General features: G+C 42.5%; 2 protein-coding genes and 2 long non-coding RNA genes across 6 annotated transcripts in view; all 4 read left to right on the top strand.

Annotated features, from left to right (window-relative positions):
- LOC122176571 overlaps window positions 1-3,973 on the top strand; it is an 11,547-nt gene extending 7,574 nt beyond the window's left edge. The window contains exon 2 of the long non-coding RNA XR_006177773.1: window positions 974-3,973. This is a non-coding gene — a long non-coding RNA (uncharacterized LOC122176571). The remainder of the gene's footprint in view (window positions 1-973) is intronic.
- Window positions 3,974-21,122: 17,149 nt separating this feature from the next.
- Window positions 21,123-40,559, top strand: KCNJ16 (potassium inwardly rectifying channel subfamily J member 16). The gene is made up of 2 exons (XM_042865172.1): window positions 21,123-21,250; window positions 37,520-40,559. The coding sequence occupies exon 2, from the start codon at window positions 37,596-37,598 to the stop codon at window positions 38,883-38,885; it is 1,290 nt and encodes a 429-aa protein (XP_042721106.1). The 5' UTR covers window positions 21,123-21,250; window positions 37,520-37,595; the 3' UTR covers window positions 38,886-40,559.
- A 3,863-nt stretch (window positions 40,560-44,422) lies between these two features.
- Window positions 44,423-51,184, top strand: LOC122176599. Of its 3 annotated transcripts, none has more exons than XR_006177779.1 (3): window positions 44,423-44,672; window positions 44,777-44,948; window positions 51,020-51,184. It is a non-coding gene; the product is annotated as an uncharacterized LOC122176599 (long non-coding RNA). The 3 variants fall into 3 exon arrangements; XR_006177777.1 differs by lacking the exon at window positions 51,020-51,184 and adding an exon at window positions 45,171-45,821; XR_006177778.1 differs by lacking the exon at window positions 51,020-51,184 and adding an exon at window positions 45,034-45,821.
- A 2,568-nt stretch (window positions 51,185-53,752) lies between these two features.
- KCNJ2 (potassium inwardly rectifying channel subfamily J member 2) lies at window positions 53,753-61,000 on the top strand. Its single transcript, XM_042865254.1, has 2 exons — window positions 53,753-53,884; window positions 58,579-61,000. The coding sequence occupies exon 2, from the start codon at window positions 58,795-58,797 to the stop codon at window positions 60,076-60,078; it is 1,284 nt and encodes a 427-aa protein (XP_042721188.1). The 5' UTR covers window positions 53,753-53,884; window positions 58,579-58,794; the 3' UTR covers window positions 60,079-61,000.
- Window positions 61,001-71,779: the final 10,779 nt, after the last annotated feature.

Genomic DNA, 71,779 nt, shown 5'->3' with positions numbered 1-71,779 from the left:
AAACTGCTTCCAGAGTGCTTGGATCATCCCTGTGTTTGAGTGAAATGTGCTAGCTGACATTTAGGTCCAGGAAAGCCCTGAGAAAGCAGATAATCAGCTATCCAGTAGTGGTTTTCACAGAATGATATTAAAGTGCTTGAGTTACAAGACTAATTTGCTTCTGTATATGTTCTTTTTTTATTATTATTTTATTAGAATCAGCTCAGGAGTTTGCATGATTCCAATGATGTTGAATGGGGATTAGTTTGAAGTGAAAATGTGTTTTCCATTTGTCTGAGAAAGACACAACAGGGAGCAGAGCCCAGGAGATTACTGAAAGCTCTGGGTGATTCTGAGAGGCCAAAGGCCGAGTGACTTCAGATTTCAGTGGAGTGCAATAACCCCTTAGAAATGCACAGCCTGGTGTGTCTGATTGTGCAATTATGGTATGGAAACTGTGGTGCATTTCTGAGCTGTGGATTACTCATGGTATATCATTAGCACAGGTATGATACCAGCGCTGGGCACTCAGCAGTACCAGCTGCATCTGGAGTTACCTGCAGAAAAAACTTCCACTTCCCTTTTCCCTGCTTCACTGGGATGCAGTGTCTCTTCTTAAGTTTGACAGCAATTCAACTACAGAGTAGCAAACGGTGTAGCTGATTAGCTGATTATGTAGCTGATTAGCTGATTACCTGATCTGTGGATGACGAGTTAGCCATTTTACCCACCTTAGGATATTTATGCAGTTATTAGTGGGAATTAAGAATTGTTATTTCAGGGATCAAAGAGGCTGCACTGTGCACTGTTTTCCTATTCTGTGCTATCTGTGACATATGGTAGACTTAAATCTTTGTACTTATCACATGCCTTGCCAACGCAGGAACATATTGGCTTGTTTCATAATGTGTCTTTTATTTATTCACTTCAATTTGGTTGCTAAAACAAACATTTTCCTTGTCTGCATAGCAGTGTTTTCTGTGTGTTTCTACAGGTGCACTTAGCAGCCCCATGATTCTCCCTGCATCCATCCTGAATGCCAGCTCCAGATGTGGGTGCCCTAAGAGACATCTCAAACATCTCTGATGCCAGATGTGACAGACCTGAATCTGGGGAGCCTTCTCACCATGACTGCTCAACATCTCATATCAAGAGAAAAATGTTGTGTCTACAGGGGCAGCAGCACCCATACAATCCTTAATTATACTTAAATTTTTGCTTTCAGAGAGCCAAAATACTTTATCCACGATGGGAGTAATACAATAATGTTGTCCCTACTGATTTTTCCTTTATTCCAACTATTTGCTAGCTGCCTTTCTCTGGATAGATTTGAATGCTGTTAGTGACCTTGTGAAAACACTGTTGTCATTACTAGAACCAGGTCATAAATACCCCTGGGCACAATGAAATGTCTCACCTGCAATTCTTCAAATAGTTTCCACTGCTGTTAATACTTTGAGGTGTATGAGGTCTCGCACACGTCTATCCACTAAATAGCTATCACCTGCACACAATATTTTGGCATCAAATATCTTCTACATAGAATTCATAGAAGTCTTACTTGAGGATTTATCAATGCACCAAATTCCTGATTTCCTGGAATAGTTCATCTAGAGGGAGAAAAATCAGCTTCAAATGGGAAACGGAACCTTTCCAAAGTTCATTGGTGTTGGAGGTCAAGTTTTAGTTCAGCTCATTACAGACACAGATGTTAAATTCAGATTAGGAGTTACATTTTGGAAAAGTTTAAGATGTTTTGGGATCTGTGGTTTTGGCCTAACCCTCTCTTTAATCAAAAATGACATCCCTGGGCAAGAGAGTCTTCAGCTTTTTCGTACCTCTCAGAAACGTGCATTCAGACATACAGAAGCTATTTCAGTCTTGATGAGGTAACTCAGGTCATGTTTATTACCACAGCACAGTTGAAAAATCTCCTCCTGTTCAGACAAAAACCCTCTTCCACACCCACATTTCATTTTTTGCCTACAACTTTTACAACTTTTTGGGGAGTGTTTTGTTTTAATGAAAAAAAAACCAACCCAACACTGTTTCATTATGATTGTCAAATCAAATACATCACATTCAAAGAAAAAATTTAAGTGAAGACTTTCTGTTGTTTGTCAGCTGTGGCCTCTGTGAAAATAGTGGTTACTACAAGTGAGATGCTTTTGGATGTGAATATTTTCCTTTGAGATCTTTTTAATTACTTCTATGAGAAGCACAATGACTGAAGTCATGTTAAATTTAGAAAACAGCTTCTTCAAGTCTCCGCAAGAAATGCTTGCACACTCATTCCTCAATGCAGGTTTGTATTTTGTTTATCCCACTTAAAGGGCTGAAGAGTCCTAACGTACACCTTACGTGAAACACTAAGACACCAATATGGACCTGTGGAAATACTTTCATGTGGTATCCCTGAAAGATCTGACTCTGTGTGCTTTCACCTTCTGAAACTTTCTGATCTGAAAGTGGTGCCTGGTCTCTTTGCACAGAGTTCAGAATGCACTACAGAGAAGGGCACCAAAAGAGGGACTGCAGCAGAAAGCCAGCTTGTGCAGGTCAGGCCTCACTGCCTCACTGCTGTGCTGTTCTTCAGCCACCTGCCTTCAGAGCAAAGGCTGGGTTGTATCCTTGTTTAAACAGAAAAAAAAACAGCAACAAAACATCTTATATAGCAGTCAATTTACAGGATTGTATTATAATCACAGCTAAAAATCTGATAATCGTGATGTACGATGTAAACAGCATTTATGAGTACTTATAAAAGTGAATGTAGCTACTCAATGTTATTTCTTCCTAGCAGGTAAATAAAACTTTCATTTTATATGTGGGTGAACAAAAGACTTAGCCACAGCCATGTGAAACCTGGAACTGACCCCAGACATTCTCTGTCTAGCATTACACAAGGTAGAAAAGGAATTTACTAAATATAGTATTTTCTGCCCAATATATGTGCCAAACAACTGGAAAAAGAAGTTAAAAGGATACACATGAAAGCAAAAGAGTACCTCAACTACTTTATGTAAAGAGATGAGAGAATTTAGTTTGAGTAATTTCAGAACAAAATGATATCAACAGATTGGACAACATTCAGAAGTGACCAACAATGATTCTGAGCTGGGGAGACTGATTCATAAAAGTAAAATAATACTGCTCATTTGTACATCTTGTTTTACCAAACATAACATCAGTGTTGGAAAGGGATGGTTTAGTGGGGTATATGAAACAGCTATAATTAAAGGGATGAGGTCAAGGAAACAAACGCCCCAGATAGCAGGGAAAACTTTCTGACAGTGCTATCTCTTAAGCTGCAACACTCTGCAAGGAGAAGTGATTGAGGCCACATCTCCTAGAATGGTTGAAATTAGATTAGCCAAAGCACCAGAAAATGCAGCACAAAAAGCAATCCTGGCTTGGCAGGGGAGAGGACAGGATTAGCAGAGGTCTTTCCTACGGTTACAGAGGAGCTGTTGTAGGGGTTCAGAGTTATTTTTGCCTTTTACAACAACTGTTTGATGAACGACTCCATTATTTCCCAGCTGTCAATGAATAAGAAGAAAGTGTTTCCCGTGGAGTAAAATCTTTCCTGTAAGGTAAAGAATCAACTGGAGAAAAATGCCAATGTCACATTCCAGTGCTTCACTCCTTATTGTGCTTGGCATGTTGCTTCCTCTGTCCTACACAGCAATTGGTCCATACCAGGACAGAACCAGCCTGTTCTGTCTAATAAAATTTTATTGCATTGCTTTTCAAAATAATTTCTATACTAGCACTCTGAAAGCCAGGAAGGCACACAGGCAAGAAAAAACATGCTTACAACTCATTATGAGAATAGTTGCACAAAAGAATTTGACAATGCAGCACAGTTTGTCACATCAGTCTCGTTCCACTAATTGTTCCTTTTTTTTATTTAATGAAGAACCATCACCCTAAAATAGACTGTTTCCATAAGAATGCACAGAAATGAAATTGAAAATAAAATCATTAAGTCTTATTATCTGCACAGCCACGCCAAATTCATTTTTTCTTTTTTTTTTTCCAATGACCTTCTCAAATTCCTTTCTCTGTGTCAATTGTGCTCTCTTAAATATTGCGGGTAAGGAGGCAAAAGGGGTGAAAGGAAGTGGTCAAACCACCATGTTCTCTGGTGTTGCAATAATGGGAAGCTGACCATTTTCAGCATTGTCAGTAATTACAACGTGGGTTCAGCCCCTGGAAATACTCTCTCATCAGCAGCGTGCTGTTTGTAGTAAGCCCCCCTCAGTCCTTGACTTTAAAGAAAATCTATCAGAATCTGGGCTGGAATTTGCTTTGCCTCAGATGCCACAGTTCCCCATTTCGGGTTATGGAAGCAAAGCAGCTTCTGAGGTGACTCAGTAGACTAACAGTGCCCCATGCCTTGCTACAGACTTCTGGCTCTTGCTCAGCCACCTGACAACACAAACCTGTCATCATCCCTCATTTTTATGTTTTTCCTAAAAGTAGGCCCTGTCACAGGAAAGCTGAACACTGTTTAACTCAGTCTCTCGCTTTCGGTCCCCACCTGAACTCTACAGAACCCTGCACTTGGGCTGGAGGCAACCACGCAGCCTTGTCGTTAGAGATGGCTCCCAACTGCTCCTCAGGCCTCGTCTGAAGCCCTGTCAAGCTGCTAAGGGCTGCTTCACCTCCCTCACACACACTTTGCCTTCGTCGTTTCTGTGGGCTGTTCCCCTCCCTCTTCCTCCTGTTCTCCCTCAGAGCTTCCATAAGCGCAAAGCTTGCAGCTGTCCTCAAGGCGCCATGCTGGGCAGGAGGGTGGGCCAAGGGACTGCATGAAGACCCAAGGGGTGCAGAGGAGACCTTAGGGACATGTGTAGGCCGTGTGCTGTCATACCACTGTGTATGAAGCACTAAATATCCCTCCTATGACCTGGTTTGAGGAATTCCTGAAGGTATCCTGGGTGGAAAAGGATCCCATTATATAGCCTGTGCCCTCAGGCAATCTGTTCCAGAGCCCATTGAGCCTTTATGGACTGGTGTTTAATTTATTAATTTTACTATTTTTGTAATTTTCCCATCACAGCAGATTACAATGCTGTCTCTTCCAGGTCACCCTAATTTCCTTTTCAGTTCCAGTTCAGGTATCTCCTTGTTAAGGACAGAGGAACACTGGTTCCGAAACAAAGACAGATTTATGCAAGGCCCCATGAAATCCTGGGATCTGCAGAACAATGGTGTACACCAAAGGGCTCCTCCACTTCATCCTGGACATGTTGGAAAGTAGAGGAACTGATTCTATTTTCCAGGTTCCAAATTCACTTAAACATATAAAGAAACTTTCTTTCTCTCACAGCATGGAAAACACAAGGAGAAGTCTATGTTTCACAATGGGGAAAAATGGTTTTTAGATGGCTGCGAATGAACTGTTTAATATGAAGAGAGACAATCTCCATTTAATTTCCTCTGTCTCCAGCAAGATAAGTCCATCCTCTTCTTACATCAATGGAAGTTGTGGTCCGTAATTTCTCCTTCCACCCTTCTAGATGAACCTAATGTCCTTCACTCTTGCACAGGTTGATGACGTAGAGTCACCCTCACAAAGTCAAGTGCAGTTCCTACCTGTTCAAGTTCCATTAGCAAACACCACCCCAGAAGGGCCTGAGAAAAAGGTGGGTCACAGCCAGTCACAGCCCATTACATGCACTTAAAGGCTGGTGCATAGTCAGTGCACATTGATCCTTCAGGCACAAGTTCCTTTTTAGGCCATGCATCTCCACAGCATCTGCACTTGCAAGCAGTGACAAACAAACACCATCAGGCTGGTGGGATCGACTGCTTTTGTACTGTCTCATTCTGTGCACCTTCTGTTTGCCTGTTCTATTCTGATAGTGCTGAAAAGATTCCAATTTTTAATGGGGAAAAAAATGGAAAAGAAAAGCATAGTGCCATTGAGTCCTAAGAGTGCCATTGAATCCCTAACTCATTCCCCAGCTGTTTGCTCTTAGGCACTGGGGAGTTGTAAATAGCTGGAAGCAAGACTGCAGAACAGTGGTATATACATTTTGTAAATGGAGCTCTGAGTAATGTCCTGGTTTCAGGACCAGTGAAGTCAATAATGGCCTAGAATATACCACCATGTGCAGATTATTATAAAATGGAATAATAATAAAAGGGGTTCTGGATTTTCACAAGTTCAAGTCATAAAGAGGAGGGAAATTATATATTTACTCTGCCTTCCAGTCATTTTTTGTAGCTATATTGATACTTTTCTCAGAGAAGAGAAGGAAGAAGCAATGCTGTCATCTCTGGAGGAAGAAAAAGGAGAGGAAAAAAAAAAAAAGAAAAGACTTGAGTCTAACTTCAGTTCTGTAGGCATCTTTCAAGTTTAACAGTACTGCAGTCAATGGCAATAATCATTTAAGCAAGTCAGTATCTTCCAGTGGCTTCCAATTATAGACAGCTTTGCAAATAAAGGAATCAGTGGCAAAACCACTGTTGATTATCATGCGTTATTTGCCAGAACAAGTCATATTTCTTCATTACTACTAAGCAGAATTACAGTGAGTCATTCTATCAGAAAATCTGAACCATGCGCAATATTTAGGAGTAACTGTTCTATATAATATGGCCTAGGGGGGAAAAAAAAAAAAAACAAAACAAAAAGCATCAACAAGGAAAGACATAATGGAGCCATATTTGTTATAGAACTGAGTACAAAGAATTGTGAATACACTGAGGACTATAAAAATAGCAGTGTCCTGAAACCACATATTTGCGTCTGTGTGTATTAAAAAAAATCAGTTAATTGAACTTTCCCCGTTGGATTGTGCTTTGCTTTTTTTTTTTTGAGTCAAGTGGAATTATATTAATGGAAGTCATCTGTCAGCTTTGCAACCCAGTTTGCTCAGCACAAAATGGGTCCAACTGTTCTTACTGCAAGGTAGAATACATGGAATTGTGGAATTTCAAGATACTTTGTTAGTCAAGAGCTGAATTTCTCCTCTGGCATAGGTGTTTTTTGAACCTACCTTGAAGTAGATTACAGATGACATCTTCATTCTGGTGGATGGATGACAGATGATCTCTTATTGCTGTGGCTTACCCCAACACTGCCACTTTGACCATGAGAAGCTCTAAGATTGTCATGGCACTGTTTGAACAGTCAGAATAATGTCTACAGTGGGCTGTGGCCTTCACTCCTGCTGACTTGTGAGAGACTTCTGACTGGTAACCTGCAAAGCACATCTGAGGCTTTGCAGAGTAAAGAAGATAGTGAGTAAAAAAAGGACTGTCTGAATAAATTGAGGCTAAAAAGAAATACAGCACTGTACAAACACCAGGCCAGGCAAACAGTGATTGATTCAATGCAAGAAGAGACAAAATGGAAAGACTACATATGCAGCTGCCACAGTTGGAAGTGGTGTGCTTTGCACATGCTATGAAGCTCCAGCTTGTGTGACAGAAACAGTCATTTGCAGGAAAAGGGTATGTCATATTATCTACTCCAAGATGATCTTGTTTTCATTTTTATCTCGCGTGTGTTGTCATCTCCTGCTTTGTAGTGCTACAGACTGTATTTGCTACAAGCATGAGGCTACACTCAGCAGTGTGTGGTAATTAAGCCCTTTGAGGGTCATGCATATTTTAATTATTATTTCATTGTCGAAAGCTTTCCCACATGAGATGCAGTTTTGTATCTCATGTGGGACTGAAATAGGGGTCCTTCCTTCAGAACACCAAATATTAAGCAAACATTAATTTATTTTGAGCTATGCACATTTTAGATGAGTGTAAATCAATATGTATAGTTGGAAAAAAAATTTCCTCTATGTATTGGAAAGTTGAACTGAGACATCAGAGCTAAGTGACAAGAAGTGGTGGCTACAACAGAAAATGATTAAATGATTTGTTTAGCGTTTATGTACTGTATGAGTGCACCTTGTCTGTGTTAAAGTAAAGTAATCATAGGTTTTCCACCAGCAAGGGCTGTGAATTTTAGCTGTATTCCCTTCTGGGATTCTGAAGTTCTCAGGTTCCGGCTTACACAACAGCAGAGTCTAAATACAGACCAGTTTTTCATCCATGAAATGGAAGTTAAATAACACTTGACTGAAGTAGACAAAACAAGAAGATACGTAGACTAACTGGAAACATCAAGATTTGAAAATTACCTGATAGGAAAAGGGAGGGAAGGGGGATCAAAGACGTCCCAGGGAATGAAAAATTCCTTCACAGCACTTCCTGTTCTCTCTGTTATGCTAACCAAGGTAGGATTAGGTTTCAGCTGCCAAAAGAAATAACACTTGTAGATTTTTTTTGGTCTAGGGAAGTGGGATAGAAAGATTTAAGACAGCTTTTTCCGAACTATTTGCTTTTTGTCAAGCAGTCAAGTCTAGTTATTGTTATTAATTTGTATTACAGAACTACCAAGCTGAGACTGGATTTCCATTGTATTAGGTGCTGCACAAATATCCAGTCAAAGGCTGGTTTTACCTCAAAGAGCCCATAGTCTAAATAGAGCAGACAGACAAAGGGCACTTTGCCCTGAGTTGTATAGCTGCTTAGCAGTTGAGCTAGGAATTATCTCTCCTGAGTCATAGCTTATACCTCAGCTACTGAAGAACTATTCCGGAGAACAGAACTATCATTAAAAGAAATGAGCTTGCCTTCTTGTAAGCAAACATGAGATTGTATGAGAGTGACCTCATGAAGTTCATTGTCACCATGCAAGCAGATGTTTATGTGTCTACTTTAGTTCCTTGTGTCATGTCTCTGAGATTTCAGGGGAAAATGTTAGGCATAAAAAAGTAATACATGGTTGTTGTTTTTTTTCAGTGTTCGTGGAGCTCTCCAAAATCTGTTAAGGAACTTCAAGCTGGCCTCAGCCTTTGATAAACTATTGTCTGAGTCAGCTCCTCTAAAATTACAAGGAGTACTTAAAGGACTTTGAGAGCCTGGACTGCATCTGTGCTTCTGTAGATCCTCAGGGCTCCAGATATGAAGCCTAGAAGGTAGGGAGAGATACCTGAAACTATGCTGAGTCTTTTGAAGCTCCTGTTACTTACTATGTCACCTTGGCACATGACAATGTAACTTGGCTACAAAAAGTTGCCATCCCTTCTTTAATATATACTGGAGGAGGGACAAAGGCAGCAGACCAACACATCTGTTCCCAGGTATCTTCTTAGCAAGACCTGAGGTTGAATGCTGCATGTTGTGTGACTCGAACAGAAAAGGAAATTGCAGTTTCATGTTAATATAGAAACAAAAGAATTTTCTTTATTTCTGTAGAAATAAATTGTCAGCACAACAGAATGTATTGACTTGAGCCCGTTTATTCCTAAGAGGTATTTCAGTGGATAATTCCAAATCGAATCCTGTGTGTAAATATTTGAAGTACCATTTGAATGGTGAAGGGCTTTTCTTACATGGCAGAATTTCCTGCCTGTCGTTTTTGAAATCCTAACCTAGATGTGCACAGGTGACTGTAGCTGTCTGCTGTGCAGGTCTGAACTGCAGACAGAGAAGTAGTGGGGCAAGCAGCAGATTGGCTGTCACCCATTTCTCAAGATGCCAGCCGTTATCAAAGCAGACCCTCTGAGTTTGCTCATAGGAACAAGCTGAGGTAAATGTTTAACTTGAGTCCTTAGAATCTATGGCTTGCACCTTTCGTTATTATTAACCCAACCCCTGTTTTTCTTTACAGTTGCACAGCTGCTGGCACACAAGAAACAAAGGACCCTTGACATAGCTTCCTCATGGTGGCATGAGTAAAGGTAAAGTACCTTTTATATTGCTTCCATACCTATGCATAGGAGAGAATGATTGCATATTTCTGCTTGCCTTTTCTTTTAGGGCAAAACAGCCTGCCAATAACAAGCGCTGCTTTCTTGTGCCTATTTTAAAAGTAAATAACTGAGTAGATCCAGATGACTTCACCCTATTTTGACGTAAAGTGAAAAAATATATTTATACATTCTAAGAGTAATAACAGCAAATTCATTTGGAGATTCACTTTTTCAGATACGTGCACGTATTCCATTGCTCTTCTCTTCAAGCTAGTAGCCTTACCTCCACCACTACTGTTTTCCTCTTGTTTTCTGTATTGCTGAAGTCTGAAAAGATCTGCCTCTTCTCCTAATGCTGCACTACTGAGATCTGAATTTCCGTGACTCCTTTCACTAAGCTCACAAAAACCAGATGCACCATTTGTTCAGTTTGCATTCTGCATCTTCCTTGATTTTTTTTTTCTCTTCTCTTGAGTAATCTGTGAACTGTATAATAAAGTGTCTTGGTGAAGCAGGCACCCAGCAACACTGCACAGAAATAACTGGGACACTTGTCTCACAGTTGTTCTGTTTATTATGTCAGTAGTGTGAATACTTGCTTTAAAATAATGTTAAATACATGTGTATGCTATGTGGAGGCTCAAAATTGGTTTGGAGAGAGAATGTTTAACTTGCTCAACTCATTTTTATTTGCTGTGACATAAACTTACATGGAAGATGGTATAACTGAGCTTTAGCTGAAGTAATGCTTCAGTGGAAACTAGAGTGAAGATCAGAAGAATGACAATTTAAACAAAAAGCTAAGGCATCCAGAAAATACTGTTGCTTGTGTTGTGTTAGATACATGTGTGCATGTATACTTAGATAAATATAACATATTTTTAGCAAAAGTAGTTTAATACAAGTATATTTAACAAATTTAATCAAAAGAACCAATTTTTTCTTGTCTCCAACTGCCTGGAATATCATTTAAGTCCATGAATGTATCTGGCAGGTCAGGTCTGAGCTCCATCTGAGCAGACAATCTCTCAGCCCCAGTACATTCTTTAGGAAGATCCAGGTAGAATCTCCTCTTTGTTCTTATATGTGCATGTGGTGTCTTATGAAGCTGAGCATTTCCCAAATTACTGACTGCCACTGTAAAGGAGATTTCTACAGACACTGCAAATACACTGCTAGCATTTTGCTTTATATCACAGAATCACAGAAACACCAAGGTTGGAAAAGACCTACAAGATCATCCAGTCCAAGCATCCATCTATCACCAATAGTTCTCACTAAGCCATGTCCCTCAACATAACATCCAAAAACTATTAAACTAACAATAAACTATTAAACTATTAAACTAACAATTACAGCGTGGTATGGCAATGAAAGTATTTGGCTTGTAAGTACCTAGGAATGTGTGAGGAAAGGTTTGTGGGCACATTGTGAAATGTGAAAGTGTGTGATCAATAGCAATATGAAAACACACTGCACTTCCTCAAAAGAAAGTATAAATAGCTGTTTGGGAGTAGTTCACACATCTCTGATTCTTGTAAGCCTATTAGATTAGGAATAAGACTCTGTTATTCCCTGTTACAATGAGATCCAGCTGTTTGCATAACCCTAGAGATCATTGGCACTAAACTCAAGGGATATGCAAGGAAGATAATCACAGACAGAATGACAGAATCTAGCTATGATTGATTTACTCCCATCGAAGTATACTGAAATGAATGCTAATGTTGGTGAAATAAATTAGTATTAATTGGAAGGATGTTAGAACACGGGCACAAGTGACTATGAAAATCTGAGTCATAAGATAGAGAAGGTAAATTATTTGCATTCATTTCAAGAGACTGGCATCTTGGTTATAAAATGAGTGGGATGTCAGTTGTGAAGCTCTGAACCTATTTCTACAGTGGCTGAATTCAGATATCACAATTTACTCAAAGATCAAGAGGGAAACAAGCGAAGAAAACACAACAAAACACAAGCCTGTTCTTTAAAAGAATGGCTGAATTGGCAAGTTGATAAAGAACATTGTGTTTGTTCAAAGGTGACCTAGGTCAGCAGAGGACAAAATATGCCTTCTTCTTCATCAGCAGTTGAGTCTTTGTTAAGGGCTCATGGATTTCTCTATTTCCTCAATATATACTTTTTTAAAACCTGGCAATTCTACAAAGCATGTGCTGGACTTTAAACATATTTGCCTAGCTTATTCTGAGTGCTACAAAATGCAAATAAAGACGCTGGCATCAAAAGGGGATGGAGTGCTTTGAAGATGAAGGGCTTGACAGGGAGCCAAGGAGCCAATGGGCCACTAAGAACTGTAATTCCCATAGGTCTGTAAGGACGCTCTGCCTGTTTGGTGAGACTGAATATGCACCAAAAAGGAACTGGGGAAGCTCTTCACTGCTTTTTTCTGATAAACTCCTTAGGCCAACAGAGTTAGTTTAAAATCTTACTTGAAGGCTGTTCAAGAGGAGAAAGTGTGAAATGAGAACTGGCAAAATTCTGTATTGCCTGTATTAAAAGTGGACAAGCTTATTGTGCCTGCTGCTGTGACAGAAGCAGCATCAAGAATCCCAGCCCAACACGGTTTCTCCTGTTGTTACTGCTTTGCTATTTGTTTGTTTTTCTTTTTAGTGTAATGCTGACAGCCAGTTCTAAAAACATTCTGGTGATATTAAAGGATATGATAGGGAACCTTATCTTGTTTCATTTTATGTATCAACAGAAAGCAGAAAAGCACCCTTCTCCAGCACAACTGCCCCATCTAGGCTCAGTAGCATTATTCTGACAATAAATGGATTACAATTTCTTTGGAAAAAAGGCAAAGCCATAACTCACTTTTTTGCTTCATTCCAACCCTTAACATGCTTGTCACCTCTCGTGTAACTCCACAGCAAAAGAATAAATTGGCTAGCAAGGAAGTACAGTATCAAGTGTTAAAATGTAGTGCAATCACAGAAATAATAGTAATGTTATTCCATGATGTGATCAGGGTTCCTTTTTGAGAAACTAATGATGTTAAAATAAATGGAATTACGTTACTTTTCATTTTTTAAGTCAGTAAATTCCAAAAGAGGATTTGCCCCTTTTCTACAATATGCTTAAAGACTTACAGTGCACGATCAAATGCAGATTTATTAGAGGCATGAGGGGTTGGCATACGGCATTCTCTGCTCAAAGCTGCTCAGTGCCTTTTTGTTCTGGTCAATGAGGATTTTTTTCATTTTAATTATTATTTCTAGACCATATGTGGCCTTGCATTTTCCAGAGATTTTTTTATTGCACACAAAAAGCGATTAACACTTTACTACTAGTAGCAAGGTAAACTGATGTTACAGATAAAGAGTATGATAGGATCTAGAAAATGTGAATTAGAGAAATATTACAAAAACAACTCCAGTGCAAGGTTTTCCCTACTTTTTATTGACTCAGTAATTAGAATACTTCCCCTGACTTGAGTGGATGTTGGATCAAATCACAATGTCTCTCTAACTCTCCCCCTCTGCTGGCAATTCAGCTCTTGCTGTGCTGCCAGAGCTGCACAGTATCTTAGAGCTTTTCAGAAAAATCCTTTAAGTCATACAGCAGTACTCCTCATTTGAACCAAAACACGAAATACAGAAGAAAACTGTGGGCCAGTGGGGAGCAGAAAAACTACACGGATGATGGGGAAGGACAAGTAGATTCTGTAGTCTGAATAGTATCTATTCACTTTCACAACCAAGCAGACAGGCTGTGCTTGATAGCACGAGATCAAGAAGACAGTATTTCTGGTTCAGACATAAGGAGAGCTCAGTAAACACAACCTGGAGTTTTACTTCACTTGATAGCCCAAATCAATTTTCACTACTAAACCAGCAAACCACGATGTTGTTCTTAAATTTAAAGCACAAATAATGTACAAAACAGCAAAGTGCAGACTAGATTTTTGTAAGCTTCTCCAATTTACAGAATGCAAAAGGCTGGCTCACTGGATAGTTCAATACAAAATGTTTCACTTGTATGTGTACATGATGTGATTTCACTGGTGATATAAGCTGGCTTCACAATAGGGATCAACATGATGACACTGACAAAATTATTTTCCTGCTTATGCTTCACGGCCTTTCTTGTTGCACATTTTTTATTATTATTAATATTCTGCTCTCCACAGTTCTCTACTTTGTTCAGCACAAAGGCATGGACATTGCCAATTATAAATGACAAACTAATGAAGGAAGAGAAATCCACTTCTTAAAGTAAGTAAACTTTTCCAACAGTATTTAGAAATCACCTCTCTCAATAGAAACAATAATTTCTGTTCAATATTTCTTCTGGTCAGCTATAAATATGTTTAAAATACATAATACAAAAAACTGGGATGCTGTGGAGATCCTGATTTTGATAGGAATGTAAAATTCTCCATCTCTGAAGGAAAATTTCTCACCTGAATATATTTTTGCAGTCATAGGAGGCAATTGATTCCCTGATATCTGATCAGTTTAAAGAAAGCTTTGTTTCCCCCCCTCCAAAACCAACTTTAAGGAATAAATTGAGGATGCAGTAAGTTTATTTTTTTGGTACATAGATTACTTTGCAGTAGCGAAGTCTGCAGCAGAGTTACCCAAAAAGGAAATTATGGATATTCATGAGAAAGTCAGATGTTTGTCATTGATTAATCAAGTTTTAAGTTTCATTAACCCAATTAATTGTTTTATCCAAATTAATAGATCAAGTCCAGAGATTGTATGGCTGCTTAGTTTTCTTTTGGCATAATTCTATACATGGAAATATGTTTTGTTTTTGTTTGTTTGTTTGTTTAGAAGAAAGCATAATGAATACATTAATGAAAATAGTATTCAGATAATTCTTTCAAAAGAAAAAAACCCACAGCTTTTCTCTATATTCTTTTAGTGCTGAAAGGTCTTTGTAAAACTACATTCAGGAAAAGCTTTTGCTAGCCTGGCCTATTTCCAAAATTCAGACACTTTCACCTTGTCTTTTGTTCCTAGCTCAAATTCAGAAAATCCTCTTTGGGATTTGTTTTCCAGCATAAAATCATGCGAAATGTAAAACACCAGAAAGGCATTTTCTTCTCTGCTGTAGAAGAACAAGATAATCCCACTCAGCACGAGTGGGCAATGTAAGGCAGAGCCCAAACTCCGGAAGCCACAGCAGGTCGAAGCTTTGACATAACGGCTAGGGCAGGGTGAGCTTTACCACTGGCAGCTCCCACCGTCCAGGAGCACGGGCAGTTGGCTGGATGTCGGTAGTTTCTCTGTCACCCTTCCCAAGGCTGCGTGCATCCCTGCCTGCCGGGCGTTCGGCGCGTGGTGCTGAACGGATAGCGCCCACCCGGCCGGGACCCTCCTCGTTGTGCGAGTGGACCGAAAAGAGAGGCGGTGACACAGGGCTTCTAGAGGAAAAGTGCTAAAAGCAGAGCTCCTGCCACAAAGTTTGATTTACTATGCTCTGTGGAACTTCTTTTCTCCTACCGAGTAAGAATTACTGACATTTTAAATATTACAGAACTATTTAATGCCCTTAGTAATGGTCTATCGTGCTGCTTTACCAACGGAGAGCGACGAATTGGTCTCCAGCCTGAATTGCCTCCAGCTTAATTAGGTATGACACGTATTACTTCTTGTGCTAAACTGCTGCAGGGGGATGTTGTACATTGTTAAACAGCTGCTGGATTCTGCCTGAGCGGGAAATCTATTTATAGGTTGTATTTTGGGTTGTAAAGTTTGCAACTCTGCTTAGGAAACAGCAGTGCTATAGAACCATGCTGAATTATTAAGACTGTTCAGTCACACAGAACAATAACCATAAAACAAGGGGTCAGACATTGGCTGGCCCTGTGCGTGTGGTGTACAGAAACGGAAAGCATAGGTCATCCGGAGTGCAAGGGCTACTGCCGAGTAGCAATGCCTAAGTGGTCAGAGATCATTAACAATTACCCTCTGGCCTGTGGAACTAGCTGGATCCAGACAGCTCAAAAATAAGCCCCACTGCAGAGACTGTGTTTATGCAATAGGAACCTCTGGGGGAGATCTTATGACTCACTGTGGAATCTGGGATCTGGAAGTGCGTACATTAGTGAGAAAACTATTTTTGCTTCCTAGAGATTTTTGCTTCCTAAGGTACTGTAGATCTTCAGTAACATCTTAAGACCTTAGGTATTAACTATGCAGTTGACAAGAATTAGGATATTTCTATTTATCAGGTATCCCATTCAATTGCCCTTGCCAATAACTGAATATTTGGGATTTCCATGGCAACATATTTCTAGACCCAGATTACAGTCAGACTGATGCATGTCAACTGATACAGAGATGCAGAAGGTAGTGGCTGAATTTATTCAAGCAATCACATTCTCTTTTCTAAGACTAATGCGCATGAATACTGAGTTAAAAAAATGAATTGACAGGGATTCCATCTCAATGAACATGTATAATGCTCCAGCTCAGGAGAGTAGCATTTAATTTACAAGTGTGATTATATTTGCACAGCTATTACAGAAAAGTCGAGGTTGGCTTTATGCAAAAGACCATTTGCTGTAGTATCTTGCTGCTTGGTCATCCAGTAAAGCTGTTCCTTTGTGGTCAGGAAAAAAAAGATCAGACCACATGCACTCAGCTTCTATATATGCTTCTTTTCACATGCTGCAATTGCTCACCTCATGAAACCAGCTCAATAGTCACACTGTTGTTGCCTTAGAGACATACATTAATTTACTCCATTATAACTTAGATGCTGATCTTAACTACACAAGTATTAATAGTTATTCAATGTTATCCTCAAATGGCTGTTCAGTGGCTAATGTAAAATGAATAAGGGTTTACTCTCAATCTCATATAAGTCAATGGATATCCTTCTCCTCATTTCATTCAGAGCTGGAATTAGCTATCCCCATTGCAGTGCCAACAAATATTAATTTTTTGTCCTTACGGCACCTCTGCAAGGTAGGGTAATGCCTCTGACTCCATTTCACATACAAGAAATTGGGGCAGAAAGTTGATCTGTGATTTATCCAGCAAATAAACAGATGTTCTGCCCTCAATCTGGATTTCATTTGGTGGATAGTAAGGCTTCTACAGGTAGTAAGGAGGTTACACATGCTTATCCTTCTCTTGAACTTTGACCCCAGACAGTGTGTTGTAGATCCATTTTTGTTACTTTTGTTATTAAGAGATACAAGTTAACCTTAATTTTGCTTGCATAAGTGCATATTGTGCTTGAGACAGGGAAATAAACTTGTGTCTCTTGAGTCTTTTATAACCAAACGAGTTTTCTTCTCTTAATATAAGCTTTCAGTGCTCTCAGTCTTATTACTGTGGAAATTGTCTCCATAACTGGTATTAGAATTACCTTGTTGATATCATTAGTAAAGCATGTAATTGATAGCTGAACTGTTATGATATTTATCTTTAGGTCAACAGCTATTGAAACTCCAGAGGCAAATTAGAAAAATCATAGACTCTTTATTAGTAGAACTTAATTTAACTGTATTTAAACTCAATTAAGGAGGGGAAAAAAATGACCTTTCTTAATTCTCTCCTTATGAAGTATGAAGTAAGGATATTAGATTAGTTTGATCCTGGTTGTTATTATGTATGCACAATAGATGAGAATGCAAAAATTCTCTCATTCAGTTAGGTACTCTTGAATGTCAAATCAAAGACCAGGTGCTGCACAAGCCCATTTCCTTTCTTCAGTGTTTTATGTTTCCCAGCCCTGTAATTCCTCCCAGGAAACCAGAAGAAGTCTTAATTTCTTATCCCCCTTCCCCCATTAAAGTAACAGCTCTGGTCATTTAAGCAATCAAGCACATGTTCTTTCACTGTCTGCACCTCATGCTATCCATAAATGGTGATGTGGTAAGAAAAACCATGGAGGAAAGGAAAGGAAATGACATTAACCTTTTCCATCTGATAAATAAGGGCTTCATTCAGCTGCAATAATCCACATCCTTCCCCAGAGATGCAGTTAATTTAATACCTAAGGGCTCAGTTCATTTAAAATTATTTCCACACTGGCCAGCTGATTTCTTGGTGAATTATTCAGTCCCCAGACTGAAATATTCTCCCTGTGCAACAGCATGAGAGAGGACTACACCACTTCTCTAGTTCCCAGTAGCCTGAATGTCCTGTCAGAGTAATGCTACAAGTGGCTCTGTGACATCCACAGGGCTTCATCTATGCCCTCTAAGTTGACAGGAACTTTTGGGCTAATTTAGGACCACCAGTCTAAAAGTTTGTTCTATATGCTGTTCTTTTCTGCAGAGAATTTCACACCCTCCCAGCAAACTTTAAGCACCTGCAGTTTACAGGTTATAAAAAGAGAATCTGATCTTTGAGTGAGTGGAAATTTAGAACAACGGAGTTACTCTAAAATAGGCAGCCTGCAGTTTAAGGGAATGGACATGGATTTGTGAGCCCTGCACTGCTTCTTGTGTGATCCCCTCTCCCCAAAGCCAAAAGCAGGGAGCTGGAATGTTTTTTTTCCCTTTTGCTCCTTTACTCCAGTGGTATCTGTTCAGCCATACCTGATGAAGATACCTGCAGAAACAAAGGACTATTTGTATCTGTTGTATTTGTATCAGATGATTTGTGAGCACCACAGAGCAGCAGGGCATATGAAACCAAACTGAAGATCAGCAGGAAACAGTACTCTAACATCAACAGTAATATTATATTAGTTGTATTGATTCATTGTCAGTATAAAGCCATGGAAATCTTGTAATGGGCATCAAGAAATTTTGGATTAGATTCTTACATTATGTGACATGCTCTTTGCTCTATTTTTTTTTTTTTTTCCTATTTAAAGGGAGTGTAACTAATTGAGAATGATGATCCAAAGTTTATGCAATTTTGTAGCCTTTCTGATCCTGTAATAAACTGAGCTCTGAGAGCCCTTTATTAGACTGCCTTGCAACTTGGTAGTTAAACAGGAAAAACGAGAAACCTGACCTCACTTAGTATTTAATTGAAGTGCATTTATTGACTGTTTTTAAACTCTTGTAGCAATATTGTGTGCTAAGAGTGGTGGGCCAGTTCTTGGATTGCATGTACCCTTAGCTCCCTGGATAAACACAGCCTTGTAAAGAAGGGGTAGGGAGACTGTAAAGTGTTCCATACAAAGTGTTTCACCACACTCCCAGCTTGCAGGGACTGGACAGGGACTGAGCAGGAAGCTATAGCTGAAGATTGGCACATTCTCTCCTCTTCCACAGGCTGGCCAGACCATGTGGGATCAACATGCCAGAAGTAAAGCAGGAGTGCTTTAATGGGCATGTTTGAGCTCCTGGCACCAAGCTGTTGGGGCAGTCAAAATAAACTTCTTTGGATCTACGCTGTTTCCTTAAGCATTCTGCAAGTTGCAAAGGATGCAGATCTCTAGCCTCATAATGCTGAGAAGGGAGGACTGAGAAGGCTGTCATGTAGGAGTGCCAAAGCAAGCTACAACTTGATAGCTCTGCTAGTAAATCTACCCTTGATACTATAAAGCTGAGCCTGGTATGCAATTAATGCTGATAACATTCTTATCTCCACCCTATCTATCAGAAATTGAGGCAAAAACATGAAGGTCTTCACAATGCTGTAACCTTAAGAACAGTTTCCCACTTCATAGAGGCACTCAGCAGGCACTGGTGCATTCAGCTATGGTTCACTATTGCTGAACTTTGGGGCTGGCTATGGCCAGTTCTACCTGGATTCAGTTAGCCTGCTCTACTGTCAGGAAACACTTCTTACATTTATGTTATCTCCCTGAAAATCTTAAGTAGGGACCTGAACAAGATTGAGAACAGTTGCCTGATAAAAGATTCAGATCCTGAACAAAAATCCATTCTGTAAGAAACTGAGGAGAGGAACCGAGGAACTGAGAAGATGGTTCTGGAATGATGAGCATAGCACTTCCCTGGCATAGGAAATAGTGAAGAAGTTTAGCTAGTGAGACATGCAACCAGACATTTTTGCATATGATGTCATACTGACTTTGTGTGTGCTCTTTGAATTCACCTATAATCAAGTTCACTGCAATGTTGAATTAAACTGGCTGTTTTTATTTCCCAAAAGTTTTGGAAGCCTTATGGCTTTGTGGAGCTGTTGCTTATCAGCACGCTGAATGCTGTAATGCTCGCCGTAGTGACGCAGGTAAATGAAGTCTAGGAGACTTCATTGTTATAAACCAGCTGCAAATCTGACCCAGAGGAGATACGGATTCTATTCGAGGAGTCTATGATGCAAATTTATGCAGATGACTGTCATTAGTCTACTGTATGTCTGCTTGAAACAGCAGGGTAAGGAAGTGACAGCTACTCTGCAGAGAGCAGGCTGTGGAAATTACAGATTTGTGCCAAAACTGCCACCCTAAGAAAAACATTATAGCACAGAAGAGACTTGCCTCTCAATCCTTTTGATCGATTACAGGAAAGTAGAAATGCAGAGGATGTTTCAACACCAGCCATAAACTTCTTGATTCCTTCTTCTTATCACTTAATAACAAATGTCTCTGCACATGGGTCTCCACATCCACAGCATACAGGCACACAGCAATGGGAGCAGGCTGAGCTTCTTTGATAGTGCCCTAATCTGAAGGCCCTATTAATAGGATCAAGGAAAGAACACTATCTGCATCTTGGGTGTGACACTCTAATTAGCTAACTTTAAAAAAATAATTGATGTTTCCAGGAAAATATAACCTTTAGGTGGGCCAAAACACTGGTAAAGGCCAGTGGAAGCACACAGCTGTGACAGCACTGCCCTGTGCTGTATGTGCCCTCTTTTACATTGTTCTTACTTCCATGGCCAGTGAGGCCTGCGAAAGGACTCTCCCAGATCTCTTTGGGATACCCAGCAGGGATCACTGTTTCAAGAGACAGTGACAAGCCAGCAACCAAGTCAAAGGACAGAGTGAAGCAGGAGTTTAAAATAACCTGTTTTCTGCTGCAAGTGCAGGCAGGTTAGCAGGAGCAGAAGAGTCTGGGAGGAAAAGGAGGATGTCAGATGTCTGCCGGTGGCTTTTATGCAAAGATAAAGTCTGAGGCCCAAAGACATTTGTGCTGTTTGTAAAATCCATTTCCACTTCTACAGAAATTGTTGTCGAGGCTGTCTGAAAGGGGCTGTAATTATCTGTTGGATCAGTTATCAGAGACATGGGAAAGATCTGGGGTCAAATTAGTTCCTGATGCAAATCCTCTGCTTGCTTCATAGTTATTGCAAAGTAGACTTTGAGCCTTTTTGAGGAAAAAAAAAATAATAGGAAAACTGCTGGACTCCCAAACGTAGTATATTTCTCGTCAGATCTAATGTGCTGAAAGGATGGGATTTTCTGTGAACTTTTCCCAAGCTGTCTTGCATTTTTTTTCTCTCTTTGAGAGGGGGAGGAGTTGTGCCTAAAAAAACAAACCCAACCTGTAGTTCTCAGCTCTGCCAACCTGTCAGTCCAGCCATGCAAGAGAGGGAGAGAGAAAAAAGGAGGGAGTGAAGCAGAGATTCTTTCAGATCTCAGCAGATATTAAGGTAAAACCCATTTCTGATTTCCTGAATTATGCTTGTCTGTGTGTGTGTATACATGTAAAGAGAAATTGTTACCTCACAGAGTTTTAAACTTACTAAATGACCTGTATGCGAATAAACAGTTTATCTTGTTCCACGGGAAGTGTGTTTTGCATTGTATCCTGGCAGCTTGTTAGCTGTTGTTTGGAAACATTGTTCTCTACAACACAGAAATTCAGGAGACTTTGTGTTCATTTGAATATTAAATACGGGCAGACCTACAGTGCTTGTACAGAGACATGCTTGGGAAGGATATTAAGCCGTGTAATTTCAGGGCTGAGTCCAGCCTCTAATTACTGAAGAGCAGGATGAGAACTTGTTTGAGGAGGGAAGCTCTTCCAAAGCTGCCTATTGCAGGGCTCTTACACCTTCTCCTGGAGCATTTGGTATTAGCCCGTGGTGGAGACAGGATACAGAACCAGACAGACTGTGGGTCTGATCCACATTGGCAATTCCTACATTCCTCTGTTCCTGGCTGTCCATTTCTGGTGGGTTTTTCCAACTTGTCATTACCGGAGGAGGAACAAAGCAAAGGTGCAGAAGAACCGACCGCGGGAATTTTTCAGTTAGGAGGGCAGACCAGCAGAGGCACTTTCAGCTAATACCAGAGGAAATTGAAGGTTACAGACTATGAGAAATGTTGGCTAAAATGAGTGTGAGTCAGAAGAAATCGTTCTGGTCCAAAGCTTGCCTTATGAGTCTGGTCTGGGCAACCAGTTTTTTAGAGCTATTGTGGGAAGAGGGGCCTAGTATGAAGGCATGAAATACAGGAATGCACACAGTTTTATTAGGGCTGAGTAGCTGTGTGCAAGATCACGTATTAATTTGTGCACAAAACTATATCTGCAATGAGTCTGATGAGAGAAGCTGGTTTGTTATAAGAATCTACAAGCAAAAGTAAGCAAAGAATAATTATTTTATCCCCATGAGATATAACCCTGTTTCTGTATTTCTAAGTCCTGGATAAACATTTCAAACTGTAGTGAAAACTAAAAAAGTTTTTCTGAGTAGGTTGAGGCTCCAGGAAGGTCATGTAGAAGGCAAGCTAGTTGGTAGGGTTTCCTTTCCTTACTATTTTCATTCCCACTCTCATGGAGTGCCTGTGGAAGATAAGCTGTCTAGTAACACTAACCCAGTGGATAGAACATGGTGGAAAGATGATTAAGACAATACAATTGTTATGCTACTCACTGCATGGCTTGCAATGCCAGGGATTTGATTACATTAGCTTCCTCCTGTTGGTAAACTTCCTCTAATACTTGTGCTTGTTGCCATAGGTTAGGAAGGAAACTCTCCTCCTGCAACAAGTAGCCACCATAGTGCTCTGAGCCTGGAAAAAAGATAGAGGTGATCCATCTTAGGGGTGGTCTCAGGGCAGTTTGTCCTCATTGCCATATTGCAAAAATACTTCAAAAGCCCTTAGATTGCATCTCCTTTCCTTTCCTCTGGTTGCCTGAGCTCCTGGGAGCATTCAAACTGGTGTTTCATATTACTTCTGACACACTTGTGGTCATACAGAATGACTGCAAGCTTTTAATTGAGCACAAAACAAATGTTTTACAGATTGTGTTTTCTGTATTTTTATTCTAAGCTTTCCTGCCAGAACCAGAATGCAGAGGTGAATGCTTTTTCAAGTGACTTTAGGAGATGGACAAGAAGTGAGGATGCACATCCCTAACATCTTATTACAGTCACAGAAATTAGTCACTGAAAGAAGGAAAGGGGGAAAATTAATTATTTTTCGTTATCTGCAGAGACTGTACTAATTGGTCTCCCAGCACTTTTGCATCTTCCTCTTGCTTTCTCTTTTGTTTCCTTTTGCTGAGGTGATTTAAAGTAATGCAAAGAAGGCTTGAGGCATTTACATGACACATTCTACAATATTGATGGGCATTTTTGAAATGGGAGCAGGCAAACATCCTGATACACTTGTTTCCCTACTCTTACAAAAGGGTGTGAATAGACTGATACAAGAAGGCTGTTTCCACTAAGTCATGCATGCTCCCTAGAGATATGTACTGCCAAAAGCAAGGATTATAGTACATTTTGTTAAATTGCTTAGCACTGCTTAGCAAATGTCAGTTGATCAGTCAGAGTAAACCAGCAGCGCACTTGCTAAATTCAGGCAATATTCAAGCAATCCATAGGTTAGACATATTTCATCAGTGCAGCTATGATGACTCAGCACCACAAGTGAAGGAAAGAAATATCAGAAATACAAGTTCAATTCTTACCAAGATTTCTATATGTTTTCCTTCTGGAGGAAGAAAGATCCGGAACTGATGTATCAGTCATTTGTTCAGGAAGCTGTTTCTCAGGATGCAACCTTTTGCAAATGAAATGTTACTAGACAAGGGGGCTGAAATCTCTGAGACACCCTTTTGGCACAAGGGATTCTGAATAGTCCTTGGAAAGATCAGTTGGAAACCACTTCACACTGGGAAAGTTTCTGCCTTTCAGCAGGACACTGCTGATTCACTTCATTTTGTATCTTCTGGTAAGAAGATTATTCTCTAGATCGGTTGATGCCTTGTCCTTTTTTGTTTTATTAGTTACCTTTCCTCCCCAGCATTTCTCCTATGAGTATGAAACTGTTCTTGGGAACAGGATATCCATTTCCATAACTTGCTGTGCAATTAAAATGCCAGATGATAAATACAAATAAGTCAAATAAACAGAAAACAACCTCAGATTTCTATTTGCTTCTTAAACTGGGACAGGAACTTAATCCAATTCTTTAACTGCTGGTCCATCCTGTCTAGCAGGAAGGAATGCTGCAACCCAAAAACCGTTGAGCTGCTTTTCATGGGGAACTTGTTCATTTTCTGTAGTTTGCAGTCATGATGGTAACAATGGTTCCTGTTTCTAAAGCAGCTAAAAGTCCTGTTTTCAGAGTGCAGACGGGAGAATATGCTTCAGCTACTCAAATGTGATTTGTGGTGGCATGCTGGATTGGAGAATTGGAACAGCAAAGAGAGTTTCAGTCCTTAATTTCCTGTGGAAGGATTCAGCTGAGGAAGCATTGCATTTTTGGTTTCTCTTTGCTGTCAACATGGTAGAGGATGGCAGGTAAGTGCTAGGCTGAGGAGGTCTAAAAATTGACATTTGATAAAAATCAACAGTCTGGGAAACAAATTGAGCAGAAGTAGTTTCAGTGAATGATTTTTCAGACAGGTTTTCCTGCACTCCAAAGGAAAAGCAAGGCACGGTCTGACCGCAGAATGTGAAATGAAGACTCATTAGGGTAAAAGAGTAAAACTAGCTGGAAATTTTCCATATATAAGAACTAAAGGCATCTCCACTTGTGAGGCAACTTTGAACACAAAGCATCTCCAGTTCATTTTAAAATATTCTCTCTCAAGCTGTTTTCAGAATGGCATCTATGTATGTGTACCTCACGTGTACCTCAGTTTAAGAGCATAGATTTTGTGTTGCAGCTCCAGCATCATCTTGTTTCTCTGCAAGACTGTATCCTGGTTCTGATCAGAACTGATCTAATGTTACAGGTTTGATTTCTGACATGGCCAGATGGTCAGTTTTTTTCTCCAAGAAGCACTGATCCTTAGCAGCTCTGGAAGAGTGTACATGTTTTCAAACTGGCAATTTCCCACTCAAAGATAGCTCAAATGAATTGATATACAAACTTAATATTTCTAAAAGAAGATGCCATAAAACACATTTCTGCTTTCCACCAGAAATCTCAGTGGGAAAATTCAAACATCCCTATTTCCACTCACAAGCATTAACCAGCTGTTTGACTATTAATGAAAATTCTTTTACTTTTCCAAAACTGAGTGAGAACTCTTTCCAGCAGTGGTCTGTGGTGAGATTTCTAGTGCACTCTTGCATTGGATAGGCTAAGAATATTCATCTTTTCATGGCATTTTATCACACAGCTAGCTATTCCCCAAATAAATGAGGCAATTAGTGCTTCCTGGAAAACAAAACAAAACAAGCAAACACACAAAAATCTCCAACAAATATTGCTGAAATAACTCCTCTGAGTTTCTGTTATTCACGTCTCAGAAAGATTGGATTTTGACTTTTTCAATGAGAATGAATACTTAGGTCTTTGTTTTATCTACAAGAGTCTATTCAAATCAAGTTAAATGATTGGTGCAGCAGTTTTGGATTGAGGTGCAGTTGCCCTGGTAACAATCAAGAGTGAAATCAGAACCTTCTGAACAGCCAGTGGAATGTGGTTCTACTTGGATGACAATAGGTCAAAGCATTTTAATGAGTAAAAACGTAATCCAGTACAATAGGATTTATTGCCACTATGTCATCAGATTGACACTATTCCTACAATTTCTTTAGCTTGTGACAGCCTTTAAGTGAAAACTGTTTAGTGGAAAACCTTGTAAAATGCTATTAATCATTTTATTTTCCAAATCAACCAAAGAGTCTGTGTCTCGGGGGCTTATAAAGAATATCTTCCAAGTGAGTGAAATTCAGCCTCTCTGCACAAAGCCTTAATGAATGGCTGTTCTGGACACAATGGTTCTAAGAACTGAAGGCTCATTTCTGCAGGGCGCTGAGTACTCTGGTCCCAGTCTATTGGAGAACTTAAGCACTTCCTCAATTTCTTGCTAACAAAATAGTTTCTAGTGATTTCCAGGATGGTTTTTCATCCTCTTAAACCTGATTTTATTTGCTGACAGACAGGACCTTGCGGGATTAAGTCCTAAACCAACACTAGAAGAAAAGACTCTCTGTTCAGCAAAGCAAGGGCGTGGGACAATATTTCATCCTTTCTACTGACATTTTTCCAACTTCCCCCCAAACAATCTTTTTATTCCGAAAGACTCTGAAGTGCTTTCTAAACTGATAAAATACAGCCACTGCTAGGAGCAACAACGCATAAAACCAGACGAGGAGAATACATTGCTGCAGTTTTAAGGAAATATCAGATCAGGGTTTGAAAGTCTTCCACTCTCCCCTGAAGCCAAAAGCATAAGCAGTTTGTCTTGGCATCCTTGGGGATGTCAGTGTGGGACTCCTGTCACACATAGACATCTAGAGTTATCTGTTTTAATGACAAATGGTAGAAATGGCCCTTAGCATTCATTATAGATGAGTACCTCACTGAACCTTCAACTGACTTCCCTTTCAAATAGATAGATGTCAGTCACATTCATTTTACTTCAATGTGAAAAACAGATTCTTCTCAGTCAAACCTCTGTACCATGCATATCCTTTCATTGTTGATAGGAGGCTTTTACAAAAATAAAACTTAAAGCTAGTAAGTATTGCTCTCTTTGGCATTGTTATGTAGTTACAGAGAACAATTGAGCCAGACAATGACACAACCTGTTTCTTGTCTTCCTCAATGGGAAATGGGCTTTGAGTTTTGTGAGGTTGTTCATAAACAGCCAAGGGTGTGTAAGGAGAAGAATGACCTCAAAGCTGGGTTTTACATAGGAGAACAAAGAGATCTCAAGTCCTGATTTGAAAAACACTCGGAGACCAAATCAATGTCATAATGTCATAATTACCAACACGCGTCATAATGTTGTTGGAACCCACTTGCTGCTTCTGCCTTTAAACACAAGCTCCTCTCCTAATAGCTGTGCAGCTGTCAAGCTTTGTAAATGATGTTTGTGCTGGCAGTTAGCTGGGAGATAACTTCATCTATCTAGCATTCATATGGACTGGAGATTCATTCTTGTTTTTTTCTGCGGGATGTTTTGTGACATTATTGTTTTCAGATTGCTTGGCCTTTGTTACAGTTCTTCTGGCTTCTTTCCAGGACCTTTCAGGTTACTTTTTAGTCTCCTTAATCTGTACTTTCCCTCCTGAGCATAATAAGAATTGCAGTTGCTCCCAGACTTAGACACCCAAGTAGTGTGACTTGCTTTTTCTGTGGGAAACACCACTTCATGTTTTTCACAGACTTAATTCCCTGAAGATCTTTTGAGTATGAAGTGAATACAGCTTAGCACTACACAAAATGTTCCTAAGGAAGAATGCCACCAGTCCAAGTTCACATGATTTGGAGCTTGCCAGGCCTCGGTAGTGCTCTGAGGTTTAGTTAATAACCTACGGATTTGTGGATCTTTTGAGTGACTCTGGCTTTGTGGCAGGAGAAAGTGATGCTCTGTATCAGTGAAAACAGGAGGGGAAAAAAAAAGATGCAGGGAAAATAAAAGCCAAAATATCTGTCATATAGTCAGGGTGTATCACTTCTGAATTTACTTTTGCTGATTAATTACTCTTCTAACTCCCAACTAGTTTGAAGAACAATGTGGGGGTCGCTCAATGAAAATTTCAAATCAAAGAGTGAAATTCTGCTTAGGATGGTTCAACAGCATGCTGACTGCAGCCCTACAAAGTTAATATGTAATACATGAGAGAGATGCTTTTCATAGAGGCATATGAGGCAAAACAGAAAAAGTTGTTTCCCAAAATTATCCTTTGGCAATAAAACAAATTAAATTGCAGTTTAGGCCTCTTTATCTCTCTCTCTCTCTTTTTTTGGTGTTGACATTTGTAATGTAACATTTTTATTTGACGTATTTTTGTTAACATCGTTGTGATAAGATCTGCTCACTTGTTTGCAGTGTTTGCCTTTGAGAAGTAAAACAGGAAAAACACGGCTGACTGAACAGGTTCATTACAAATATCTCGAAATGAAATGAACCTTCCACAAGTAGCTCCTTCAGTCAGTAGTACTGCGGAGTGAAAATGTTCCACATGAAGATCAGGCACAGAGACACAGACTTTGGGCACTGAGGGAGACATAGACAGCCTCTGTGCAAATCACTGAAAGACAAAAATCCAATGAAACAAATCCTAAACTCATATTTATAGTTAAAGGCAAGTTTTATACATAGGTATGTACCATTAAATATGTGATATGGACTGCTATTAAAGAGTAGGCACTGGCAAAAATAAAACACAGCTCTGATTCAAGATGAATGTTCTCATCTTTAAAGGAACAAGTAACTGAGCTAAATGTGTTTTAAAAGATGGGGAGAAGAGACAAGAATTAAACAAAGATTTTGAATTTCTTAAAATACTACTTGCTGTGTTCAGAGCCTTATTCAGGTGGTCAGGAATAAGCTTTGGGATAGCTTAAGGGATCTAAAAGGAAGTTTTGCAAGTCACACACTGAGGTAAAAATCAGGCTCTTGGATGTATGGTCCATACACGCATAGACACACATGATTTTCCACTTCCACATTAATTATTCTTGCACAACTTCAACTGTAATTTGGGCTACTGAAGCCTGGAAGAGAAAAACAGTTGAAAACGAGCAGCCAACACCATGCTGAGTGTAAGTTCTGAAAAAAAAATACAAGCAACTATTGAAATTTGTAGTAACCTGCCTTTCCAGATCACACGCATCCATGCTGAGACCAAGGCTCATGAGGATGCAGACACAAAGGTTCAGCCATCTGCTCTACAAGGGGTTGAAAGTCATCTCTGAAAGAATCTTCCTGTTCCCAAATTTCATGTAGATCTCAGTGGAGTTAAGTAGGAATATGGAAAGTCTATACTCTGCCAAATTATGCGAACCAAAGAAAATGAAGATTAGAGGAAAGCCCTTGTTCCTTAGAAAGTATTGCTCTAATTCCAGCAAACCGAGCCAATTCTGACGGTGGATACTGCCTGTGGTGATACTAAGAAACCCAACAGCTAGCCCTGATCCAAAATGAGACATTGAAGAGAATCACTTTGCTGACTTCCAGACGTCGGATCAGGCCTCTGATCTCTGAAACCATTCAATATATTTCACAAGCTTTTGAAAAGTGGTGACAAATACAGTCTGAAAAATGTGGAAGCATGTCTTGGTTTGGATGAAGTACCTAAATCTTGGGATGCCACGTTGGACTATGGGCTTTGGCTGAGCAGCTCCAATCTTAGTCTAAACTAAGCCACATGATACCCTGTACCAGACTTGAGATAAAACCACATTGAGGCATTTCAGAGGTGGTCTTCTGTTGTTTCTATGTCCACATATGAGTCATACAAAGCTGCTCAGAAAGAACAGTCATTCTTGACCCTAGTGATGATTGATAAACAGATTTCTTGAAGCATAGTTTTTGATTGCCTGGTTTATCTGACCACAGATGTTAATGTCTGTTACAGAATTTTCTGCTGAAAAAAAAGCAAGGTACATTGTTTGACTTGGTCCTTAACTAATACTTACCTTTGATCTGGGGAAAGGCTGGACAGCTGGACTCAACACTTTTGTTTGTTTTTTGTTTGTGACATTTCCTAATTAGTGTGAATGGGATTCATTTATTTACTTGTTCTAATTTTTTTTTTCCTTCTCCTCACCATTTTCTCAGGGCAGTAACATGAAATCATCACTATTTGACCATATTTTAGGTTCAAAATGCTAAAGGCTTTTGTGATTTCATTGGCATTTGAGATATTTTGTTAAGTGCAGTGAGACAGCTTCTGAGAATTAGAAGGGAATTCATGCTGAAGACAGCAGCTCAATGTTGGTTTGAGTAGAAACCTGCAGGTGCTCCCTTTTGCACCTGATAGCCATTACGAGTCAACAACTGGTGTCAAGCTCTCTTCAGGAACTTTTTACCAGGGTTGAACAAACTTTAACAGAAAATCTTTGATCCTCATGCTTCCTACTCAGGTCTTATTCCCCTCTTGAACACAGTTCATGCACCATGTTAACTTGGGATTCTCTTTTATTCTATTCTAATCCATATACAAAATGCAGTAGTAAGGCATCTAATCCAAGCTCAACTGATACCAACACAAGCCTCTGCATTGTCAAAACTGTTGCCTTTTGAATTGGCAGGATTAAAATTTGCACAAGCCATATAAAGAGTCCTCTGATCTTCAAGTAAGCCTTTGGCTAAAGACATATAACCTTTTCTTCTCTCAGTTGTTTTTGACATGTGTACACAGAGCTGGGAACACTGGAATACATGGGATCTAACTGCACCTGGTGTCTACTCTCCTTTCTTATTCTAGAGACATATTTGAATAAAGAGTGCAACAGGAAAGATAGTGACTGTGTTTGTATGTCCCCTTCCCTGGATATTTGATTTACAGCGTACTCCAGAAAATAGAAGAAAAGGATTATGCTTTATGTTTCAAGGAGCAGTAAAGAAAACAGCCCCTGCAAGTAGAAGAACCCCTGTAGAATACTGTCTCTTTCCTGCCCCCATACTCATACCTTATTAATAACCCCCTGTGTTCAGAGAAGAGGTACAGCAACACTGAACTGCAGCAAATAACAGAGCTGAGGGTGTTGGTCATGTTAACCGAAAGTGGCGGGCATGATCTGATCTCATTCTGTCATTGTTCATGCCCTGCCACTTACCTATTGTTGAATACATTATTACATCATGTCTATTAAGAGCTGCAACAAACTGTTCTATTGTTCTCTGCCAGCAAGATACAGTGGAAAAGTTCCTCGAAGATTTTTTTCTGTGCTCGTGTAGGCTGAATAGAACTCACAAAGCTCAATGTGTGGAGAATATTGCCAAGCTATTGAAATTAACTTTCAGTGTGTGCAGATTTTGACATGAGTGTGTCAGGAAGAAGGAAACTGTAATTAGTCCTAATACTTATATTCAATTGCCTCACAGCTAACTTGGATTAAAATTAAAGCCCAGGGGGCTGTGCCTGCTGAAGTTACTGAGAGGTTGGCTGCTGAATTGCACTGGAGGAAAACTGGACATAAAACGAATATTTTCAGTTCCATATCTGCATAGCTGTTACATGCATCAGCTTTACCACTTTCTAGAACCGAGGCTGCAGGAACCCCACCAGAGATAGAAGCTCTGATCCTATCAGCTCAGCCCTGAAATGCACAGGGTTCATACCTCATGGGCTAAGAACCAGAAGGAGGGCTTTTCAGGCAGCAGGAAATGATGATACGATGATTCATGGACTCTGCTGCTCCTCTGCAGGGGGGTGGGCAGCACTGGTCGCACAGCAGGGTCACCTTCAAGGGTTGGCCTCCTGTTTGCTGTGCTCCTTGCTTGGGGATGTAGCATATGAAGGCAGTCCCAGCACTGATGCAGGGAGGTGGCTGCTCCCTGGCTGAACTCTGCCTGTGCACTGCATGTCACATGTGTTTCTACCACCTACAGCTGCACCAGGAGATGCTGGCATGGGTCTGGAGCTGTTAAAAGCATGCTGTGCCCAGCTGTCCTGGTATAGGAGTGTCTGGGAGCTCAGGGCTGAAAAGGGGAAGAGAGTCCTGAGTGTGAGCAGTTTCAGGTTTCACCCCTGCCAAACTGTCTGAGACAAAGAATGGCAGTGAGGCCTGAAATAAAGAGTTTCAAATTGCCAGCACTTTCCATTTCTCTTGGTATTTCAGTGTTTCCACTGCTTGCTCTTGGCTACGACCAAGCAGTGCATATGGTGTGAATAGATTAAAATAGACATTTTCAGCTTTCTACAGATTCTGGGAGTCTCTCTGAGTTGTAATTAGGGGCCTTGCTCATTATAAACCTGTCCCAAGGCTCTGGTATCCACTCCTCATCAAGAAGTAACCATCAGAGCCTGTCATCTCAAACTAAAGGGGCAAATTTCTTTCTTTCTTTTTTTCTTTAGTTTTAAGGAGATCTGGTTTCACTTAGATGAATTAAATGCCAATATATCTCCTACTGGGAATTGTTTCAGTGTCGATTGCAGCACAGTTGCATTACTTTAAAATGCGTGCAAATGTCTGCTGCTTTGTGTTATTTGTATCTATCTTAGAAAATGTTTAATAAATACTTATATACTGATATTCCAGGTCTTCTTCCTGCACTGAGGTTTTGAATTAGAAGTCCAAGAATTATCCTTTTCTCCGAGCTTAGCACATTTAAAGTGTGCTTTTATTTCTGTATTTGGAATCTTTGCAGTTGAAAGACCTATATTCACAAAATGATGGAGAGGAATGGTGCTCCTTGTAAGACAACGCTCTCACAACTGTGTATTTCAGTCACACTGCTGGTTGAACTGCAGCCCGGCCAACCTCTGCTGCATTCAGTCATCTAATCTGAAGTGATTAGTACAAGGAAACTTTAATTTTAGGGAAATTTGAGCTGTTTTAAAGCTTTGCTCCAATGGCTGCATATAAATCATTGTGAATTTAAGAGTTTTGCAATCAAAGCTCATGGTTTGGGTGTGCTCCTCTCATTGAAGTCAACACAAGAGCATGAATGATCTGACAGCGCTCTGGTTTGTATTCAGGGATGGAGACTCCTCTCCTTCAGCTCTGATCCCCAGAGCTCTGGCTCTGGGAATATGTCAGGTTCAGTTTAGGGGAGTTTGCTTTTTCCCTCCCCTTGCAGAGATACCCTTCAGTAATCTGTGGGAAACTAAGATGAGATGGAGATAATTAAATATGAAAGAATATAAATATTCTTACTCTCCATGTTACAGAACAAGAATATGACTTTTCTGATGCAAGTATTAGGGATAGTTGGTTCCCCTTCTAAAAATGAAGGGAGGGAGGCAGGGAAGGAGGAAGGAAGAAGGCAGGAGGGAAGGCAGGAAGGCAGGAAGGCAGGAAGGCAGGAAGGCAGGAAGGAAGGAAGGAAGGAAGGAAGGAAGGAAGGAAGGAAGAGTCTCGACTGTTCTACAATAGATTTATTTAGTTTCTGTGATGGCTTTTTGTTGTTGTTGGTTGGATTTTTTTTTTAGGGAACAAGTATTTGAGTCAGTTCCAAGGCAGCTCAAAAGGCTTCTACTTGTCACATTTCTGGTCTATGAGCTCAAAGACTTCCAGGGTTACACAACAATGACTAAAACTGAAAACCTTTCAGACCTTTTCCAAAATGAAGTGGGAAACTGAGGTGATTGCTAAGCCAATGCCAGAGAGGGATCCACTTCCACGTGTGTGGAATTGAGCAGAGAGGACCCAGCTTCATTTGGAAGCTTCGAATTGTCTTCTTTTTGATTTAATCTCATATTCAGAACATAATTATTCTGGAACCAAGATCTTCACATTGTTTTGCTTAATGCTTTACAAACAGACTGTTGACTGAAGTTGTCACTGAACAAAAATTTGCTTCTACATGTTTACATAATGGGAAAACACAGTCATAAAATGGGTGTAACAACAACTCGTTAGGTATTAGGTTAAGGTGCAGTACAGGAATTATCCCCATAAAACGCTAAACCCTAAACTCAAAATATCACAACGAAGTTTCAGGTTACACTTACTGAAAGCCTTTAAAAGTCTCTAAGCCTTAACATGATGCTTAAAGCTTCTGAGAGAGCTGATGACAATCAAGAGTTCTTCTTGTACAACTGCTCTGTTCAAGAGGAACCAGATTAAGATGATAAATATAATACAAAGGCTTGATTCTACTATTGTTTGCTTTGTTGTAACTCTTAAATGGATGTAATTGGGTGCTGAGTTTGTTCCTAGTTCTGCCACTGCACTACTTTATGGCCTTTTAAACCAGTGTATGTACTTACCTTTATCTAATCAGGGTGGGAATTTCAGAGATACCAGTTTGGGGGTCCATGTGCTGACCCTACGAACACAGCTCTGTGCAGCAGCAATGCTGCAGTACACAACACAGTAAGATCCTAGCCTTGGCTCAGATAATTTGCTCAGAGTATTTGCTTATTTTCTGAACTCTGAGACTGATTCATAAAGAAGACCTTCTGAACTCTCTCTGGCATTTACCCTAATGAAATCTTTGAGATTTCTTAATTACTCTCTTCCTTCTATCCTGCCTAACTTTGCTGCTCAATTTTTATCTCTAATAAGCCAGTGCGTAGGGGTTAAATATGCCTATATGTATGGTTACTAAAAATACTGTAAATTTCCATGCACTTCTTGCTCTGAAAGACAGGATAGTATGCAAGAGGAGGCTTATAATGTGTACAAACATGCCCAGAAGCAAAGAGGGGAAAATAAAACACATACAGAAAGTAAAAGCAAGACAAAAAAGGGTGAGGGTTTGTGATTGTTAGAGGAAGGTGAATACACTTCCTGGCAACATCTGAGAATCATTTACAGCAACTGATCCATGAGCCTTAGTGAGTAGAGAATGTTTTTAAATCCTCCCCCATCCTCTTTGTTAATCTTTACCAGGTAGTAGGGTCTTTAATGCAATTCCTATGGGCATCTCGGGATGTGTAAAATATTTTGTCCGTTTTGAAAAATAAGATATTTGACATGGCTCCAAGATTGAGATGCAGAAGCCTGGTTATAAGTCTGTGGTCTTCTCCTCTTTAAACTCAGGTAGTAATAATAGCCTTCAGACTGCTCTGCAAAAGGCAGAATGTCTCCATAGAGCAAGCGATGAACATCTGGTCTCAGTGCCTCTTGGTTGAAATAGGAAAATCACTTTCAAAAGTGTCCCCATGAATGAAGTGCAGATCGTAATACAAGCTTACATAATTCAGGAACATTGAAGGATGTTTTTTTTTTTTAAACTTAAAACGTTCTGAGCAACATCAGACAATATAAAAGAGTTATTAATTATGATGCATGATTATTATTGCACTCAGGAGACTTGAAGAGGTAGCCTGGAAAAGTTCAGATTTGGCTCACCTTTAAGCACACCCAAAATACTGGGCAACATTTGTAGATGTTTTTGAGTGACTGAGGAGGCTATTTCCTAAGACTTTCAAGCACATTTGGGATTTCAGGTCATTTGGGGCACGTCTCCACTGTGCAATGCCAAATGGCTCTGAGCAAGCCAATTTTCAACACGATGGAGAAAGATTAACTGAGAGCAATATATGTGTTACTTTTCCTCTGCACTGATTCTATTCTAATCCACCTAGCTCCAGGGGTAGATTATTTGGTTCTGGTTGAAAAGGCTCTGCATCATGTTTCTTCTTCTTATAGATCTACTCTCTCTATATCATATATTATATATTACATATTATATGTTAAATGCTATATATGTTGTATGTTATATATATATATATGTTATATGTTATATATTATTTTGTATATTATGTTATATATTTATTATATATTATATTATAGGCATACTCATGCAATTGTTTTGCAAAATCCAGTCCAGCATCTGACTGCATGGCTTCATTTACACCAGTCAGAACCCCACCTGAGGCACTCACAGGAATATATATATAACCACCACCTGTACTTAAGAGGGACCCTAAGTAGGGTGGGATCTTAATGCATGAGGAATCACAAAGTTCTCTCCAGTGCATCATGGACTACTGTACAATTTGGGTGGACTTTTCCACTTAGTTGCATGTCTGACAGTCTATCGCTGTTGCTAACACCATCAGTACTTAAAGATGGTACCAGCAAAACACCATTTCTGAAATATGATTATTTGCTGAAGGCAACAGCAGCAAGTGGAATCAACTCAGTAGTCTTTTTTTCATGAACTGGGAGCTCTGTTTAGAGCAGCAAGATGTTTGTGAGTAATTTAAAGGCACGCTCGTCCGAAGCAGTCAATAAGAAAAACAGCATAACCCTTGGTATGTGTTGTGTACAATGACATATTGACTCCTGCTTACAATGTGCTTCATTTTCACACCTCACATCATGAGCTTCTTAAAACAATTGCACAACAGTTTCTAGCTTTTGTTTGTTGTTAATTATGACTTATAAGATGTTAGGTCAGGAGTCGTCAATGGACTAAGCTAAAGTGTTTGTTTAAAGCAATGAGTAAAGCAAGTCATATGAATGTTTCCAAAGACTGTATTCCAAGAAGTATTTTTGGAAACATTAATGTTGTGTTTTTTAATGCAGGCCACATTCTGAGGCTACGACACCATATGTCACATTCATTTCTGTACTGAAAAGAAAAAAAAAAAAGAAAAGAAAAAAGAAATGGAAACTATGTTTGGCTTTTAAGTGTTTTTGGAATAGTGTCTATGCATGCTTGTCATTGTTACTTGGATGGGAGAAGCTTTCTCAGTCTGTTAATCTAGTCCATCCAATGTATATTACACTCTATGGGCCTGACTCTCTTCTGCCTTAAACTGTGTGCAGTCATTTATACGTTTGCAAAGTGAATGAAGAGCTGAGAAAAAAAGACTACGGCTGGGAATCATTTTTGTAAATTCATTTTCCATGAATACTCTGGCTTCATTGTATGCCTACATCTGAACTCTTCTCACATGAAACCAGCTTAAAAATGGGAATAGTCTTTGCCATTTTTCCACTGAAAGCTTACAATTTTGGAAAATGAGAGTTTTTCCTCAAAAAGTGGTACATGCTTTGGATTTTTCAGCATTATATGTGTTAGGGGTTGGGATATAGTAGAATGAGTTGGAGAGCCGTAGGAAAAGGCATCTGCTTTTTTCAGTGCTGTATCCTACAAGTAATTCATAAGCATCCTGTATCACTTCAGCTAAGTCCTTGCTTTTTAATGGATTTCAACTGACGAGGTCTCAGTTTCTAACACAAACTCTTGTTATTAGTCAATGAATGCACAGCCTGGCACGTCATACTGCTGAAATTCATACGGTTACAATCTGCCAAGACATCAATTTTTTCTCTGATCTGACAGAGGAATCTCCTAATTCACATCACTTTCTAAAGCTGTGTCATCCACACATTTTGTTAGCGCATGTTCGTTCCGAATTTGTTAATAAAAATCTAAACACTTCTTGGCAACCGGATTTTTGTTGTTATTGTTTTAAGGAATTATTTGTGAGGGTTTGCAGGACCTCAGAGAGGTTTCTTTTTCACGTGGGCTGCAAATATATTTCTTTAGCTCTAGATCAGTAAAAAGAAATCGCTTGACCCATCTTTTTTTCTGTGCCATATTGAAATATCAATAATGACAAATGTGTGGTTGAAACATTTTCTGGTTAAAGCTGAACTTGTCAGTCCATGACACTGTATTCTATGGCTGAATGAGAACGTTTACCTAGGCATTTCTTCTAGAGTGGGAAAACAAACACAGAACAAAAAGGAACAACTGACTAAATGCCTAAACTGACTAAAGGAGCAAGCCTAAATGCTTGGCTACCTTTCAGAGAGCTCATGCCATCCCTGTGAGTGTTCATGAAAGCCCATCCTGATTTGATTGCTACTTCACCAGAACTTTGGAAGAGATACAGTGGGGTTACCACAAAAGTTTTGGATTCTGCTTACATCTAAATAACAGATTTTAAGATTGATGTGGACATTTCTAGCTGGTTGATTTTCTAGCTGAATTTCTGAGTTTTTGAGCTATATGGTGTAATCAGTGTCAGAGTTTGTACTCTTCAGAAAATTGCTCATGATGGCCAGAGAGTGTATTTAGTTTTAGTTTTACAGAGTTTGGCATACGAAATTAAAAACAAAAATGAACTTTTTCTTTTATTTCATAGATTTCCAATGAACAAAGGAAACAAATAGCCCCTGGGACCACAAGTGTGTTTTGTAAACTGATGCCACGAGGCAGATATGAGAAAGATGACTGAACAGAGTGGTTGCTATAGGCCTGTAAACATACAGGGAAATAAGATCAGTTACAAAGGCTCTTGCAAAAAAAGCCCAGAAAGGGGGATGAAAAGACAGCAGAAGCGGTTTCTCCACAAGGATGGCAGCTGCAATGTGTACTTCAAACACATCTTTGGGGAATGGGAGAGCTACGTGGTGGACATATTTACCACCCTGGTGGACATCAAGTGGCGTCACATGTTTGTCATCTTCTCCCTGTCCTACGTTCTGTCATGGCTGTTCTTTGGACTGGTCTTCTGGCTGATAGCAATGCAACACGGAGATTTATTGAATGATGAAGAAACAACGCCCTGTGTTGCAAATGTCCATAGCTTCACGGGGGCATTCCTGTTCTCCCTCGAAACCCAGACGACCATTGGTTATGGTTACCGCTGCGTTACAGAGGAGTGCTCTGTGGCAATCCTGATGGTTATCCTGCAGTCAGTACTAAGCTGCATTATAGACACTTTCATCATCGGAGCAGCCTTGGCTAAAATGGCCACGGCTCGAAAAAGAGCCCAAACCATTCGTTTCAGCTACTATGCTGTGGTAGGCCTGAGGGATGAGAAATTTTGCCTGATGTGGCGCATCGGCGATTTCCGACCAAACCACATGGTGGAGGGCTCTGTACGAGCTCAGCTCCTGCGCTACAAGGAAGACAAGGAAGGAAGGATGACAATGGAATACAAAGACTTGAAGCTGCTGAATGACCAGATCATACTTGTTACACCAGTGACAGTAGTGCATGAAATTAACAGTGAGAGTCCTTTGTATGGTCTGGATCGCAAAGCTTTGGCCAAGGACAACTTTGAGATCTTGGTCACATTTGTCTACACAGGGGATTCAACAGGGACTTCACATCAGTCAAGAAGCTCATACGTGCCCAGAGAGATTCTTTGGGGCTATAGGTTTAATGATGTCTTACATGTAAAGAAGAAATACTATAAAGTGGATTGCTTGCAGTTTGAGGAAACTACAGAGGTTTATGCTCCTCACTGCAGTGCCATGCAGCTGGACAGGAAGGAGCAAGAATGGAATCGAACAGAGAAGATGCTGGAAAAAGAAGCAGAGACATCAGTGACAGAAATCAAATCATTAAGTGAAAACCAGAAATCATTTAGTGCAGTTGCCCTCATCACTAGTTGTGAAGATCCAGAAGACTCAGTGGCAACTGTCAGTCAGCCTTCTGGAGAAGCATCTTATCAGAAAGCAGCTGTGACCTTAAGCAGGCTATCGCTGGAGTCACAAATCTAGCTTTTCACTGCAATTAAAATCAGTTCCAACAATTTCTCCTAGCATAGCTTTTAGAGTATAAACAATGAACTCATGTGCACAAGTATTTACATTATAAGCCTCACGCTGTCAGCATGCCTACATTAAAATACTGCTAAAAGGAGCTTCATAATGGTTAGTGTGGGTATCAGTAACAGATTAGTGCTGGCACAAGAAAACAGCTTATATTTGGGTTGACTAGACAGCTACTGTGCTTGAGCAAACTTATTCTAAACTTTATTACCCTGGAGGGACTAATGTTGAAGACACCCAGAGAGAGATAATGATCTATGCAGAGAACTAGAACAATGCAGCGTGCCCTCTAGGTCAGACATTTCAAAACTGCCTAACTTACTTGGGAGTTCAGTTCCCTGCCCCTCTGGGAGGCTCTGAAATTCCCCTACTATCACAGAAAGTGATTGCTCTTGTGTGACAATTGCCCCTCTCTGGCAGTTCAGGTGAAGCCCCTTTCCTGGGGTTGCACTGGGGAACATGCAGGGCTGTTCTATGTAAGAGGGAGAGAACTGGCAGTACTGGAACCCAGTGTTACTGAAGTAGCTTTGAGAACCTGCTTATACCTTCAGTTCTCTGAGATACCCAATGAGATCCTGCAGAGCTTTTCTCATTTCTTTGTCATGAGCTGCTCCCACTAATGCCACAGCCTCACAATTCAATCTATGCGCTCTGTCAGCTGCATGCTATGGTGCTGCATGCAGGCTTGGCTCTGTCAGCAAGGAAGGCTGGTCAAATGGGTTCCTTTGCACTCTTCAGAAATCAAAATAGAATCTCGAGCCTGAGATGAAAATCAGCACAATCGTGTTAAGCCTCAGGACAGAGCAGCCTGGTTTTAGAGGGAGCTTTGCCATTCTTAACATCAAAATGCCTTTTCATTTCAGAATGCCAGTCTTGCTTTTGCTTTTATTGTGTTACACTGCTTTAGAAAGAAATCGTTAAATCTAGAGACCAAAAGGCATGATTTTGTCAAAATGAAATATGTTTATTCATCTGAAATGACTGTAAAAATGATCCTTTGCAGAGAAATTCAACACACTCAGCTGTCAGCTCCATTTGCAAAAAGAAAAAGAAAGAAAACGTCAGCGTTTCGAAGTTGCCATGACATGGAAGTTCCATGCCCTGCACACCTCTGTTATCCAATACACAATATCTCATCATGCTTTTTTTTCCCCCTGATGACGATCACATCTAATTTACGTTATGTTTCATTATCCTGCTGATGTAAAAGTTATTGACTCTGAATTTATGGTTGCCTAAAATGGAATTTATCTCACTTGACCTTAGCCACCAAGAGGTGAAGTATCACCTACTGGCCAAGGCTCTCTGTAGTTGCTGTAACTTTGCTCTGTCTTCACAGAGGACTCCATTCCATCCCCACCTGAGTGGTTGGGGAGCTGAAGGCAATAGGATGGTATTATCCCGGAAGTGCTCATCCATCCCTGTTTGTTGTTGAAGGAGATGAGATGACTGTTTTGGAAATGCTGGCTAACTTTAAGCAGTTAAAATTAGGTCTGATGAGTCACTCCCATCGTGCTGACTAATTCAAAGTTTTTATGAGCTAATCACATTTAATGAAAAGAAAACCAGCAGACTGATTGCTTTTTCCTCTCCTCTCCTCTCCTCTCCTCTCCTCTCCTCTCCTCTCCTCTCCTCTCCTCTCCTCTCCTCTCCTCTCCTCTCCTCTTCCTCTTCCTCTTCCTCTTCCTTTTCCGGAACTTACTGCATTATTTTAATGTATCTTGCATTTCTTTCTGCTCACACTTGTACAAGTTCTGGATGCTACATGATCCCCTTTGGGTAAAATCAAGCGTATTAAGAAGCCTGAGTGGAGGTTGTTATTCTTAAGCTCATTAATTGGCCCTTTTCATGCACAAGCATCACTAGCATCAAAAGAGAGGGATACTCTGTATCTGGTGGACAGGACAGAAAGATGTGGGCTTAAACTGAAGCCAAACAGATGGAAGGTGGAGTTAGGGAGCACTGCTGCAAAGAAGGCAGGACAGGCTGGGGGTGTGTAATCTTGGTGCAGGTGGATATAGGTAACTCTACTTAGAGATTTGAGATACACAACCTCAATTGCCCAGTTATCTTCAAAAGGGACACAGTTCAGGTGCTGTTTGTAAAGGCAGTTTCCCTTACCAAGCTGTGAACTGCAGCTTTCCCTCTCCCAGCAATGCACTGTGTGAGCCTCTTGCGGTGAAGAAAATTCTTTCCTTGGAATGACTTTCCTGTAAGTGAAAGTACCAGGAGCCTGATTTGGCATTTGGTCACATGCTTCTTGGTATAGATAGACATAAATACGTGAGTGTGTATAGTAATGTATGCTTTGGCATATAAGTCAACCACTAACTGATGAGGGTCAGGAAGAAACTTTTCTCCTGGGCATGTTAATTCGTAACAGGCTACTATACAGTTTCTCCTACTTTTATCTGCAGCATCTGATACCAGCCAGTGCTGGAGACAGGATACTCTTTGAACCACTGCTCTCAACCCGTCTGGCTTTCTCTGGATTTCTCTGTTTGATATTTTAATTTCATTTATCAGAGTATAAAAAAAGATGTATTATAATGTATAGTAAAGCATGTGTTGCATTTTTGTGAATAAAGAAACAGAAATAAAGAACATGCCTCTACCGCACACACCTTGTGAGAGCACATGTTACTTTCCTTCCATTCGGTCACTGTTTTAAGCTCCCACAGCTTATACACTCAGAAGTCATAGGAAAGGTTATAAGGTGCAGAGTAGGCTTTTGACTTTAAAAGATGCCAAACCATGAGCAAAACCACAAAGTTATAAACACGTTTTGCTGCAGCTTCTTAACGTGAATTCTGCTTATTTGGTGGAAGGAGCCACACATAAATTCTAAGTTCCATGTGAGTTCCCAAAGCCCACCACACAGACATCCACATGCACACCTGGTGCATAGTATTTGCATCTAGAGCTTGCAAAGCAGTACCCTCACCTGATGAAGGACATCTGAGAGTGCCAGGTGGATAAAATGGGAACGAGATGGAGGAGCACTAAGTGCAGAGAATCCTTTAAGTACGTTTAGATAGGGCCAGTCCTCTTTGTCTAGGGGAGGATCTAGGAAAGACACTTGCAGTATGCTGTTGTACTGTGATTTTGGGTGAGTAGAAGGGAGAATTTTCCACATTCATCTGCTTGCTCTGGATGAGGGTATTCTCCAAGGTTTCTCCGTCTTTCTTTCATTCATCCCCCTTGCAGAGCAAGCAAGCTTCTCAGAAACCCAGCAAAAGCAATACATGCATTGTCATGGCAGAAAACCAGCCCTAATCCTCAACTCATTCCCACTGAAATGGACAAAACAACCCAGAAAAGTGCCTGGCTGCATTACAGGTCGGGAGCTGAAGTGAAGCACGAGCACCCTCCTGCTCTCCCTTCAAGAGAAAGCCAAAGCGTTGGGTTGAAGCTCTGCTTCTTCTTCCCAGCCACCCAGAGGCAGCGGTTGGCTGTTCCTCCTGCCTTAGCTGGAAGCAGTTCATTCTGTTCTTGATTCGTCCACAGCATTTACCAGATGAAGCAAAATGTGAGCAACAAAGAGAAAATACAAACCAGCGAGTGCTGGACTCCTGTATCGTGATTATAGCTGTGTCTCAGTTATTTTCTATTGGAGAGCAGCAGTATTGTTCTGGGTCAGAATAAGTTTATGACAAAGGGAATATAATACAAGATCATTCTATAATTTATTTTTCCAGATTTGCCTACCACCATTCATTAAGGCAGCTGGCATTTCCTTCCCCGTTATCATGTATCATTATGCGTCATTTAGTGCATATTTCATGTGAAGCTGATTTTCAGATGTGGGACATAATACACATCCCTTCATTTATTCCTTGTTTCTAAAACACTGCACGGGAGGTCTGACTTGAGTTGCCTGTCTAGCAAAAGCATTACATCGGTACGGTTACACTCGGTTCAGGAGATAAGAGGCACAACTCAGCGTATCAGAAGTGCTTGTGTGGGATGCAACATTTGGTTGTAAGCCCTTTTTAGCTCTTAAATCTTCACTGGTTTCCAGCTGGGAACCTGCAAGCAGGGAATTGGTGTCTCTGTGGTGGGCCCAGGGGGCAGCTGGCAGTAAATTCACTTCCACTCAGACAGCAGGAAGCAGGACAGAAATGAAACAAGAATGAAACAATGAGCATTTATAGCTTTAGTCTGGGCTGCAAAGCGTGGATCAATGCTTTCACGGGCCCTAAAGTCACAGCACTTCTGGAATTTAAATCTTTCCAGTCTGAATGGTTGAGAGGGAATCAAACAAACATCGGGAAAAACCTGCAGCGGGTCCAGTCATTCCAAGCTCCCTAGAAAGCCAGGAGATTTGGGAAGCTGTGACACTGCCTGCCGTCAGTCAGCCTTTCACGCTCCTCAATCCGCAGTTACCCGGCACTATCGGAAGCCCCCGCGCCCCGACCCCCCGCGGCAGCGCCCACCCCGTTCCGCCGCTGCTGCCTCACAGCGCGGCCGCGCCGGGGCACTTGAGCGCCACCTGGTGGCCGCCAGTGGAACTGCCGCATCGCCCCCCCCGCGCAGGGCCCTGTCCCGCTGTTGCGGTGCGTGGCTTGGGGTGGATGGAGGGGGACGACACGACGGCCCTGCGCTCACAGACGGGGCTTCCCACTGGGTTCTGCTACGAGCAGAGGGCCATAAGTTCGACTGAACCCTACATATCTCTCTGTATCCTTTTCCAGCACTTGTTCAGGGGTCAGCTTTACGGTGCTACCTGAGACTTAAAATAATTCAGGAGGCACAACTGCTGTCCACGGAAATTTGTTCCTCAGCCATCCCTAAATGGCACGTGGAAACCTGTTGGCAACTTTAACGTTCCTAGTACTGCCGGACCATCCCATCCAAACCTGAGTTTAGGGCTTCCTATAGTTGCCCATTCAGGCTCTAAAGCCGACTCAGAAAGCAAAGAATTTTGGTATAAAAATTGATATGACATATGCTCCGTCCAGCTGATTTATTCTATATCATTCCTCTTTATATATAGAAGCAAAAGCTGAGAGGTTGCTCGATTTGCCAGCTTAGGTATATATAGCCAGTCAAAACTGGCTACACTCCACTAGGAACTTTTCAAATAGGGCAATGATCTATTTGTGGCCAAAGATACTTAACTTCGAGAGGTATCAGTGACAAGAAGCAAAAAAGCTGTTGTTTGTTTGGGCCGGGGATCGTGTGTGCGTGTAGAAAGGCAACGCTAACATTTATTATGTAAAACTACACACAGAAGAGCTCCAAAATAGAAATGCCTTAATAATTATCTCATATTCAGTGCCATGTCCACTTCTGAACGCACATTTTCCATTGAACAGCTTCGTGCGTTCTCTCACGCATGGGAGTAGCTCCAATGAAACATCTGCTGAGCCATCTATATCATCATCCTCCTTCACATCCTTTCTTCAGGCTCTCCTTCGCAGCAGTGCGTGGAAGAAGCTCCACAAGTGTCAGGCAGCTGCTCTGCTGCGACTACTGGGCATTGTGTCTGCTTCCCCATCTTTGATCACAGGGTGTCTCTCAGACTTGCCTGACAGGGCAGGAACTATTTTTGGTCCGATGTTCATTCGGTATGATTCGTGCTCAGCCCAGGTGCCAAAATGAGCTGGCAGCCTCTATGTGACCATTGTGCAAAGCAGCATAGAGAGGAGACGGTCCCAGAGCTTCCCCGGTGTCACTGCTGCTTGCTGTGGCTTGAAATGTGTCTCCTGGGTGGGGTTGCCTTTTGGGTGTGTTGTAAGTTTTCAAAACCTCCACTGATAAATGTTTCATTGAGATAAGCGTGCCCTGAGAAGGGTGTGAAAAATAACTTGAGTATAAGCGGGCAGGTCTCATTTCAGGTCTTCAAGTGGAAATCAGAACAGCCCCTGGTGAGTGTACTACAGGGGAGGCTTCCTTGCACACCCGGGTCAAGGGCCTTACTCATGTTGAGTAAAGGTGACCCCACCAAATTCAATAGGACAGCTTCCAGAGTGACCTGTGGTGGGATGTGAGCCTGGCAGGAGTCCTCTGGTAAGTACTTCACTGCAGATGTTTCATTACTTGCTGTGCGTACTGCTGAAAACTTTTTCTCCTCAGTGATCTCATTTTTCCATAGGCAAAAAGTCCACCTTTCCCTTGCCATTGGTGTCATGTAAAAGGGCACAGCATGGTGTCACTCCTCAGCTGGCAGCCACTCTGCTTGGAAGGCACATAACCATAAGCTCACTGGACACTATTTCTCTTTCCTTCCAGTTTATCCTTCTTTTTAGAAGAGCACCAGGAGAAATATCAAATGTAGTCCTTCTGAATCCTACTTTAGCCCTTCTGGATCCCCCACAGCCACAAGCTGTTTCCCAAAACCCTCCAGCAAACCTCTGGCTGGTAGGACAGAAGACCAAAGATGTGCAGGGATGACTGTGAAAGCCTTACACTGGCATTGGCAACCTGCAGGAAGCTGGGTGCCAAGCTCTAGCAGGGAAAATCTGTCACATACGAGTGCATGTGTCTACACGTGTGGATGTGGGACTGAAATAACTCCCATCACTTTCCTTATATCAGCCTTAATAAGTGGGGCAGCGCCTACCAATTCCATCTCAAGTTTCCTCCCTCTGAAATATGTGCACTTTCACCAGCTGATGTTTGGCACAGGGTAATTACTATAGTGCTAATTTTACCAGAGATGATGAAAACACTGAAACAGCCTAACCATATGAAGGGAGGAGATGCATATTGCTGATTGCTGAGTCTTCTGGATCCTTTTTGAGCATGGGAAATCATGTATTTGACTTGTAGATTTTCTCCTTGGGGAGGCTTCTTCTTACAGAGCTAGCTGACACACAAGTGGGGTTAGAAAAGAGCAAGGTCAGGGATAGTTGTGTGTTGGAAAATAAAAAGCACTGAGCACTGAAGTGTTGCCTTGTAGTAAATTACCTTACACAGATTAAATTACTCAAACAGATCTGCTTCTTCTCTTTTCTCTCCTGTGAGAGAAGCCACTTCCAAACACCAAAGGCACAAAGATGCTTGAAAGTCTTCTATTTCTCTCTGGTCCTTCCAAAAAGATTCAAAGTCAATTGAAATGTCTAATGAGGATTCAGAGCAGATATTTATTCTATCCAAACCAGTTCAGCTTGAAAAAATTAGAGTGAAGTATGGTTGGAGGAAAAGCAATTTGCCAGAGCCTGAAGAGTGTGAATAATGAAAAGCAAACAGCTCTCTGCAGCACTCACTTTTGCTTTCAAGTCAAAGGGTTTATATTTATTGTGCTCCCACCCTGCCTTTACCTGGTGACCAGAACTGGGAATGGTGATGAAGGAAAGCTGAGCTGGTTGGTGGTTTCCAACTTCTGAAAATGTGCAGGAGACTTCTTAACAAAGCACCCAGAAATTATGGGCACTGCTGGCACTCCATCCTGGAGTCACCCCATTAGGAAGGGCTGAACAAAACTGGTCCACTGAGCCCTGTTCTATTGCTCTACTGTACGGAGGTTTTTGTGTCACCTTTGCTGTCAGGGAACACAAGCACCTTGCAGAAGCACAGCAAGCAACACAGCGAGGCTGTGCTCATTCTCTTCAGCTCTCTCTTGCTGTCTCCCTCACTCTCTGATTGTCACTGTCATTGAACAGCCTGGGTTGAAAAGGACCACAATAATCATCCAGTTCCAGCCCCCTGCTGTGTGCAGGGTCACCAACCAGCAGCCCAGGCTGCCCAGAGCCACATCCAGCCTGGCTTTGAATGCCAGCAGGGATGGGGCATCCGGAGCCTCCTTGGGCAGCCTGTTCCAGTGCATCACCACCCTCTGTGTGAAAAACTTCCTCCTAGTATCTAACCTAAACTTTCCCTGTCTCAGTTTAAAACCATTCCCTCCTTGTCCTATCACTATCCACCCTCATAAACAGTCATTCTCCCTCCTGTTTATATGCTCCTTTCAAATACTGGAAGGCCACAATGAGGTCAGAACCTGAGTGCTGAACGTCCCTCCTGCCTGAGCCACCACGAGTGTCCTCGGCAGGCATTTGGCTCTGAAGCTGAACTGAGGTTAAAGCAAAACACGGAGATCTATGCACTGCTCTGAGTGAAGGTGGGTTTCTGGTCTCAGGACTCAGCAGTGTGACCTTCCCATGATCAGATCGCCTTCCTCATGAGCCTGACAGCATATTTCTGCAGATCGCTTCACGCCAACAACAAAGTGCAGACGGCTCTGAGCTGCGTCAGCCTGCAGGCAGGGAGGGCCCTGCAAGCAGCCCTGCCCTGCCAGGCACACCACTTTTGCAGCACCCACTGCATGGGCAGAGCGAGCACAGCCCCTGGAAACCACCAGGACATCAGGACCCGCAGTGCCACCACAGGCCATGATGTAACCGTGGGCTGCAGCAACTCTGACATTTCATGAACTTCCATATTTTTTAATACTTGATGAGAAACGGCACAATCCTTTTCCCTCCAGTCTCTGTCACAAGGTTGCTTAATAGGGTTTGGGCAGTAGCTCAAATAATATTAGAGGATCAAAGCCAACTTTTGAAGTATTAGAGAGATTACAAAGAAATGCATGGCTCATGCCTTCACGGGCACAACATCTACTAGCACCAAACAGGGGAAAGGCTCCTTCTGTGGCCACCCTTTCCCTCTCTCTATGTGATTTAATCAGGGCCCAAAGGTGCAGGACGTGCAGTTTTAATGAAGGATGCCCGGGGGTGGGTGGGGAATCCTTCTTCCCCTCTGCATTTGCACAGACCAGAGGTAGAAATCAGCCTGGAGGCACAAAATGACATCAGAAAAGCAAATAAGCAGCACAAGATTACGGTAGAAAAAGAAAGGAAACTGCGGTATTTTCTTGCTGAAGATTATTTCCTCTCTGACGACAGATTTTTCAAGTGACAGAGGTGTTTTAGTGGGTGGGCCTTGAAGGACCAGTCCAAATAATCAGTCAAAAACAATATCAGGAAGCTTAGCCAATGGTTTGAGCTTGGTACGATTTTACTCATCTGTTCAATTTTAGTTTTAAGGGAAATCTAGGAAGGTGCCAGCTAATTACATTTCTCAACCTCCTTCCCAGCCACGCGGGCGTTACGAGCAGGGTTGGGCTGCCATGTTGTGCCTGCTCCCCACAGCACTCCTGGCTTGGCACAGGGCAGGGAGATGTGCCAGCTCAGGGTGGCATCGCTTCCAAGCCCCTCTGCGTTCTGTGCTGGAGAGGATTTGCTTGGAGGCTGCAATGCCCCGGGCCAGGCAGCACCAATATGGGTCTTCAAGATGGAGCTTCACATTGGATGTAAATCGGCACAGCGTCAGCTCCTCAGGAAATCCGAGCTTGTTTGCTACTGTATGCTGCCATTTTTCCTTCCACAATGGCCAATGATCTAATCCTCTGTTTTCAGCAAAGTTTATTTGCTCTCCGGGAGAGCAAATAAACTCTGATATTGTCATTTACATTGCGGCCGCACACTGCAGGCGAGTTTAAAGCTTCTGGTACAAACTGATAGAAAACACTGAGGACATTTGCATCTCAGCTACTACACTAAAGCAGAAAATGTGAGAGAGTGAGGAGAGCAGTTGCTTATGCACAGAGCACTGTTAACACAAACCATATGCTTCCGAGTTTATCGATGCAGTTTTCACTTGAGTGAACACACTGATAGGCAGTGAAGCACAGTGGTAGATAATGAATGACCAGCAGCATAAAATACAACATGCACATTGCAAGGCAGAGAATTTCAGTCACTTCTGAGTATATCCTACTGCTCCTGGAAGCAGGAAGCAGTGTGTACCCATGTATTCACATCATCTTTCCCTCAGGAATTGCCAAGCATCACCTGGGAAGTGAATCACACAGGTGAAAATAAATGAGTTGGTAGGATAGGTGAAGGAATACTGTATGTTACAGATTTATAGCACTTTCTACCACATTTTTGCTTTTGTTCTTTATTATCATATTTCTACCTATGGTGACACACAATGTAACAGAGACCAAAGCAGATCTCAGCTTCATCCCTTGCAGCAGAGGTGGAATTAGGGGGAATACAGGCTGGTAACATTGCTCCTTCCTTTCTGGTACACAGCACCAAAAGGTAGGTTGGAAAATTGATTGAACACTACGTGGGCTTTTGAGCAAGCAGGTGCCTTGGCTGCTGAGAGCCCATGGGAAGGTGAGAGCTGTAATCCCAGTGAGGACCTGCTCCCATGACAGCCCTGCTGCTTCTTCACAGCATCTGCATAACTACAAATGTGCAACCCAGAGAAATGCAAAGATATTCCTGCCCTACTCTGTTCAGCTGAGCCTGAGCCTATCCTGATTTTGGCACACTAATAAAACTAAACAACTGAAGCTGTAAGTCAGAGAATGAAAGTGTGGTCACATCGTTTTGTATGTGTAAGTTGCTGGCTCTTAACCCTTTTCCTTCCAGGAATTGTCACGTTCCCTATGTCGGCTCCATGGGCATGTTCTCACCACTTTGGCTGGCTTATTAACCATTAACTCCCTTTCCCTTGAGACATCCAAAGAATGGGAACCATAGAAAATCATTTTGCAACTTTGAGATTCATAGGGAAATTTTATCCTTATTAAAATATAAATCATTGGGCAGTTTTATCACTTACACTAAGGCCCCTCTCATTAATCTGAACATATATTCCCCTTTGAGGACATATGCTGCCTTGGAGGATAAAGTGCCACAGGTGATTGAGGGCTGAGTGATTTGAATTAAAAAACATTGCAACATCACAAATAATTCTAGCTGTCCCTGGAGCTCACTGCATTTCCCAAAGACGATCCATAATCCTAAATTATGGAAACAGATAACTAAAAGTTTATATAACTGTCCTGCTAAAGCAAAGCTTCCAGTAAATGAAGACTGTGCAAGGCATACATTAAATAACAGACTGACATTTCCTATTTGATTACAGGATTTTGACCCTGTAGAGGTAAGAGTTTGGAAGAGCTCCCTTCTCCATTCTCTTTTTTGTGTTTGACCGTATCTTTTCGGGTCTAAAACTTTAGCTGGAAGTTAAAGATTCTTTAAATTAGGCACCTTAATTCAGTGAAAATTGAACCACATGGAATATGGTGCTGGAAGTTAAGTTTTCCTTGGCAGATCTTCATGGGTTGCATTTGGATTTCTGGCTATATAGTTACCATTAGCTATGGATTACTCTTTGTAATTCATTATTTCAACATTTCTTCACCTTGCTTCCCACATCCACCATCTGCAGTAGCAATGACTGAAAGCCTACACTCCTATATTTCAAACTACAGTCACTAGCTGGTGGTTTGATTTTAGAATCAGGCTGAAGAAGACAGACAGAAATCTTAAGCAAAGATTTTGGGCACTCAGTGTCTGAGAAAGAGAGAAAAAATGTGAAGGCTGTGTGAATTCAACTCTTCTCAGAGATATAAAACAATTCAATTTCCTTTGTCATATTTCACTCCTTGCATGAACAAACACAGTATTATCCATTATAACTGTGTCACCGGCTGCATTTCTGTATATCCTCTTTGCTTGCAAAGTACAAAATGTATTTATTTGCTCTCTCAAGTCTTATCAAACATGTAACCATCTCCCTTCAGAATTTACATTGGATTTACCGATTCCTTCTACTGCAAACATGCCTTCATTTTTCCTTGGAGATCACAGCATTAGACCTATAAAGATCCAGTTAATGTCTAAACCCCAGAGATTTACTGTGAATGGGAAAACCACCTTTTCCTGATGAATTTTTTCCAGTTGACTTAATGGTTAGAGAAGAAAGGCTAACGTGTGCCAGTTTACATGCATGGAAATGGTGAGACCAACAAAAAGCCCAACAGTTTATTTACAGCATTTCTTCTCATCCAGTGGAAACTGACGGCTTTGATTTGACCAGACTGTGTTTTCTTTGCAAGTACAATACAATCAAGCTATTTTCAGCTGGCAATAAAATCCTTGAGAACCAAAGCAGATTTGGCCACTTTAAGAGATGAAGACTAATGCAATCTGATAATTAGGCCCTTTCACCGCCAAGAAGAAAAACCAATTTAATAACATGCAGCAAGACAGGGGTTAGAGCCTCTGGGTTTCAATTGGCAAGAACTGTGCCTGCAACACAACTCTAATTTGCTTCCACAGGGCATCTGCAGATCTCTGCAAGACTGAGGAGATGCTCAGGAAATGTGAGGAGAAAAGCCTCTCCTTCCACTGCTGTGGCTGAGCTGCACGATGGATCAGAGAAAGCATCCTGCCCTGGGATGCTCCTATTCTTACACCTCCTACACCCGTATGAAACATAAATATTCTGCTTTCCTAGCGCCCTTCTTATCTCCTGAGAGTGTTTTTCTTTCTGCAGAGAGCAGATCTTACCCTGAAAATTCCTCAGGCCATCTCACATAACTCTTCAGCACATCAGAAAGGAGGCAGTGAAATATCCCGCACCCAGACTGCCTTAAAAGAGAAAACATTGAGGGAAGCCAAACAAAGCCTCGCTCACTCTTGAGGGTTAAGTTTTCAGCTGTTCCTCACCCTCTTTGTCCTGGCTGGTTGCAACAGGAAAGAGTTTTTTAGAAACTTTTCTTGTAACTTCAACTTCCCCATTTGAGGGCTTTGGAAGTGCCTCTGCTGAAGCTCAGGCAGGCGAGAAGCGGCTTTGTTACAGTTCCTGTAATCTGTGTAATAGATTCAAATCGATATTTCATTCAAAGGAGAGCTTTCTGGACAGAGCAGCTTGGAGTTTAAGGAAGCTATAAACCAGCCCTGATGTGTGCATTCAAGTCTTCTTCAATACGAAACGCTGGTCTGCAGGGCTGTGCTGCTGTGAATAAGTCTTACTCATCTCAGCGGATCTGGGCTCTCGGGTCCCGTAAGTTAGCAGTGTTAATCAGTCAGTTTGGTGAGTAAGGGTTGAGTAAGAGTCTGCAAGGTCAGGCTTTAATGGGTAATATCTTGTGGGCATTGTGCAGAGATGTGTCCAACCCACCCTCCAGCACACTGCATGTATTTTCAGCAGAGTGCTTCTGAGCCTCGGTGTATCACAGCACCTTTATTTCCACTCCATTTAGATGAGCACATACTTCATCAAGGTGGGTCAGATTGTTGCTATTTTAGCTGCACTGACACGTTCAGAAACACAAGGGATTTTTTGCCATGAATCTTTGTAGCATTTGTCACTATGGACTTCAAATCTGGTGGGTGACTTCAGTCTTACTGGATGAATGAAATAATTGCTGTCTTTCCCTCTTGCAATTTTTTATTATTCCTCAATCACAAGATACTCGCCCAAGTTAGAGAGCTTTTCTTCCAATTAAACATGGACAGAACCACCCAAAACAATGCAGGAACAACGATTGCCCAACGCATCAGGTTGCTCAATGTACACAATCACTTGTCTTTTCTCCCACACCACATACAGCCATGCATCCTGCACACACCACGCTGTGGGCTGCTAAAGGCAGCTGCATTTGGCCATTGTGTTTGTTGCTGCACCAATGCTTCCTCATTCAGAATATGGGGAACTCAACACATACTGTAAATGACAGCAAAAAAAAAAGTGTTTTCTTAGTGTCATTACACAAGAAAGCATTCGGGGACAACATTTTCATTGAGCATTTCAAGACTTGCTCATGTCAGAGTTGCACGCTTACAAAGCTTAAAGCAACCTAATAGTGACTGCAAGCTTTGCTGTAGAAACATGGAATCATCTTTGGAGCCTGTCGGGGACACGGGAAGGAGGGGAGGATCCGTCTGTCCCTACAGATGCTGCTGTTGCAGTCCCAGGTGCAGCTCACAGAGCTCTCACCAACTCCGACAGCCTCGTGTGCTCTGCGTTCAACAGTCACCTTCACTCTGACTTTTCCAGCCCACCGCTCAAGGCTCCGTGTTGCAGCTCAGCTGTTAGCACTGTGCAGGGGACACCTGCCTCGGAAACTCACACCCCTGCACTGTCCATCAGAGCTAGAGTTTGGCAAACTCCAGAGCATGCTTACAAGGCTGTTTTTGTTCCTGCAAGGCTCCTGGCCAAACATTTCATCCCTGTTTTCTTTGTCAGATGTCTTAGGCCACATCTACCATAGGGAGGACAAGCTATTAAATGCCATTTTGATTTCTGCACTTTTCACCCATGGCCGGACAGGACAACCTTCTACAAGTGATGTATGGAACATAGAGATGCACCCAAACACCGCAGCACGCCAATACTCTGCTTGCTCCAAGAGGTCTTAGACCAGGGGACAGAACTTTGCTTTTGAGAGGGACATCAGATATCAGTGTAAGGAGCAGTGATGGAGTGGAGTGTGCTGGACTTGCTCCGGGTGTGTGTGAAGGCTGGGTCTTTGTGATTAGATACCACACATTTCAGCATTTCGTGAAGATGGAACACGACTACCAAAGGAAACCAAACTGCTTTACCCCGCTATTGTTCCTTACTACACGAGGCATCACACAGGAGCCCAAGAGAAGACCAGAGCGAGCAGCCTCACCCGGCATCTTCATAAGCAGACCCACCGAACGCCTCCCCGGAGGGGTAACAGCCGCGGGCAGGTGCTGCCCGGAGCTGCGGGGCTGTCCTGGGGTAGGGCCGTTCCCCGCGGGCTGCGCTCCATCTACCGCGGCACGGAGCCCAGAGGGGGCAGCCCCACATCGCCCCGCATCGCCCCGCACACAGCCCAGCATCTCCCGGCTCACAGCCCCGCATCGCCCCGCACGCAGCCCCGCACCGCCCCCGATCCGGAGCCGTTCTCCCGCAGCCCCGCAGCCCCGCGGTGCGGCCCGGCCTCCCGTTTGCCATTGGTGCGGGGTAGCGGCGAGGGCGGGGCCGACAGGGCCGCTATTAAACATCACATGGCAGCCCGCAAAAAGGGGGCAGCGGCTCATTGAGTGGCTCAGTTGCAAGCGGTGCGGCGGCGGCCGGCGGGCACCTTGGGATTGGCTTGGCTTGCTGCGTCCCCGCGGATCTTAACACCCTTTAAACTATCTAAGCACCTCTGTTTAAGCCACCGGCAGGTAAGGAGCGCTTTCTTTTCCCCATCTATGCGGGACGCCCCGAGGTGCCATCAGGGGTCGGGGCGATGCGATGCGTCGGGGCTTAATGCAGCATTGTCGAGTTAGCGCTTTTCGTGCTCGTGGATCTGTTGTACGCTTCGGCATAACCGCTCGGAGGGGGAACTCCTGCGTTTCTCGTGCACCATACACGAGCTATTCTGGGTGCCTCAAATAATTAGATAGGTATGCTGGGAACACTCGAGCATCTGCTTGCAGCATCTGTTTATGTTCATAACTTTCCATGCACCAGCTGCTCCCCCCGAGATATTTTGTTCGGGGGAAGGGCTGGAAGTTTGCATGACAACTCCGTCGTGCAGACGCAGCACCGCTCTATCCCTTTTGCTCTTCTTGCCTGTTGTTTCCCGTGTAAGACAGAGGTCAAAACTATCAAATCTGAGTTATCAGATGCGTCATTTATAGAGGAGTGTCCGAAATACTTCAGAGGGACATGAAAGGAACCTGTAGCTTCATTCACTGGCTTTATGGGAACGTGGGGTTTTCTTCATATGCGATCATTCTGCCAAGAATGGGAAGAAAGAAACCATATTGCAGCTGGGGAGTGTGTGGAGAGGATGCATTGTTTCAATTTAGTTCGTGACTAGGAAAAAAAATACCGATAAGAAGCGACAGATTTAGCGACGGGGGCTGAGCTGCTCAGTGCCTTTCCGGCGGGGCTGCAGGTGTTGGGGCCGCGCACCGTGCCCGCCCGCAGCACTTGTTCCTCGCTCCAGCCTTACCTTTACACTTGTTTGCTTTTCCATCCTCCCAGCCGGTGCACCAAGTACACCCCCTGGTGATGGCTATTTCACTTGTAGCTATTTTGTCATCAGCTAGAAATATCCCGAACCCGGCTCCTTTGTGGATATAGCAGATGCAAACGCCACTTGTGTCCTTTCTCCTGTTTCTTCATACCCATTTCCCTACATCATCTGCTTTTTTTTTCTCTTTTTTTTTTTTTTTTTCCATTTTATTTTATTTTTACCTCCCACTGCCTGTTGGAGCAGGACAAATCCTCCTTGAAGACAGCTTCGGTGTAACCCGAGTCCTGTCCCGGTAAAGCAGTGCTGGGCAATGCCTTGGAGGTGACCCCGGGGCTGGGGAGCGCAATTGGGCGGTCGTGCCCAGCACTGAGCACGGGCTGTGGGATCGGGCTCTGCTCTTGCGATCATTCTTTGTTCTGTTTACCGAGGGCAGCGGGGGAAGGCTTTGCTAAGGTAGCGCTTCTGCTCTCTTAGCAACGTGTGCCCGGCTCACGGTGCGGGGCTGCGTGGCATCAGCCTGGGAATAGCTGCTCCGAGCGCTCATTAGTGCTCCTCTTCTCCTCTGCTCTTCTGGCACTTAAAGGGTTTTGCTGGGTATCAGACCTTCTGCAGAAATTCCCTCCGAGCTGCTGGTTGTGATGTTTAGATGTGCACTGTAAATGTCTTTCCTCTGGGGAAACGTTTAGGGGGGATGCTTGCTAAGTGGGGGCTTGGGAGTTGCACTGAATTTAGTTTAGAAATGCAGCAGACACAGCACAGGCCCCCTTTCCTCTGTTCCTCCAAGCATCCCCTTGCAGCAGAGCTCTCCCATCCCGTCCCATCCTGATAACACTACATCAGTTCCAGTGCTGGTAATTACAAGCTGCATCACTCTAATCTCACATTCTCTTCCAGCAGGAAAGGTAGCATGCATTAATGACAATAACACACCTAGTGATGATTGAGTTCACAGCTCCACGTGTGCGTGTGTGCCTGGCTGCAGTGTGCTGGGCCCAATTACACAAAGGGCTGGGCTGGTTTGTGGGTTCTGGCTTGGTTTCTTTAGCCTGGTGAGGATTGCAGAGCTGGTCCCAAGCTAGCTGAGCATCCCCGGTGCCTCCAACACATTGCTGCCGGGGTGTGCTGGGGGAACGAGCTCATTTAGCCTTTGAGCAGCAGGTGGATTAGCAAAATAAAAAGTACTGTTAGATTTTCAAGCTTGCTTGATCGCCCGTGGGACTTGGGGGACCACTAATGAAATAGCTTTGTGAGTCAAGGTGAGCACTGACAGGGGATGGAGCAGGACCAGGAGCAGACCCGCTGCCTGCAGTCCCATCTCTTATCCTCCCCGTGCTGAGCGCTCACAGGGAAGAGCCAATCTGTGCCGTGCAGAAATAAAAGAGCTCTCCCACAAGCAGCAGGAGCACGCCAGAGCGTTGTTGTGTGTAAACTTCAAGGAGCAGCCTGCACACTTGGCTAAGCACGTCCCCAGTCACACCTCTGCTATGAGGATCTCAGCATCCAGAGGTGCAGCTCCGCTCCCGGCAGCACACAGCTGTAGGCATCACAGCTGGGCAGACGTGCAGCAGGTAGAAGTGAATGGGATGGCAGCAGCGTGTGCTGCATCGCTCAGCTCCCAAGCTTGTAAATGCAGCCAGCTTGCTGCAGGAAGTTGGCGTTAGGATTTCAGTGATTTATGGAATTCAAACAAACGTCCCCAGGTCAAGACTTTCGCTGGAGGGGGGGCTGCCTGCTCTGACACTTGAGACTTTACAGCTTATCTTTCCCTCCGCTGCAAGTTTTTCCTCTAAAATCCAAGAGACAATGCAGAGGGGAAATAAAACTCTTCAGAATGAGCTGTTTCCTGGGCTGTGTATTTCCATCAGCTCGGAACAAAACAGACTCCAAATGTGGAATTCGAACATGTCTGCAATTATAGGATGTGGTTTAGAAAAGTGATCAATTTGTGAACCAATGCAGTGGTTTTTCGGGGACGTTTTCATGTGGAATGCATAAACAATTTTACTTGCACCCTCTGCTCAGGTTTCTCTAAGTCCTTTCAAGTCCTTTTTTTTTTTTTCTTTTTTTTCTTTTTTTTTTTTTTAAAGTGAGCATTCAAAGAATTCCTTTGTATTTTTGAGAAGTCCCGGGATTAAAAAGGTGTGAGGGGAAAAAGTGAGTCCTTACACTTATCTGACTATCTTGCGTGCGCTGTGTAAGGGCTATACCATCCCATAAATTAAACTGCTGAGAGTTTTACTCAAATGGGACATAACTGAACCCATCCAAAGCTGCCAAAATGTCTTGTTTGCTGCTGCAGTCACAGATGAGTAATCTCAGCAAGTGGGCGGCGGGACCCATTGCACAACAAACAGAAGTGAGGAAAAAAGGGAAGGTAAAAGTAAAACTCAAAGAGATCCTCCAGGGAAAAACATCCTGCACGCAACTGCAGGCACGCCGTTGTTTTCTGTTTATCACCTGCTCTTTTTCCCAACAAGTGTTTGCTGACCTAAAGCCCTCATAATGCGGTGGAAGGATGTGGGAGGGCCAAGGAACTGCTTGAAATCCCTTCAGTTGCTGGAACACCTCTGTGAGGCTCTGGGGGAAGGAGATGGACTGCTATCTGCTGCAGTTGTCAGGCTGAGTCAGAGGAGCAGCCGTGGTACTGAGGCTGTGCCATGGGCAGAGGTTGTGCTCTTTGACAGCGATAGATGTGTTGGGTTTGGGACAAACTCAGATGAGTTGTGATTATATTGATTTATGAAGAGGATGGTGATTTAATCCCCCACCAATGTAAACAGTACTTAAGTCTCCTCTTCTAGGGTAAATGGATAGCAGACATTCCTCGCTGCTTGGTTTTGGTTTTATTTCCTCCATGAGGTGAATGTATGGATGGAGCAGTTGCATTAATGCATCTCTTATCCTCTGCAGTACTTCAATTACATTTCCTGATATACAGTACATGACTTAATGGATGACGCACTTGTTAAAAGCTAAACCTGGGTCTAAGCCAGACCTCCCTGAAACAAGTCTGGTAGCTTCTACCCTCGGGAAGAAGGTTCTGCAGCCTCTATGCTGAGCCTTAGTTGCTGGCATCCAAGACCTTCAGGTGTTCTGAAGATGCCCATGCAGTCCTACCCCCATGCAGTCCTACCCCCATGCAGTCCTACCCCCATGCAGTCCTACCACTGGAGCCTTCTGTCATTCCCATTCACAGAGGGCCATTATGATGTTTAGTTTCTCCCTACAACTCACCCTAATGTGAGTGTAAAAACCAGCCCAAACGCAGTGAATTGATGGAGTTAAAGGCACTGATGCAGCCTGTCTTCCTGCCATTCACAGAAAACACACAACTCCTTTTATAACTCCCACTTAATAGAAAAATGTAAGTTCTGTGCGGTGTAATCTCATGGAAATAACTGATATTTGCATTTTCCAACTTTATTGTTTTTCTCAGTAGATGTTGTCTTCCCTTTGTACACTCTCTTGTTTGACATAGGTAAAGCAGTCCAGGAGACAGACACTGCACGTCGTTTAAAAACCTGCTTCAGTATTATTTGAACAGAGAGAGGCTAATGCTAATTATTTGTTGCAAAATAAACAAAAAGCCCCGTTGCAAACAGTAGATAGATTCTCTGCATGCCTAACTTTAAAGTGGAATACTGCTTAGAGACTTGTTTGACATGATCATTTCAGGGCTCTCATTTGGGAAGAGTGGCTGCTCTGCAGTAATGATGTCACTTTGGTCAACAGATAACTGAGCTCAGAGAGCTCACACATTCCAGCAAATGCTGCCATTAAGAATAAAGAAACTTCCTGCAACTTCAGAGGAGTGATTTTTACATGATTCTCACAGGCTTGATTCATTATCCTTTTCCTCCAGGATCTAATATGCCATTTCTCTTTCTCTTACAGACCATGCCCTCTCTATGACGGTTACTTGTTAAGCTAACTCTGCATGCCAGAAGACTGTCCTTGGTTGATCCAAGGGCTTTTGGGGATTCCAGCCTCTCCCCAGTTTTTCTGTGTGTGTGTGTTCCTCTAGAACTTTCAAAACTGTTTCTCCAAAGGGTTTTGCAGAAACTTAGACTGTTTTCTAAAGCAGAAGCACCTCAGTCCACAGCAGTAGTGATGGGCAGCGTGCGAACCAACCGCTACAGCATCGTGTCTTCGGAAGAGGACGGCATGAAGCTGGCAACCATGGCCGTCGCCAACGGCTTTGGGAATGGAAAAAGTAAGGTACACACGAGGCAGCAGTGCAGGAGCCGCTTTGTCAAAAAAGATGGCCACTGCAACGTCCAGTTTATTAACGTGGGTGAGAAGGGACAGCGATACCTGGCAGACATCTTCACCACTTGCGTGGACATCCGCTGGAGGTGGATGCTGGTTATCTTCTGCCTGACATTCATCCTCTCCTGGCTTTTTTTTGGCTGTGTGTTTTGGTTGATTGCGCTGTTGCACGGGGATCTGGAGAACCAAGAAAATAACAAGCCTTGTGTCTCTCAAGTGAGCAGCTTCACTGCAGCCTTTCTGTTCTCCATTGAGACCCAGACCACGATCGGCTACGGCTTCAGGTGCGTCACAGACGAGTGCCCCATTGCTGTTTTCATGGTGGTTTTCCAGTCTATAGTGGGCTGCATCATTGATGCCTTCATCATTGGTGCCGTCATGGCAAAGATGGCTAAACCAAAAAAGAGAAACGAAACTCTTGTCTTCAGCCACAACGCCGTGGTGGCCATGAGAGATGGGAAACTGTGCCTCATGTGGCGTGTCGGAAACCTGAGGAAAAGCCACTTGGTTGAGGCACACGTACGAGCACAGCTCCTCAAGTCCAGGATCACGTCAGAAGGGGAGTACATCCCTTTGGATCAAATAGACATCAATGTAGGGTTCGACAGTGGGATAGACCGCATATTCCTAGTCTCCCCAATCACAATAGTACACGAAATAGATGAAGACAGTCCTTTATACGACTTGAGCAAACAAGACATGGACAATGCTGACTTTGAAATTGTAGTCATTTTAGAGGGCATGGTGGAAGCCACTGCCATGACTACCCAGTGCCGCAGCTCATATCTGGCAAACGAAATCCTCTGGGGCCACCGCTATGAGCCCGTACTCTTTGAAGAAAAGAACTACTACAAAGTGGACTATTCGAGGTTCCACAAAACATACGAAGTGCCCAACACACCCATCTGCAGTGCCAGAGACTTAGCAGAAAAGAAATACATTCTCTCAAACGCAAACTCCTTTTGCTACGAGAACGAAGTGGCCCTCACCAGCAAGGAGGAGGACGAGATCGACACGGGGGTACCCGAAAGCACGAGCACAGACACCCACCCCGACATGGACCACCACAACCAGGCAGGAGTGCCCCTAGAGCCACGGCCGCTGCGGCGTGAATCGGAAATATGACTGGCGAACAATTCCTCTCTCTTTCAGTTGAAAGGAAAGAAAAAATAAATAAACAGCTATCGGTCAAAGGCACGCTGACCTGAGAAGTTGGCCCAGAACAGTTTTCAGACAACGGTACTGTTGAAGAGCGGCGTGAAGGCAAGCAGACCTGAGAAACCCCGGCTGGTTTGAGGGCTGTCCTCAGAGGAGGGACGACAGAGAATGAACTCTAAACACAAAGCACTAAACATGTCTAAGTATGAACAGAAGGCACATATGTTGTAGAATAAATTATGTATATATTTTTTTACAAAACTTGAACTTGCAGGCAAGCTTTGGTTGGGTTATTATTATTTTTTTTTTTTTTTTCAACTTTTTCCAGAATGCTTCTCTCTAGGGAACAAGAATGTTTTTAATGGCATAACAAAGGCAAGAATCTGCCTTATTATTATTATTATAATTATTTTTTAAAAAGCTGCTGCTAACTACATGAACACAAATGGTTATTTTTGTTGCAGTGTAGTTTTTATTTTCTCTTGAGTAATTTAAAAAAAAAAAAAAAAAAAAAGGGAAAAAAAAAGGTCAGTGTTGAACTTTTTGGGGTTGAAAAGCTTGTGATCACTTCAGAGAGGCCGACGTTGCCAGAAAGTCTAAACTCTTTTTTTGAGGCCAGTAGTTTGATAGCTAGAATCAATTTCTCTCTTTCCAATTACATAAGGGGCATTATGTAATATCAGGCCAATCAGTAGCCTCCAGCAAAAGTATGATTTTTGGGGGGAGAATTTAATTCTCTGTCTAAAGGAAGCGATGAAATAAAAGATTATATATATGCATCAGAAAAGTACTAAGTTAAAACTACCTACGAGGATACCAAAGAAAATGCAGTTTTGCACAGTGGAGTTTATTTAAGGAAAAAAAAAAGAAAAAAAGAGGAAAAAAAAAAAAGAAAAAAAAGAGAAGGAAAAAAAAAAAAAAGGAACAGGCTGCTTTAAACAAACAAAGAATTTCAAACCTCAGACACTTTTTTTATTTTTGTTTGTTCGTTTTGATTTCTCTTTTTTTTTTTTTTTTTTTCTTTTTACAACTTTTATTTTTGCACCTTATTCTAAAAGCTTAAGACTCGGATCTATAGTGAGCTAGGGGTCCTCCCCACGCCCCTCCTCTGTAATGGAAGAAATCCCCTTCTTGTTTAAGGGGAAGCACAGCGGGGTGATGGCAGACAACAGACCCCCATCCCCTGCTTGCTCACCGGGTGCAGCAGTGCCCCATCTCAGCCCCAGCACCCTGAGCCACTGGATGTGCTGCTGGGGTGACACCTGGCCAGAGCTGCAACACAGCATGGCTGGAGAGGGCATTGCATAAAGAGCCAATGCATAAACCTCCCAAAGAGGAAGTGAGAGGGTAGCGGAGAGGGAAAAAAACTTTCCTGATGCTTGGGAATGGCACAGGGGTGATGAGTTTATAAGTTTTTGTGAAGATGATTCTCTCCAGCAGGGCGAAGGTGTCGGAAAAAGTGAGGCTGTAAAGCGTGTTCCTGCCTCCTGTTCTCCACAAATATCAATGACCGGTGGATGAGAAGCACCACTGGGCTCTGAGCACACTTTGGCTCTGTGGTGTTCGGCTCCTTTGCCCAGGCTGTAAAGCCTCTGTGTCTCCAAGCTGAAGGATGCACTGCCTTTGTGGCACGGCTGTTTGCTGCAGAGGGGAGGTGATGGGGACAGCAACTCTAGTCCACTGTTACAGTATTGGATCACTGTATGCCATTAAAAAACAGCTTGTTCTAGGTGTAACGTCTTCTGCAAACAGACATCTGTGAAGGCTGCTGGCCCCTTCCAGCCCTGCCTGAAAGAAATGCCTGCAATGAAACGGTGTCTGGTCAGATGGGATCTGGGTGTGAAATGGTGGGAATTTGACATTGTAAACGTAGACTTGGTGACTGGAGAGGGCAGATGATTGAGTGCACGTAGAAGGCGGTGACTGGGGTGGGGGGAAGTAATGGAGAGCTGAATGCAATGCGACTCGGTCGCAGTTTCTGGGTCAACGTTGGTGAAAACAACTGAGTACTGCCAGTGCTGCTATTGTGACATACTTGTAAAAGGAAATACCTAAACCAAAGAGCATTCAGTGAAACAGAGGGGGCATGAAAATGCAAAGGGGAAGGGATGGAAGTGGGACGCCAAGGAGGAAGAAAGGGTCCTCTCCTCCAGGTCAGTGTTCCCAGGAGCACAGTGCTCTGCAGGATGATACTGGAGATGCCCAAGGGAAGAGATGGGGGAGAAGGGGATGCAGGATTCTGCTTGTTTTTCTAAAGAGAAATTCAGAGGGGGAAGAAAAAAAAAAAAAAAAACAACAGAAAACTACAAAGATCCCCTCCCCTCAACATTTCTGGTGCAGAAGTTTGGGGTTTGGGTGTTGGGGTTTTTTTTGTTTTGTTTTGTTTTGTGGTTTTTTGTTTTGTTTTGTTCTTTTTTGTTGTTTTTCAAGTCGGTTTTTCAGAACTATTTTTAAAATGTACATTTTATAAAGTTTATCAAGTATTTTCATATTTAAAGCCAAATGTAAATAGCAGTCTGTAAAGGAGGACAAGGAGAAGAAGAAAAAGAAAAGGCCACAAGAAGTATAAATTCTGCTCGGCAGTCTCGGCTAGCTAGTACCTAGATGCTACCGGTTAGCATGAGTTTTAGCAAATAATTGCAAGCCTTATAGGATTCCTAATGCTATGAACTCTTTATTTATTTTTACGCATGGACTTTTGAGTTGAAAACACGTTCTAGCTACTGGCATTTTTAAATTTACCAGCTGTCCCAGTGCTAGTCTTACTGAGGGTGTGCATCGAGGCAATCTGTGGCACTCTCTGCAGAGTTCTTTTTTCCTCTTTTCTTTAACCACCCTTTGTCTTTGCTGATGGACTCTCACATTGCAGAGCTGCACTCAGCCTCTGGCTCTGGGAAGCTGCTAGAAACTGACCTGCAATGTGCACGCTGTGGTACCCTTCCTTCCCCTCGTCCATCATTCCTGTTTTTACCAACATGCCTTGGTGAGCCCAGTGTAGGACCGACTATCGTAGCACACTTCTACAGCAGCAGCTGGGTTGGTCAATTGGAAAATGTTATTTTTAAGGAGTACAGAGTGGGTGACAGCATTTGGTCCATTTCTGATGATCCTGGGTTAAGCTGATGTTTAAGGAGGGGCCCTTTGGACTGACTGAGCTCTACCCGTAGGCTCCTGCAGGGCTGCTCTCTTTACCAAGGACAAAGTTGGCTCAGCTGGGGCGCACAGAAGGTTTATACTGTATTTTGCTTAGGGTCTGGGGGGAATATGTTATTTCTGCCCTTCCCTGAAAATACTTGAACGAGACACTTGATGTCTGAAACACAATACTGCATACAGTCACAAAGAGCATGTCTGAGGAAGGTTGGGATCTCTTCTTTCCTCTGTCTCTTCTGTGCAAGCCGTCTGCTGGTAGGTAACAGGAGTCAAGTCCTTATTGGCTGTACTTAATGATACTCGCCCAGACGTGCTAACACTTGTGTGGTTCGTTTAGCACTTGCTTTTCCCAGGAAAGACAAAGGGTCCAGGCATTTGATTTGTTCTCTTAGGTCTTCTTTTTCATAATGGATTACAAGGTAAAACTGAGAAGTACTGTAATGTCTTTAAATTATGGCTGCTCATGACCCTTGTAAAGTAGAAGGGTGCTGCGTAGTTGCCATCCCACAGCCAATGAGAAACTGATTTTGTAATGACTTTTGGCCTCCAACTATTGTAAGGTGAACAATCTAGACATCTGACAGTTGTCCATTACTATTTTCCTGTTTGCAGCCTTTTTGTATCAAAGTCTTCCTAATGTACTGCACAAATTGTGGATTGTACAGATTTTTATATATTATGTCTTATTTTATTATTTCTAAATAAATAAAAAAAAAAAATTGAGAATGAAGTGGTGTATGCAGCATGCATGTGAATGAACAGGACGTTATAATACAGCTGTGTTTATGCCTGTCCCTGAGCACAGCCATTGTCTGAAGCCTTTAGGAAGAGACAGGTCGTTCTCTCCCTTGACAAAAGGCAGGAGGAAAGGTGATACGGTCATTATTTGCCAGATGGGAACACAAACACGACGCTGTGCAGCTTGCACCAAAAGAAGATCTGTCCCAGAGAGACTGACTGGCTTTCTTCAGGTCATACCTGAAACTGCAGAGCTCCACATCATTAGCTACAAGTTGTCTGAAACAGAAAGAAAGCTCAAAGTCTACATAAACTACAAAGCGTAGGGAGAGGGGAAGTGAATGTGCACAGCATAAGCCAGCGTACTGGAACGTTTGGAAAAGGATTAAAAAATTAAGCAAGAAACATCCTCAGTTCCCCATGTTTCATGTGTCCCTGGAGCATCCCACTATTGAAATGATGCTCTTCATTTGAGCTGAAGTGCAAACACATTGTCTGTCATCTCCATACAAGCCTAATTTATCCAGAGCCCTGAGCCTTTGGAGCTGTGTTCTTGTGCAGCAGGACGGGGAGGTGCAGTGGAACAGGCCTTGGGGTAACAGAGTGGGGGCTGTGCGCCCATCCTGGTGGGTTGGGAAGCTCTGTGCCCATCCCAGAGGGCTGGGGAGCTCAGTGCTGTGTGTGTGTGTGTGTGTGTGTGTGTGTGTGTGGCCTCCAGGGCAGACACTGGAGCTGCGCAAGGGTGACTCAGCTCGAAAATGCTGATCTAACTGGAATGCAACGCTCTGCACAGGCTGGGGACGGCTGTTCAGTGCTGCAACGCGGCTCTGACCTCTGCTGAATTGTCCAGCTTTTCATCAGTCTGTAATGCTCGTTAAATACAGCTCGTAAATGAAGCCTCTGATAGAGCCCTGACCTTATCTAGAAGAACTCCTTTTATAAATTCAAATTCTCTTTTCAAAATCTAATGGTCTCTCGAAAAGCTGATCATAATAATTGCAGGGCTGGATTTAGAGGCACAGATTGGCTGTCACAGCCTGGATCCGCTTACAGCCCTGCTGAAATCCTCCTCCAGACAGCCCCGAGCCCTGGCTTGCTGTTTCCAGCTTCTGTGTGCAGTGGGCAGGGGCTTCATACTCTCCCTTGCTGCTGCCCTTCCCTTCTCTCGCTGAACACTCATCCAGGCAGGTGCATTCAGCATAGGTATGGCACAGCAAAGTGCACTAGAGGCAGATGTATGGACCAGCTGCTCCCTCTTTTTCCTGTCTACTCACAGAATGAGTAGTGCTCGCAGATGGTTTTGACATGCCAAACTCATGCTGAGGGCTGCAGGCTTCCTATTGACCAAAAGTGTTTAAAGGAATGCCCATGCTTTCAGAGAACGCTGAAGCTGAACTCACAGCTTCAGGGGAGCCAGTTTCATGGGTTTAGACCCTCGGCAGGTGGAGGCCATCCTCTGCAGTGATATTCCACTGAAAGTGGAAGGAAAACCACAAAAAGAAGTACAAGGAAAACCAACTGAATGGTCATGGAGTTGAGCTGTGGCATTTTGCTCCATGCTGTTTGCAGTTGGATGAAACCACAGCTCGTAAGGTAGACCTCATCTTGTAAGGAGCTAGAAGCAGTTCATCACCCTCATGGCCACCTGAAACCAGGAAAGCCCTTCTCTCTGTTTCGTCCATAGCACTGCCTTCACTTTGTCCTCTCCTGAGGATGCTGAGATGCTTCTACTGGTTTGCCAGTGTTTGGGGACAGGACAGAAAAGTGAAAGCAATGAGGATTATGGAAAGTTCAAGAGTACAAAAATGAATGATGAGTCTCAAATATATCATCATCTCAAATATATCATTCAAAGTTTTCTCTAAAGTACAGTCTTAAATCCAGCACCACCATTGGCAGTGTTACTGAGCATACAAGTGCAGGCTGTTCCATGCAAGCCAATGCTTTTTATAGGCTTGGATGGGCAGGACAGGAAGGGACCAGAAATACACCTATTTCAGCAATATATGCATTTTACATTAGTCTTTTCCAAAATTACTGCTCTTTCCTTTTCCTTCCTTTCTAGCTTGGATTCCAACACGTAAACTTTGGAAACTTTTAAATATCCACAATGGGACTCATAGAAATGACATCCATTAAAATGTGAAATAGCTGCTGAGTCCCTCTGGTTGAGGAATCGTGCAGAAGCAAATCCTGAGCTGTGGCAATGTTTGCATTCCACAGCACATAGATTTCTGAAGTTACACAGCACAGAGTCCTGATGGAAAGAGATGAATCTCGTCTTGGGGCAGAGAGATTACGTAGGGAAACAATACTTCAGTTCTACGTTCGAAGTCTTTTGAGATTCTTGAATGGTACAGTGGCTGTGAGCTCCCAGGAGGATGAGCTTCTACCTTTAGCCAAAACATTTTCATCTCCACCTCTGTATTTGTTTTTGTGCGAGCCCTTTGCATGCACTCCCATCCACGCACAGACAGGATTCAAGACAGACCAGCCAATCATTTTTTTTTCCTTCTTGCCATGTTGATACTTGCAGTGAGTCCATGTTACTGGAAAGGCAGCAGTAGATCAAAAGTTGGTATTTTCTCTGTTTACACCTTAGGCAAGAGTGCTTTGGCTCTCTGCAGTTGACTCAGGACACATCTGTGATCTACAAATGGAAAAGGTGGGAATTCCTTTTTTCCTTCTGCAAGAGTTTGGCAAGAGATGCCTGTCCTCTAATAAGAAGCCCAGAGGCTAATTGAAAGAAGAAAAGCTTTACAGGAAAATAAAGTGAACAAAGCGATGGAGCAGCTCAAATGCTCGCACTGCTTTACAAAGGTGATGGAGGGAAAGCAGCAGAGCGAGCAAACGTTGCTAGTTGCTGGTTCCAGCAAGCTCTGTAGCTCCACCCGAAGGGCAGCTCCCCTCCAGATCGGTGCTGTGCCAGCACTGATGCTTTCAGAGAAACCAGGGGCATTAAAAGCAATTAAAAGCCCTGATTTATCCTAATTAGAGCCAGTACTTGAGTTGCACTAGAATCGTTATCTCAGATTTTCCAAAGCTCTCTCCCAATGGGCCTGGGAGTTTATTTCTGCCCTTCTCATTCTTTCCCCATCCTTTTTCTCTCTCGTTTCCCTTTTGGAGAGCAGTGTCTCCCGGTGACACCCTCCGACAGGCTTTGATCTCAAGGACGCTCACAGATTTCGCATTTACCTTTATAGCTGCAACTTTTTAATGGAGCTGGAATTTCCAATATTTGTAGCTCGTTAACTCCTACAATGAGATCCTTCTGCTGTTCTTTCTGCTTGGTGCCTAATGAGGAGGGGCTGCCAGGACTGCTATGCCCATCCCTCGGCGTATTATCTGACAGTTTTTCTATTGAATTAACTCAAGGTATGCACTGACTAAACATCTTCAGAACTGTTGGACAAACAGACTGTGTAATATCCATAAATTAAGGCAGATCAGCTTCAGATATGTCAGACTCTTTCTCTGAGGAATCCCTGGACCTCAGCATGTTGTGACAGTCCTTGCTTCAGCAAATCTGGAGCTCTCAGAGAGGAATAATGAGAGTGCTTTCATCCGAAGCGGTATCACCAGTGAGACTAATCTGCCATTCTCCTTCTCAAAACCGTACTCTCATCAGATATGAATTAAACCACTGGGAGAGCAGGGAAAGAAAACCAAGTAGCATTTGCATGCATTGTCCCTCCTCATCATCTGCTGCAAAGAATCGCATCCTGGTGCCTTTTTAATGACAATACAGCTCTGACAGTAAATGATTAAACAGTTGCAGTCTTTCATATTCCGGAATTCAGATTTTGCTCCACGTGTAAATTATATGCATGTATTTGATATGCAATTAATTATGTATTGCTTAAAAGCCTCAGGCTGCTCATTTCAATTCTTGCAGGGCTCCTTTCGTAGATATTTCCACATCCCTGGAAAGATGCAGAAGATGCTCATTGCCTCTCAGCACTCTCACAGGTGACTGTATCAGCTCTACAGGCTCATAAAGTTCCTTTGAAACTCAGCTTTTCATCCATGGGAGCAAGCAAAGCCTGGGAGCTTTAATAATAGCACCACTATTGCTTGTGCTGAAAAACATTAGTGTTACCATTCAGATATATTGCTGCCCCTGACACACCTTCCCAGCACGTCTGGCCCATTCCAACAGGGCAGATTTTGTTTCAGATAGGAGATATCCACATTCCATCCTTGAAGTTCATCTCCATGTATCAAAAATGTGAACGAATAGCCACAGTGTGCGTCCTGGGCAGGAGAGAAAGCTGCTTTTCTTTTCCTTGGCTGGCTTAATCCATGCTGGAATTGTGTGACTTTTCATCTCTGCAGTCAGAGGAAAAGGCTAACTTGCAGTGTTAAAGTAGCATGATAAATGGTGGAAAAATAATTTGCTGGCTTTCCTAAGAAACTCCAGATCCTCCTCCCCCTGTATGCCTTCCAGCGCCCCAGAATTCAATGCATCAGTGCATGTTATGGCACCTTGGGGATGTGTTACTCATAAGCATGGAGCTACTGGTGCTTTGCAGGCGTATTTTAGCTTTGGCTCTCACATGAGTGCTCTGACACATCCGTGCTGTCTGCACGTCTGGGTAGCGTTTACTTGTAGGTGTCTCCTGAGATTCCAGTCCATACAAAAAAAAGGAAACATCTAATTTATATGTGCTAAGGTATGCGTGAGGTCCTTCTGTTCCTCCTTGCATGTGGTGAGGGCTTTGGGTACAAAGTTAACGTGGGATGAAGGCAAGAGGGGTGGGAACTTTGTGCCACAGTGTCCAGATCCAGTTCTGCCCTTTCTCTTCTGAACACTACAGAACGGCCAGAAACAGAGGGGAGGCTGCATCCAGCCCTGTGTGCCCTTCTCTGTTGTTTTTGGCACAGGAACATGTTGGGAAATCCTCGTGTACCTCCCAGGCTGAGGGCACCTGCAAGTGGGAGCCGGTAAGTGAGAGCCACACTGTGCTCTGGGTGCAGGGCTTTTCTGCTGAAGGCAGCCCTGAAGGCTCTTTTGCTCTCACCTGGTGCACTCCTGGCTAATTCCAGTTTTATATGCAAAGAAAGGTGAGATTTAAACCGACTGCTCACTCTTCTTTTGCATATAAGCTTAGAATTTCCCTTTCTGCCCTGGGGCTGTAACAGCGGCCAAGCTTTGGAAGAAATTTGGAGGTGCTTTTGGGGCCAATCTCGTGTAACTAGCACAGATTGCTAAAATACCAAGGCATACTATTAAGCAATATATTTTCCATTATAAAGTATACTAAAGTTACTAAGACCAGAAACACCAAGGTGTTTTATCTTAAAAGGCATTACGTGTGCATTAGATCCTTTCATACCCTGAGCCATTTGCCAACACTTTGCACATAACCACAGTGATTTTATGCAAAAGAAAGGACAGTCACAGTGTAAAATAAAACTGTTCTGGCCTGTCCACATGAGTTGTTCCCAGCTTTAAGAAGCTGGAGCACAAAGAGCAACCTCTCCGATATTTCTCTCCCTTAAATTGAATAAGCAGATAGAGATCTGGTGCACGAGCAGAGGAACAAAAATAAAAATAAAAAAGAGCAAAGCCCTGTATTTAGCAAAGGTTTTGTTAAGTAAAATGCCATTTTTGTGTTTTCCCTTAGGGAGCAATAAGAAAACTTCTCTCTGTATATGTTTCTTTCCGAGACAAGCTCCATGACTGGTCACAACCTGTAATAAAACTGCCATATCCAAGAGAATATATTTAATATCGGAAAGGCAAAATAGAATGATATGATCTGTTTGGGGTTTGAAGGTAAATGTTTAGACATTTTTTTCCTTTAAAATAATCTGTGATAGATGCTGGTTAGCTGACTGGGAAATGAAATCACGGAGGATTTATGCCATTAATGACAGGCTATGATGTCAAAGACACTTGGCCTGTAGCCATAACCTTTTGTGTGGTTCTGGGTTGATTCTTATAAATAAACAGGATTGCTCAGCTGCTGCCTGGATAGGAGTCCCCATCACTTGGGAACACTAAAAACCAGGGTAAGGAAAGTATTTAGGAACACTGAGCACAAAATTCAGGGGAAGGGATGCCTTGCGAGAAGCGCTTTCTCTCTTTACTATCTCTGGTTTTGCAGAGCAGGGTTTAGTTAATATTTAAAGAAACTCCAGATCACTGAAATAACACCGAAACCAATCTTACTTTCTGAAACTCCACGGTATGGTGTTGATTTACAATTAGTCTAAAGCCTGGACACTTTGTCAATAATGTGCTTCAGCACAATTCTTGTTCCTCTCACCCCATTTGTAAGGTAAGGTAGCAGCCTGGCTTGGCTTGTCTGGCTGTGCCAGTGAGGCACCAGAGCTGCCCATTCCAGTGCCTTGTGAAAGAAAACTGCAAATCTAAATGCAGAGAGACAGGAAAATCCTGAAGTATATATAGCTTTCATATCTGTCCCCTAAAGAGCTTACAGGCATAATTTTAATCATATTTTGCCAGATAATACCCAGGATTTGCTTGCAGCCGTCTCAGCCAGTTGATACATGGGAAGGCTTCATTATGTTGTTATTGGTGTCATTTTTCTTTTCACATCGAGCTGTTTTCCTTTTGTATTTTGCCCTGTGGGAGCTATGTTGCTAATGGCTTACTAGGTGCCAGACCCTCTGCTGCTTAAGGCGGTGCAGCTGCCTTATGCTGCCTTGAATGTCACCACCCTGTAAGGATCTAGGTCCCTTTATTAAGATAATTAGCAGCCCTACGTCACAGATTTCTGCTTAAGCACGTCAACATCCACTCCTTCTGCTCTTCCAAGCCTTGCTGCAGTTTTGCTTTGTGCTGAAGGCTGCAGTGACGTGAGCAGGACTGGCAACCCTTACGTCAATCCTTTTGGGATCTCCACCAACAGCCCTTCCATTTTTTTTTCCACTGGCAATTCATAGAATCGTAGAACATCTTGAATTGGAAGGGTCCCATAAGGATCAACGAGTCTGACTCCATTCTTTTATAGACAAATGATTTTCCTATGCAAATCTTCATTTTTACCTCTGCTCAACTAGTTCTGAAATGACTAAGGTGTAACTCTATTTGCTCAGCTTACTAACCACAGTCTATAAAATTGACGTGATCCTTACATAGGGTTATCTGTTTTGTCCATTAAAAGTATAGTTTCCCTTAGTTTATTTATTTTGGATGAATTTTCTCTTTTCCAGAAGCACAGCATTTTGCACTGGAAATTTTGCCTTATGGAGCCCTATCATTAGCCTGCTGCCTTTACATTTTCCCATGCAGCACAAATGGAGTGAATGGGACTGGCACGACAGTAGTACTTGGTCCTTTGGACTTGGTGATCCGCATGGGTCCCTTCCAACTCAGGATACTCTGTGATTCTCCTGCTGCTACAGGCAAAAGGAACTTGTATTATGGAGCAAAGCTTCCTTCTGTTGGAGTCCCAGTACAGATGGAATCATAGAATCATAATGGTTGGAAAAGACCTCCAAGATCATCTTGTCCAACTTTCCACCTACCACCAGTACTGCCCTCTAAAGCATGTCCCCAAGTACTATTTCTTCCCTTTCCTTAAGCACCTCCAGGGATAGAGACCCCACCACTTTCCTGGGCAGCCTGTGCCAATGCCTAACCTCTCTTTCTGAGAAGAGATTCTTCCTAGAAAGGTTCTTCTCATCCTGCTACCCTTTGTACACTGTTTGCATATAGTATAAACATTTGCAGCAGAATAACTAAAAAAAGGAGATTTTGCTGGGATTCATTTGCTTGATTTGTTTCAGCACAAGTTATTTTGGTGGG

The sequence above is a fragment of the Lagopus leucura genome, unplaced genomic scaffold, assembly GCF_019238085.1.
Source record: "Lagopus leucura isolate 7727_CA_CO unplaced genomic scaffold, USGS_WTPT01 Super-Scaffold_797, whole genome shotgun sequence".
In the NCBI taxonomy this organism is placed as follows: Eukaryota; Metazoa; Chordata; class Aves; order Galliformes; family Phasianidae; genus Lagopus; species Lagopus leucura.
Note: the sequence above shows the minus strand (reverse complement) of the source record. Positions and strands in the feature narration are given on the sequence as shown.

Coding starts and splice junctions, on each gene's coding strand:
- KCNJ16 (XM_042865172.1), top strand. CDS start 37,596: ATGAGAAAGATGACTGAACAGAGTGGTTGCTATAGGCCTGTAAACATA.
- KCNJ2 (XM_042865254.1), top strand. CDS start 58,795: ATGGGCAGCGTGCGAACCAACCGCTACAGCATCGTGTCTTCGGAAGAG.